The sequence below is a fragment of the Nerophis ophidion genome, linkage group LG04 (assembly GCF_033978795.1).
Source record: "Nerophis ophidion isolate RoL-2023_Sa linkage group LG04, RoL_Noph_v1.0, whole genome shotgun sequence".
In the NCBI taxonomy this organism is placed as follows: Eukaryota; Metazoa; Chordata; class Actinopteri; order Syngnathiformes; family Syngnathidae; genus Nerophis; species Nerophis ophidion.
The window spans coordinates 57,357,116-57,429,204 of NC_084614.1; the positions used below are offsets into that span (position 1 = coordinate 57,357,116).

General features: G+C 41.3%; 1 protein-coding gene across 1 annotated transcript; it reads right to left on the reverse strand.

Annotated features, from left to right (window-relative positions):
* Nucleotides 1-6,167: 6,167 nt before the first annotated feature.
* Nucleotides 6,168-32,052, reverse strand: paxbp1 (PAX3 and PAX7 binding protein 1). Its single transcript, XM_061898580.1, has 18 exons — nucleotides 31,611-32,052; nucleotides 28,420-28,539; nucleotides 24,878-25,078; nucleotides 24,472-24,693; nucleotides 24,298-24,398; nucleotides 15,502-15,725; nucleotides 15,082-15,271; nucleotides 13,003-13,126; nucleotides 12,359-12,461; nucleotides 12,150-12,265; nucleotides 11,871-12,070; nucleotides 11,648-11,795; nucleotides 9,847-9,968; nucleotides 9,694-9,770; nucleotides 9,567-9,633; nucleotides 9,352-9,498; nucleotides 9,122-9,276; nucleotides 6,168-6,654 (listed from the first exon to the last, which is right to left on the reverse strand). Exons 1-18 carry the CDS (start codon nucleotides 31,921-31,923, stop codon nucleotides 6,534-6,536), a joined length of 2,751 nt encoding a protein of 916 aa, XP_061754564.1. The 5' UTR covers nucleotides 31,924-32,052; the 3' UTR covers nucleotides 6,168-6,533.
* Between the last annotated feature and the right edge of the window lie 40,037 nt (nucleotides 32,053-72,089).

The following is a 72,089-nucleotide window of genomic DNA, read 5'->3' on the forward strand; positions in this document are numbered from 1 at the left end:
TCAGCATATACATGCTGCTGCTAGGTGACATCATACGCAAATACGGTGTTAGCTTTCACTGTTATGCTAATGACACCCAACTCTACATGCCCCTAAAGCTGACCAACACGCCGGACTGTAGTCAGCTGGAGGCGTGTCTTAATGAAATTAAACAATGGATGTCCGCCAACTTTTTGCAACTCAACGCCCAAAAAACGGTTACGCTGATTATCGGTCCTACTAGACACCGACCTCTATTTAATAATACAACTTTAACATTTGACAACCATACAATTAAACAAGGCGACTCGGTAAAGAATCTGGGTATTATCTTCGACCCAACTCTCTCCTTTGAGTCACACGTTAAAAGCGTTACTAAAACGTCCTTTTTTCCATCTCCGTAATATCGCTAAAATTCGCTCTATTTTGTCTTTTTGTCCAATAACGACACTTAGATCATGTTCCATGTGTTTGTTACGTCTCGTCTCGATTACTGTAACATTATTTCCGGGTCTCCCCATGTCTCATTAAACAATTACAGTTGGTACAAAATGCGGCTGCTAGACTTTTGACAACAAAAAAGTTTGATCACATTACGCCTGTACTGGCTCACCTGCACTGGCTTCCTGTGCACTTAAGATGTGACTTAAAGGTTTTACTACTTACATATAAAATACTACACGGCTAGCTCCAGCCTATCTTGCCGATTGTATTGTACCATATGTCCCGGCAAGAAATCTTAGTGATTCCCAGAGCCCAAAAAAAGTCTGCGGGCTATAGAGCGTTTTCCCTTCAAGCTCCAGTACTCTGGAATGCCCTCCCGGTAACAGTTCGAGATGCTACCTCAGTAGAAGCATTTAAGTCTCATCTTAAAACTCTATATAGCCTTTAAATAAACCCCCCTTTTAGACCAGATTATCTGCCATTTCTTTTCTTTTTCTCCTATGTCCCCCCCTCCTTTGTGGAGGGGGTCTGGTGGCCATGGATGAAGTAATGGCTGTCCAGAGTCGGGACCCAGGATGGACTGCTCGTCCAAAATCGGGACCCAGGATGGACCGCTCGCCTGTGTATCGGTTGGGGACATCTCTGCGCTGCTGATCCGCCTCCACTTTGGACGGGAGTCTCGCTACTATATTGGATCCACTTTGGTCTGGATTCTTACGGTTATGTTAGATTCACTATGGATTGGACTTTCACGATATCATGTTAGATCCGCTCAACATCCATTGCTTTAGGTCCCCAAGGGGGAAACCGAAATGTGGATGTTGCCCACATATGCGGTCATCTCCAAGGTTTCTCATAGTTATCATTGTCGACGTCCCACTGGGGTGAGTTTTTCCTTGCCCTTATGTGGGCTCTACCGAGGATGTCGTTGTGGTTTGCACAGCCCTTTGAGACACTTGTGATTTAGGGCTATATAAATAAACATTGATTGATTGATATTATAATTATAGATTTGCCCAAATTTTTTTTAGGACCAATTAGGTAATTTCCCACAGCACACCAGACGATGTCATGGCACACTAGTGTGCTGCGTCACAGTGGTTGAAAAACACTGATATAGAGGATCTTTGAGTCGCACCAATACGCCCTCAAAAAGAGGAGACTGTCAAGAGGGTCTTTGATTCGCATTTTTGCAGCATGTCCTTCAATACAGCGTTTGTCATAGTTATAGCGTTTACCCTAGTGGTCTTTACAAGCAGCATTCCTGTCGTATAGATCAGTGGTCCCCAACCTTTTCGTATCCGCGGACCGGTCAACGCTTAATAATTTGTCCTGCGGCCTTGGTGGGGGGGTGGGGATAGTGGTGTCCTCTTTTTTTTCTTTGTCATGAAAAAGGGACGTTTTTGTCATGAAAAAGGGAGTTTTTTGTTGTTGGTGCACTAATTGTAAGTGTATATTGTGTTTATCCATCCATCCATCCATCATCTTCCGCTTATCCGAGGTCGGGTCGCGGGGGCAGCAGCCTAAGCAGGGAAGCCCAGACTTCCCTATCTCCAGCCACTTCGTCTAGCTCTTCCCGGGGGATCCCGAGGCGTTCCCAGGCCAGCCGGGAGACATAGTCTTCCCAACGTGTCCTGGGTCTTCCCCGTGGCCTCCTACCAGTTGGACGTGCCCTAAACACCTCCCTAGGGAGGCGTTCGGGTGGCATCCTGACCAGATGCCCGAACCACTTCATCTGGCTCCTCTCGATATGGAGGAGCAGCGGCTTTACGTTGAGCTCCTCCCGGATGGCAGAGCTTCTCACCCTATCTCTAAGGGAGAGCCCCGCCACCCGGCGGAGGAAACTCATTTCGGCCGCTTGTACCCGTGATCTTATCCTTTTGGTCATGACCCAAAGCTCATGACCATAGGTGAGGATGGGAACGTAGATCGACCGGTAAATTGAGAGCTTTGCCTTCCGGCTCAGCTCCTTCTTCACCACAACGGATCGATACAACGTCCGCATTACTGAAGACGCCGCACCGATCCGCCTGTCGATCTAACGATCCACTCTTCCCCCACTTGTGAACAAGACTCCTAGGTACTTGAACTCCTCCACTTGGGGCAGGGTCTCCTCCCCAACCCGGAGATGGCACTCCACCCTTTTCCGGGCGAGAACCATGGACTCGGACTTGGAGGTGCTGATTCTCATTCCGGTCGCTTCACACTCGGCTGCGAACCGATCCAGTGAGAGCTGAAGATCCCGGCCAGATGAAGCCATCAGGACTACATCATCTGCAAAAAGCAGAGACCTAATCCCGTGGCCACCAAACCAGAACCCCTCAACGCCTTGGCTGCGCTTAGAAATTCTGTCCATAAAAGTTATGAACAGAATCGGTGACAAAGGACAGCCTTGGCGGAGTCCAACCCTCACTGGAAACGTGTCCGACTTACTGCCAGCAATGCGGACCAAGCTCTGACACTGATCATACAGGGAGCGGACTGCCACAATAAGACAGTCCGATACCCCATACTCTCTGAGCACTCCCCACAGGACTTCCCGAGGGACACGGTCGAATGCCTTCTCCAAGTCCACAAAGCACATGTAGACTGGTTGGGCAAACTCCCATGCACCCTCAAGAACCCTGCCGAGAGTATAGAGCTGGTCCACAGTTCCACGACCAGGACGAAAACCACACTGTTCCTCCTGAATCCGAGGTTCGACTATCCGGCAAAGCCTCCTCTCCAGTACACCTGAATAAACCTTACCGGGAAGGCTGAGGAGTGTGATCCCACGATAGTTGGAACACACCCTCCGGTCCCCCTTCTTAAAGAGAGGGACCACCACCCCGGTCTGCCAATCCAGAGGTACCGCCCCCGATGTCCACGCGATGCTGCAGAGTCTTGTCAGCCAAGACAGCCCCACAGCATCCAGAGCCTTAAGGAACTCCGGGCGGATCTCATCCACCCCCGGGGCCTTGCCGCCGAGGAGCTTTTTAACTACCTCAGCGACCTCAGCCCCAGAAATAGGAGAGTCCACTACAGATTCCCCAGGCACCGCTTCCTCAAAGAAAGACGTGTTGGTTGGATTGAGGAGGTCTTCGAAGTATTCCCTCCACCGATCCACAACATCCGCAGTCGAAATCAGCAGAACACCATCCGCACCATACACGGTGTTGATAGTGCACTGCTTCCCCTTCCTGAGGCGGCGGACGGTGGTCCAGAATCGCTTCGAAGCCGTCCGGAAGTCGTTTTCCAAGGTTCCCCGAACTCTTCCCATGTCAGAGTTTTTGCCTCCGCGACCGCTAAAGCTGCACACCGCTTGGCCCGTCGGTACCTGTCCACTGCCTCCGGAGTCCTATGAGCCAAAAGAACCCGATAGGACTCCTTCTTCAGCTTGACGGCATCCCTCACTGCTGGTGTCCACCAACGGGTTCTGGGATTACCGCCACGACAGGCACCAACAACCTTGCGGCCACAGCTCCAATCAGCCGCCTCGACAATAGAGGTTCGGAACATGGTCCACTCGGACTCAATGTCCCGCACCTCCCTCGTGACATGTTCAAAGTTCTCCCGGAGGTGTGAATTGAAACTCTCTCTGACAGAGGACTCTGCCAGACGTTCCCAGCAGACCCTCACAATGTGCTTGGGCCTGCCAGGTGTGTCCGGCATCCTCCCCCACCATCGCAGCCAACTCACCACCAGGTGGTGATCGGTAGAAAGCTCCGCCCCTCTCTTCACCCGAGTGTCCAAAACATAAGGCCGCAAATCCGATGACACAACTACAAAGTCGATCATGGAACTGCGGCCTAGGGTGTCCTGGTGCCAAGTGCACATATGGACACCCTTATGTTTGAACATGGTGTTCGTTATGGACAATCCGTGACGAGCACAAAAGTCCAATAACAAAACACCACTCGGGTTTAGATCCGGGTGACCATTCTTCCCAATCACGCCTCTCCAGGTTTCACTGTCGTTGCCAACATGAGCGTTGAAGTCTCCCAGTAGGACAAGGGAATCACCCGGAGGAGCACTTTCCAGTACTCCCTCGAGTGTACCCAAAAAGGGTGGGTATTCTGAACTGCTGTTTGGTGCGTAAGCACAAACAACAGTCAGGACCCGTCCCCCCACCCGAAGGCGAAGGGAAGCTACCCTCTCGTCCACTGGGTTGAACTCAAACGTGCAGGCTTTGAGCAGGGGGGGCAACGAGAATTGCCACCCCAGCCCGTCGCCTCTCACTCCCGGCAACGCCAGAGTGGAAGAGGGTCCAGTCCCTCTCGAGAGAACTGGTTCCAGAGCCCTTGCTGTGCGTCGAGGTGAGTCCGACTATATCCAGCCGGAACTTCTCTACCTCGCGCACTAGCTCAGGCTCCTTCCCCCCCAGTGAGGTGACGTTCCAAATCCCAAGAGCTAGCTTCTGTAGCCGAGGATCGGACCGCCAAGTGCCCTGCCTTCGGGTGCCGCCCAGCTCACAATGCACCCGACCTCTATGGCCCCTCCTATGAGTGGTGAGCCCATTGGAGGGATGACCCACGTTGCCTCTTCGGGCTGTGCCCGGCCGGGCCCCATGGGGACAGGCCCGACCACCAGGCGCTCGCCATCGTGCCCCAACTCCGGGCCTGGCTCCAGAGCGGGGCCCCGGTGACCCACGTCCGGGCGAGGGAAATCTGGGTTCATTTTGTTGTAATTCCATAGAAGTCTTTGAGCTGCTCTTTGTCTGATCACTCACCTAGGACCTGTTTGTCTTGGGAGACCCTACCTGGGAGCATGAAAGCCCCCACACAACATAGCTCCTAGGATCATTGGGACACGCAAACTCCTCTACCACGGTAAGGTAGCAGCTCAGAGAGGAGTATTGTGTTTATGTTGATTTAATATAAAACAAAAAAAAATAAAATACAATTTTTTTAAAAATAAAAATTAATAAAAAAATTCTTCTGCGGCCCGGTACCAATCGTTGGGGACCACTGGTATAGATTATATTTGGCTGTTTTTTAATTACAGCAGATCTTTGTTTTTTCAGTTAGGATTAAAAACACAGCATCCCTGTCAAAAGATCTGTCTTTTTTGCAGTAGTTTCTATCAAAGGATCTTTGACTCCTGTTTTTCTTCAACATATCCTTAAAAATAGCAGGCCTTTCCGACTTAGATCTCTTACTTACATCTTTGAACTAGTTCCTTAAAACAGCAGTGTGTCTGATTTATAGAGGATCTTTGACTTGTTTTTTCCCCAATGAGACCTTAAAAACAACTGACATCCCATCATACAGCACCTCTTGAAAAAAAGCTATGTACTGTACCTGTCAGATGATCTTCCACCATGCATTTTTGCAGCAGGTCCTAAAAAAGCAGTGCTCCTGTCATACCCAAGATCTTTGACATGTACAGTATTTTCTCAGGTGCCTAAAACAGCGTTCTAATCATATAGATTACTTTTGACCTAAGTTTTTTGCAGATGTGCCTTAAAACAGACACGGAACTCCAGACACAGATAAGAGGGTATTTTACTGTGATTGCATTTGGTTCATAAAAGGCATGCTAATAGTTGAACTGCGTTCCTGTCTTCTAGAGGACCTTTTCCAGTTGTGCCATTAAAAGTGTTCCTGTTTTCTAAAGGACCTTTGACGGTTGTGCCAATCAAAACGTAGCGTTACGTTTGTAATGTCCATTTACATCATAAATACTGTATAGCACACAAAATAAGTGTCATTAAGAACAATTGTCAATTCATTAAGAACCAGCAAACTTGTTTCCAAGGCACAAAACACTTTCAACTGTATGTTTTATTCCCAAACAATAGGTTCAATCAGTGCTGATGGTGAGACATGTATCTTTGTCCTGTGTGCTGTTTCTAACTAAAGTCACTAAGAACAGATGGTAAAGAGTTGCTGAGGTAAAAACAGTTGGACACTTTTTACATCAACTCATCTGTCACTTGATGAGTCCAACTGCATTAGGAAGGGAGGTGAACTTTACAGGAAAAGTGTTAGACAAGCGCATTAAAGAAAACAAACATTTCTGTACATTATTCACAGTATTTACACTTCACTTCCACGGGCAAACTGACTGCAGAGATGGAAATGTCTATACAGTAGTTGAGTGAGGAGTTGTTTACTGATACTGATGGCGGTCTATGACTTGGCTTCCAAAAGAGCTTTAATGTCCTTGATGCCTTGCTCTGCTGCCAGAGTGATGATGTGGTCCACCGCCTTCATGTGGGCCAGCATCTTTACAATCTCTTTCACTTGCTCCCTATTGGCACAAATGAGGATGTTAGGAAAAATGTTTACGTAACTGCATGACAAGGCCAAATAATACTCAGGATGAGGTGATCCATTGGTCACCGATCAGTATCGGACGATTGTTGTTAAAAAATATTTAAAAAAGGCTATATACAAACGCCAGTGTGGAATAGGGCTGAACAATTAATGAAAATTTAATCGTGATCGGAATTTATTGAGGGTGAGGTTGGCAATATTAACATTTAAAAAGCAGGCTCAGCTTTATATCAAAACAACCACAGTGGGAGAGAAGAGCCCTGTAAAAACACACGCCTACACGTGTGACGTTTGTGTATGAGCAACAAACTCCATCGTCATGCTGAACGGAAACATTAACATTCAAAACCTTTTTCTGAGATTGCTGCTGACGATTCTCGTTTCACTCGCTCCACCTACGTGGAGTCTTTGCTTGTGTTTGAGAGCGCACTGCTGGTATTAGATGGCGACAGGTGTGAACAATATTGGAGACCGACACATTTGTCCCACCGAATAAGTATACAGCGCAGGAAAAAACTATTTGATTTGGCTTTCATTATTAAAGCCCAACACAGCGTGATGTCATTGCTCAGTCCTTCACTCACCTGCTCTGACTGAGTAAGGAGGAAAGGAGACATTTGTGGGGAACATTGCCACAACTGGTTATTAATGTCATTAGTTTGTTTGCTGGCATGGTCACTCATCCTTTTCCTTCTAACTTTGTCAGGGTTCCCAATAACGCCAACACTAGCTAAAATGTTTTGGCATATGTTTTGTCATTGAATCGATTGCAGGCTGTAGAGTGACAGCACACTGAGTTGTCAGTGAGGCTCAGACCTTGTGTATTATATGTGTAAGGCACTACTCAGATTTTTTTTTTTTTGGGCCAAACTGTTGCACTGTTGCATGTTGGAGAAGAACAAAGCGTGTTTATTACACTTGATCTTCATTGGCCAAACTGCTTTTTGTTTTGTATTGATTTCAAAAAGTAAAGCCCGTGTTTGTTGTATATTTGAGTTTTTTTTCCACGTCAAAGTCATGTGAATGTTTTGCGGTGTATAGTTAATTAATTTATGACCTATACTGTATGTACATAGTACGTGTAAATATATAGAAAATGCACATTAAAAAATTTACCAAAAATATAAAAATAATGTAATGAGGAAAAGCTGACACCGTAGATACTATTAATGAACAAAGACATGGATAATGTCAATAGCAAAGACATGGATAATGTCTATAGCCTTTTTATTAGCCGTTACAAATTATATGATGGCGTCACGTACCCCCCAACCCCAACACGGTTTCCTAACATCATGAATAATTGTGATTTCGATATTGATTAAAACAATCTATTACTATTTTGGCCATAAACGTGCAACTCAAGCTAAAATAATAATGATCACCTCCATTAAGGAAAATAAACTGCATTTCTTAATATCATTGTCAGGTACAATTATCACTGGATGACAATTGTGTGTAATACAAAAAAAAAATACTATAAAATATTGTGTTGCTATAGTTACACTGTCAATATTACTCACAATATATCCAAGGAAAAATGTACGGTTAATACATGTGATTGGTATCAACCGATCTCATTGATCGGAATCAGCAGCATTAAACCCGAATAGGAACATTTTTGGCATAATTCAGTTGACAATGTTTCATATTAAGTATATAGATATGAGAGCGGTGTGTGCGTCTGTGTGCCTTTAAAAAGGTGGTGCCAGTTTCCTAGTGATGTCAGCGAGTTCCAGGCTCAGTCTAAGGCTCACAGGTATTTCTGCTTGAGCCGTTTTAGTTAGCAGGCTAGCAGAGGCAGTTTGTCAGCTCTGATGGCAGCTCTTTTGAATCTTTCACTGGTTTGTGTGACCTCTGCTTGATAAATAGATTCAATGTGCTTCCATGGCTGTATGATCTTTTCAACAAACAGGGTATTATTTGGATGGCAAGTTTGTCACTTCAAATCACTGATTTGTTGTACAATATTGCCTCAAACACTCATAGTTACTAGCGCACAGAGCAGTATGTGTCAAGGTTTAAGGTGGTGGGGAAAAAAATGTTTTCTTTTACTGACCAGTTTCTCAAACCAAGATCTTGTTTCTTCTGTGTTGGAAGATTAAGTGAACTAAGACGAGCGGGGCTCCCCTCTGTGAATGTCGCAGGAAGGGAGAGAGGGACACACTCAGAGTGATCGATGACATTTCCGCGTCATTCACCTGTCCATTTGGTTATGGTTTAAGGTATTTAACATGTTATACAGATGAGAAAAAAATGTACTCTAGTTTGATCAAATTTGGATAGATTTAAAGAAAACATGCGATGAATGGGTTGAAATCTCTATTTACAAATGTGCAACAGTCCCCCGGGCCCAAGTCCCATGGTCTATTTTTAGGAGCATTTGCGAGGAAATTTGTCGAACTGTAAAGCATTATTAATAAGGAAGCTTATCGTCTTACTTTGTCGCCCGTCGTTGGGTATCAGCCGCCCCCTGGCTGCTGCGGTACAAAGAGTTGGCCAAATGCACGAGGTAACGACACAGAGGCTCTAGCTGAGGCAGCGTCTGCTGGTGCTTCAGCCCAGAGAACCAATGTGCTGGCAGATATTCCACAACCTGAAAAAGGCAAAAACGTGTAAAACACATTTATGAACAAAGAAGCAAGCTAATTTATTGTAAAATGACTCTTGCCTTCTGGGACTTGTAAACATTGTCCTCGTTGGTATCGGTGGTCTGCAGTGCAGAGAGGATGTATCTATTCAGAGTGCTGTCTAAAGCCAAGTCTTTTAAGCAGGAAGTCGAGAGAATCCCTTCCCATTGCAAAATGTTTCCTAACAGCTACACACAGAGAAAAGACTGTTAGACTTGCTTGGCATCATGGCACTTTCTGAGGGTGGTCTACAAACCTTCACACAAGTCCAGAATTGCCTCTGGTAGAATAAGTAAGGACCGCTGTTCTTGTTTTCCAGCAAACTAAAGAAAGCAAACTGTCAGACAATAGAGCTAATGAAGATTACTTTTTAATGTTAGTACTTTTTGGGGTAGAGGGGCTGGAAAACATCCTCATCGAGTGTCCGCCGCACCCGCATGACAATAGTTTTTAACAGCTCCTGATAGACAAAGAAATAAGGACCACCGTTAAGACAAGAACATGATCCACATGTAGGAGATGAGACTAGGCAGTACCTGTGTGTATTGGTTGTCCCCATGGAGCACAGTTGGGTAGCTTTTTATCAGTCTGCGAATGAAGGCCACCAGTCTGGCAGTCTGGCTGCTCGATAACGGGTCCCACACTTGTTCTGAGATCGCTGTTAGAACAAACACACACGTAGTGCCATTAAACAAAGGGTAAAAAAAACATTCTGGAGTCAAACTAACCGTATAGGCAATGTTTGAAGTAACAACTAATTTATAACTGACAATAACGATATGAACAGCCATACAAGTGTAAAAATAAGTTTACTTAACCTTTGATAAATGACATATAAAAAAGCGGAATGGCTGGTTTGCTCTAAGTGTAAATAGAATTTCGTAACTGCATTAATGAACATGCATTAGACACCAGTGTCTTTGAGTTTTCACATTGGACTCCTCAGTGTTCGGTTAATGATTACTCGGGTTGGGGTTGGCCATACAGCATCAACGGGAACTGGGTCTTATATTCTCCCAGAATCATCCAAATTTTTAAATGTTGATTCCTGTTTTTAATGATCAGTCCACTGACCTGAAGAATTAGCTACCACAGAGGCGGCAAGATGCTAACTGTATCTCCATTTACCGTGTGGAGCCGCTCCCATAAGTCAATAATCTTTCGTTACGAAAATAAACTGCAATTCTAAAGTATTATTATCACTAGAAGACTGGAGGATGAGGCTCAACATGTTACACACCAAGAGCAAACCGGAGCAAGCATGCATATAGTTAAACTAGCTTGAAACAACAAGAAATAAGGGTTTAATAAAGTTTAAGAAGTGTACATGGAAGCGTGTTACAGCAGAAAGTAAGTAGATATTATCTGGGGAGAAAGAAACGAAGAGAGTGCTGTTCTGTGCCATTTAGCTAACACTGCCATATGTAAAAGGAAGACTGATCAATCCATAAATCGGTATTGTTGATACCAAAGGTAGTAGTATCAGTATATGATACATACTAGAGTGTTTAGATCGATATTTAAATGTTCACAAAATCCGTTTTTATTTTTGTTAATGTTTACAAATTCAGGTAAAATTTTCCTGTACACAGAAGGCCTCCGAAGGCAAAAACCAAAGGATTTCAATGAGTAGTAGTTTGTAGTTTTAACTTTTGTTTAGTTATTGTGCTATTTACATTGTTTTGATCAAACAACGTAGTAGTTTAAATATTATTTTTACAATATTACACTGTCAATAGCACTCGCCATATAAAAAAAATAATTATATATATATATGTACACATATTTCAATTAATACATGCGATCAGCATCGGTTTATTTTACTCATGGATTATAGGTATCGGCAGCATAAAACCCTGATTGGAATGTTCCTATATCGAACACAAACATGTGTAAATGTTCTTTATGAGGTTTAAACTTTTATGAGTGAAACTTTTGTGAAAGTGTACTCCTGTGGAAATAAACTTCAGAACATTTAAATTCAAGTTCAGAGGACTGATATTTATTGTTGAAAATAGTCCCCGTGAAATACAGTTTTGACCATGCCTCTTAAAATAATCACAATCGAGGATCTTTGGGATTCAGAATGGAAATGAGGAACCATATCGAATCCAATTGACGACTTATCGTTGATTTGGACTTTGTGTACTGAGCCCCCAGTACATCACAGCTACATAACTTTAAGTCTAGGTTCTTAATGTTGTCACTGCTCTTTGGTGACAAAACCAAAAAGCGCCAAACACTCTTGAAGATAATTCCACCCTAGTTTTAGTTGGGGGTTTGGAGGGAAGATTTTCCCATGTGTACTGTTTTTTAGTGACTAATGTGTTTTCATACCTGTCAGTTTGGTGAGAATGACCTTTTCCACAATAGCAGGCAGCAGGCCGATGTCGCTATCTCCTTTCTGCAATGTGTTGTTCTCCTCAAATCCATAGAACAGCAGTGACTCAAACCAGAGCATGTACTCAAAGTTTGTACACTGCGCCTGCAGTGGTGCATCAAGAAAGTCTGATTTCACAGTTTGATTTCAAAATAGAGCATTTGTAAAGCGAACTTTTACCTCAAGAGGGTTCCATGTGATAAGCTGCAGTCTAACCAAAGGGCTGAAGAGTTTGGGCAGGCATAGGCCTATGTACGCATCTCTGTAGCAGTCGGCGTAGTCCCGCCTCCAAACTTCAAACTGGGATTTGATGTAATCCAGGGAATGAAAGTCTTCCACCACATCCTCAAACACTTTCTTACATTCTTTTGCGATACGATCTGGAAGGGAGGAATTTGCATGTCAGTTGAGGTTTGATCACTGCTTGTTTCATCTCCTACTTGCAACACTTTTTAATACCGTGCTCCATGTCGAAGCTGGTGATGTCTGTAGACGTCTCCTCATCATCAGACGACAGACCTTCTTTGTGCTCCGCCCACTTTCCATTCTGCTCTCGAGCTTGACGCCGGCGAGCTCTGAGGCGGAAGATTAAAAAAAAAGTTGAGAATTTAGTGCCAAATTTAAAGGCATATTCAGGTTAACTTTTTCTTTTCTTTTCTTCAGCGTACCGTCGCGCCTCTCTTTCTGCTATCCTCCTCTGACGATTATTCTCTTGGTACATTGTGCGGTCGCGACCAAAAGTATCCAGATTGGGAGCCATGATGGCTTTATCTACAAGAGACACGAGGGATGTGAGGGGCCAGTAGTGTTATTAGAAGATCACCCTTACACTAAAATTACTAAAAACTATCATTTGATATAGTCTGAGTCATATTACTATATAACAGCCTCTTTGTCTGCTGTTTGTCCAGCAAGAAGGTACTAAATGTTTATTTTACAACATTTGATCAACCCACTGATATACTGAGGAAAATGGCTAGGTTAATTCCACACAATCATTGATTATGTCCAAGCATTGTGTTCTGTACCAAATCCCGAGTCACTTACCGTCTGCAACATGATATTGTTACACTGATAGCTATTGTCACCTTTTAAGTGACTTTGACATCCCGCTCACTGCGAGACTCCGACATACAAACTACATTGTCATATGTACATGCTCGCGCGCACACGCGCACACACACACATCCAAAACTGTACACACGCACGCACACACTCAAACATTACTTCAATGTAAAACCGTACACACGCAATCACACAGAACTAACGAGTCCGTTCGAATGAATCATAAAAACCTTCAAGATGGACTGACTTGAAAGGCTTGCAAACTCCGCCGATTCATCTTTTATATCATCCTGTCTTCTCTGGACCAGTCGAGAGGCCCGTTGCCTTAGTAACTGGTGCATGGCAGCCTCCAGCTCCAGGACAGCAGGCACCTGAAAGATATGATGCCTTCTGTGACCTCTGACCCAAACAAACGAAGGGTTCCCAAGTCACAGGAAGTGCCTTGCTGGCGTGAAAGAAAAGGATTGTGAAGTACATTAAGAGTGGCGCTGGAATATTACCAGTGTGGGGTAAAAATACAATAACTTATACAATAACTTCTAATGTTTGAAGCTAGAATGACAGAAAATGTATGGTTGTTCTTTTTACCCGACACAAATAATATTTAGCTCATGTTTCACATTTGAGAGATTTAATTAATCATTTTATGCAGGAAGAGTCACAAAAGTCATGACTTTGCAGGATGCAGGTTGCTCCATAGAATTGCTGCTGAACGACCAAAATCGTTAATAGTTCAGTCAAGCATGAGAGAGCAAATGCAAGAATAATCGTCATCACCATTTTTATAAAAAAAATAAAAATACTGATTTAACTGAAACACACACACCTTTGCTGCAATGTAGCTAATTCAGAGAAAAACTAGCATGTGTGTTCCTTGCCATTTTTGTGTAAGTAATCCTTATACAATATAATTAATGCGATTGCTCCTCCTCCTGTGCGCAACAAGTGTGGATAATTGTAAGTCCCATCTTGCAGCGAAATAAATGACATTCCATCATGTAAATAAGATAAATAAATCAATGCAATTTAGTTTGTATTAGGAGTGCAAAATAAATATCGGGGCGATATTAGAAATTATTACATCATACCAATAAATTTGATAACATAAAAAAATAACTCCAATGAGGCGATACTCCCCCACCACGTACTGAAGGTAGATTAAAATAAGAAAAAAACAATGCTTCTTTTCTCCTGCTCGTATACTTTGACGTCCAGTTGTAAATTTCCCCTGCGCTCACATCAAACAAATATTGCGTCGATTGTGTGGGACTTTGTTTCAGATGAAGACGTTTTGCGTGCCCTTTATGCCGGATGTTGTGCAAACATTTTGCAAGGAGTGAAAAAAAATTGCGCTTTCTAAACTGTAAACCTGATAAACCACCTGAAATGCTGACATTGCTGCAACTGAATTTTGAAAGCTTAAGCGAAGGCACATGTTGCTAAAAAAGCTTCCCAAAGTTTGCTGCATAAAATTGGCTGGGGTTTGTTCCTATTGCTGTGACATTTGAAAAGTGCAAAAAAGTTTGCAAGAGACGACATAAGGGCTAAAACGATCTGTAATTTGTCATGGAAATGATGGCGCTGGACGACTAGCTCTTTACTATCGTTGAAGATACCGGCTTTGGTCAGGACAAATCTACAGGGCAAAGTGTGCACAAACTACACTTAAATCTAAATGTAAAAAATAATAGTACAATATAGCATGCAAATTAGTCATCTATATGGAGAAGCAGGAAGTTATTGGTACCAGCTTAAAAAAAATATTGACGATTTAGTACGAATAAAACGACTTTTTGTGAAATATATAAAAAATAAAATAAATGTTTCGGAGGGCATGGAATTGGTATTCCACTAATGACAGGGAAAATATGGGACTGCAAATGGGCTCAAAAAAATTTCAAATAACACCAAACTGCCATAATGCAATGTAATAAAGTGATGGCACAAGTAAACAAATGGTATTTTTCAAATCGATGCACTTTCAATTTTATACATGCAGCAATGTAAATTAGTTTTAACTTTTTTTTAAAAAAGGGATTATTTGCCAGGAAGCATTTGTGTTGACAGGCAGACCACCATTTTTTGCAACGATTCTAACAGTTAATATTTACATACAGTATGCATGTAAATATTAACTGTGGTTACATGTCATCGCGCACAAATTATGTATACATATATTGGACCCATCTTAGTTGGCATTCATTTCACATGTATTAAAATATATACCTGTATTTAATTTGTATTTTTTCTAAATATCTTATGTTGTCAACACTGAAAATGGACACAAAACAACAGCTAATCAGAGAGCAGGTACATTCTCTCTTACCTTTTCACCGAAACACTCAAGCAAGTCTCCAACATACCCTCGCATCTCTTGCAAGAATTTATATTGATCTGCATTGTCATTGGACGAGCCGTCCAGCTGCTGAATGGTCTTCTCTGAGGCAGTTAAGTCTTCTTGGATCTGACTGTAGCGTTTAGCATTGGCGTCGCGGCTTGTGCGCATGTGGCTGAGCCTGTGGACAAAAGGCGTGAAAAGGAGGAGGGGCAAAAAGTAGGTCAAGTGCAAAAAGTGGACAAATGTCTTCACAATGTGTAGGTAGAGACAACAATGTGGTTTTAGGAAGTATAGCATATCATTCATCCCTCCCCCATGTGGTTAGCTTTGTATGTAGCTTTTATGGGGTCTCCACAACCATAGCACACAGCAGCCGACATGACAGGGCAGCAGTTCTACTTTACCTACCTATCCTGGAGGCGTTTCTTTACCAGATCAATGGACACTGGGGCTAAGTCACTAACAGAGACGCCAAAGTGAACAGAACTGTTGTCTGCCAGGCCAAGGGTCTTGCAGGTCTGCGAGGGCGCAGTGCTGTATGTGAAGGGCATGCTGTAGGAAGCGCCATAAGGCTGAGCCCCGTAGCTGTTCTGATAGTAGGCTGTGCTGTCCTCTGGTTGGCTGCTTTGGACCTGGTCAGAAAATAGATATTTTCAGCATTGTTTATTGATTACTGAATCATAAATCCTTGTTGGACGGCCTGGGCCAATAATTAATAAATCCCTTATTCTAAAGATAAATGAAAATTAACTCGATAACTTTGCAAGCACTAATAAATTGCCATCTTTATCTTGGTGGGCTCACACAGCCACTAGACAGAGCCTCTACTCACTAATAAAAAGCCAAATGTTCCTATGTGAGAATATTTTAGCTTCAAACCTAATGAGCAAGACAAGCCCATGAATGAACGAACTAGTATGCTGAATTTGTTGGAAAATGATGGCAAACACGCCCCCAAACCAGTTTTTCTATCTGGGGAAATAACTGCACTTCAAGATGTTCAATATAGGCTTGGGCTGATAATTGCTTTACGATATATTGATCTGCTGTTTACTGCCGATAAATGATATTGCCATTTCTTTTTTGAGACCAAATTAACCACTGATGTAATAATACATAATGCCTGGACATCCTTCAGAATGGAATAGACTTAAATGTCTCGTATATTTCTATATTAATACCAAATTATAAGGCGCACTGCCGATTAGCAAGTCTGACATTTTTTCATACAAAAGGCGCACTACGGGATCGTCACGGACTACAAATGCGGAAGCGCGTCAATTTTCAAGACTAGTGCAGATCCCAAAATACCCGTATTTTATAGACCATAAGGCGCACTGCCGATGAACGGGTCTTGTCAGGTCTATTTTCATACAAAAGGCGCACCGGATTATAGGGCGCATTAAAAGGGGTCATAATTTTTTTCCTAAATTGAAAACACTTCCTTGTGGTCTACATAACATGTAATGGCAGTTATTTGGTCAAAATGTTTCATAGATTATGTTTTACAGAACATCTTTAAGCCACTTTGACAGTTGCATCAGGTTGCGCCGTTCATGGATGGTCTTCGGCAGCGCCTAATTCTCTGTCATCTTTGTTGTACCGGTGTAACATGCAAGGACGGGAGTGGAAGAAGTGTCAAAAGATGGAGCCAACTGTTTTAATGACATTTTGACATTACTTAAATTAATAACGGAGCAGCATCTCCTCATCCGTGGCTCACTCGTGCAATAACAAGGCCGGAAATGTGTCCCGTGGAAAATCGTTAGACCGGAACTCTCTAATAACTAAAGTTCTTTGGGTAAATAATGTAAACTCACACAACCGGTATGTTTTAGAGCTTTCATGGCGAGTTTACTGACAAATACAAGTAACGCATTTTCACGACAATAAGGCGCACCTAATAGTCTTAAATTTTCTCCAAAATGGACAAGGTGCCTTATGTGTGCACTGAGTTTCAAAGTCTGTAATTGTGTGACTTTTGTCACTGGGCTGGCACGCTGTTTATATCGAGGAAAGGCGGATGTGACTGAGGACAGCATGTGGAAGTTAAAGGGTGAATGTTGCACGTGAGAGAGGAAGCTAAAGGCACTCCCTCATTGGGTATATACGATAGTGTTGGTATGTGCGTTGTACAAAACAATATTGGTTTAGCAAAGGACCCCCGAAAATGGCACCAGAGAAGAGACAAGCGTACGAAGCACAGTTTAAACTGCAAGCTAAATCAACTAATCTATGGTTTACAAGTGGAGGAAACAGGAAAACGAGCTTTGCCAAGACAGGAAGACGAAGCGGAGTTTCCGTGGAAACAAGGCGATGTGGAAGACCACCTCCAGCAATGAGTTCACGATTAAAGAACAGCCTGGAAAAACGTCTTTACAGTCACCATTCGACAGAGCAATAAAGCTTGCAGAAGAAATTAAAATTGATCATTATCAAGGAGGTCCGTCTTGGTGTTTTCGTTTTATGAAATAGCGCCATCTATCTATCTACCTTGGCTCAGCAACATCCAGCGGATTACAAGGAAAAACTGGCCATCTTCTGCTCCTACTTCAATAAAAAAATTGCCAACAAACATCCAGCCCAACCATATCACAAACATGGACAAGGTGCCGCTCACTTTCAAACTCCAGGTGAACCACCAGCACGGTAGCGATACGCACAACGAGGCACGGGAGGCCAGCTTTTACTGTTGTGCTAGCTTGCTATGCTAATGGTTAGAAAACTGCCACCTATGGTGATTTTCAGAAGAAGACGCTTAAAGAAAAGTTTACACCTTGAGTCATCATTAAAGCAAATCCAAACGGCTGGATGGATGAGGAGAAAATGAGAGAGTGGCTGAGTGAGGTCTACGTAAAGAGATCGGATGTTTTTTCCTCGCGTCACCGTCCTTGTTGATCTGTGACTCCATGCACGCCCATCTCACAGTCGCTTTGACAAACCAAGTTCAGCAAACGAACCGTGAGCTTGCCATCATTCCAGGAAGCATGACGAAGGAACTCCAACCTCTGGACATGGGTGTAAACAGGGCGTTCAAAGTGAAGTTGTGAGCGTCATGGGAGCGATGGATGACAGATGGCGAACACAGCTTCACGAAAACTGGGATGCAGCGTCGGCCCAGTTACGCAACAATTTGTGAATGGATTGTGGATGCTTGGGCTAACGTCTGCTTGCCCTGTTGTTCGTGCTTTCGCAAAAGCCGGGATCATTTCTGAGGAGCCCCACGGCAATGAGACTGACTCTGAAAATGACGAGAGGGAATCTGGCCTGTTTCATGCAGCCCTTGTCCAGCTGTTCTTTTCGGACACAGAAGAAAAGGACTTTGATTGATTTTTGGATGAGTATTGATAAAAAAGTAATGTAAGTACATTGTTAAATGCTTCAATAAAGTACATCCAAACTCAGCTTTGCTCCTGCTGCCTTTTTAAAACAGCCTACATGCATGTGACCGTATATTTTAAAAAGGTAGCGTAAGTTTTACCATGCCTGCGCCCAAAAATGCGGTGCGCCTTATTTATGCGTTAAATACAGAAATAGCACCCGTAACAGAGACTGCACCTTTTATTAAGGTGTGCCGTATGGTCGCGAAAATACGGTAAGAACTTTACACTACTTTGTATTACAAATGGCAACAGCGTCACTGATGGTGTTTTAGTCTTGGTATCTTATCTGCTTTAATGTCTAACCTTTTATTGTATTAAATATTAGTTTGTACTGTAGCACTTTAATATGTATTTAAATATAAAAAAATGAATAACAAGTAAGATCTACTGTTATTTCTGATGGGCATTGTTGTTAACATGTTTCTCCATATACTGGGTTAATGCATGCGCAGTGTGGATGGGCGGTAAAGTGAAAAGTGCTTCCGGTTTTTCCTCTGTAGAGCAGTTGATTAAAAGTTGTGAACCAGAATAGACGTCGTGTTTATTCACCTGTATTTAACATTGGTAGCAGAGGATCGTTGAGGATGGCTGCAAACTATAAGATACCGGCGAGGTTTGACGAGTCCAAGCCATACGAGTGCTGGAAAAATGAAGTTAACATTTGGATGCGGGTTACAGAACTCAAGAAAAAACAAGCACTGGCTATGGCTTTGGAACTTGAAGGGAAAGCTAGAGAAATCGCAATGGAGATATCTGCGGAGGAGTTGGACAATGACAACGGTTTGACGGCATTATTTGCAAAACTGGATGACTTTTTCCTGTAAGCGTACACATACTTCGACCGCATCACAAAAAATAGTTCCGTTTCAATGGTGGACTATATTATTGACTTTGAACAGCGCTACAACCGGATGAAAATGTACAATAGGACACTCCCTGATGCGGTGTTAGCCTTCAAACTTCTTGACACATCCTGCCTCGATGAGAAAGACAGGCAGCTAGCACTGACGGCTGACACGGAGCTAAGCTTCTCGTCAATGAAGTCAGCTCTCAAACGGATATTCGGAGGTAAAACAACGGGCACGTCAAGCGAGATACAACTGAACCAGGACGCACGCAGTTTTCCTCACAGAAAAGCCACAATGGAGAGGAAGACGAAACACACCGTTTCAACGTGGACAACAAAGATCAGTGACACCGTTACGGGGTACAAACCCACTGGATAAGTACGGTAAACGATCATGATGTGCCGTGTGTCAAAGCACATGCCACTGGGCAAAAGACTGCCCGCAGAAAAAAGCACGAACAAGTAAGATTGACTGAAAATGACAATTTGGATGAAGTTAATATCCCGCTGTTAACAAATGATCCCCAGTCTAAAGCTGAGATTTTTATGACTGAAGCAGCAGGCTCAGCAATCAGACACAGCCTGCACTTGCACAGTGTGTGGAGAAAAGTGGCTTGAAAGTTTTGTAGATAATCTAAATGAAAAGCAGGTAAATAAGCTCAGAAGTACAGAAAGGTCTAGCAACAGACCATTTCGTTTTGGGGATGGAAATGTGATTAATTCCACCAGAAAAGTGCATCTACCGGCTAAAATAGGATGGATAAAGTGTAACATTGAGACAGAAGTTGTCAAAGTCGATATTCCACTCCTGGTGAGTAAAACATCATTAAATAAGGCAGGAACAACAGGCAGGGATGTTTAAGCAGCAGATACCTCTTCAGTTTACCAGCTCAGGACACTACTGTGTTGACATAAGAGACAAAGATGACATGGAAAGTCAGATTAGAGATGTATTTGCTGAAGATGAAGTCCTGATTGTAACAGAAAATATGTCCAAAATCGAGAAGAACAAGGTCCTCCTCAAACTTCACAAACAATTTGGCCATGCATCAGCAGATCGCCTGCATAGGCTAATTCAAAGTTCAGGGAACAAAGACAGGGACTGTCTCAATATTTTGCAACAAATAGTGGATGCATGTGACACGTGCCAAAGATATAGCAAGACAAAGCCAAAGCCAACTGTTGTTTTGCCTCTTGCTTTGGAATACAATGAAACTGTGGCGGTGGACCTGCACGAGCTTGAGTCAGGCATTTATATTACATATAATGGACCATTTCACACGTTTCAGCACTGGAAATATTGTGAAAACCAAGAAATCTTCTGTAATTGTCAACTCTTTCATCCACACATGGATAAGTGTCCATGGTCCTCCCAAAAAGCGCTTCAGTGACAACGGAGGAGAATTTAACAATGAAAAGTTCAGGGACATGGCAGAAAACTTCAATATCGAGATCAAGACAACCGCAGGATACAGCCCATGGAGCAACGGACTGTTGGAACATCATAATCAGACACTCACAAACATCGTCCAGAAAGTTAAACAGGAAAAAGATTGTGACTGGAGCACTGCCTTGGACTAGGCCTTAATGGCTAAGAACTGCATGCACGGTGTACATGGTTATAGTCCACATCAACTGGTATTTGGTCAAAATCCTAACCTTCCCAATGTATTGATAAATGAGCTACCTGCACTAGAGGGCACTACAGTGAGCACAAGAGTAGGAGAACACATATCAGCTTTGCATGCCTCAAGGAAGGCTTTCACTGAAGTTGAATGTTCAGAGAGGATAAGAAGGGGATTAAGAAAACAGCTTAGATACACAGATGAAAAATATGAGACAGGAGAAAAGTTTACTATAAACAAAGAGAGTGGAAGGCACCAGGGATTGGTCAAGATGGAGCTGTTGTGTTTGTAAGACATGGAATTATTCTAGTTAAGAGTTCATCACTCTCGACTTAATAAGGTGCACACAGAGATTAAAGACAGGGAAATTACACAAAGTAATGTTCACTCTGAAACAGGATGTGAAAAACATGAAGAGAACATAACCGTTGATAGTGACACAGATGCTTTACACAGACCATCATGTAGCTCAGATAATGAAAAAAAACAGACAGTGAAAGTGAACATGACAGTGATGGAGAGGGAAACAAGTGAAGGTATAATTCAAAGTGATGCACCTCAAATGAATCACAGTGCCTGTGATAATCTTCTCCCTGCTTCCAATGTGAAGTTAAAAACAGGACAGATTGTAACTTTTGTGAAAAGAGATACAAGTGTAACATGTAAGGCTAAAGTACTCAGTAGAGCAGGTAAAGCAACGGGAACCTATACAAACTGGTATAATGTGCAGCATATAGAGCCTGATGGCAGTACTGGATTAAAAGAGGCTCTTGGCATGTCATGTGTACACCATCTTAACACTGAGTCAGCTGTCAGGGAGGCTGATGTACTCATAACAAAATACATATCATTTGATGCAGCCAAACAGGCAGAGATCGAAAGCTGGAAAAGCAATAATGTTTTTGAAGAGACTGAAAATACAGGACAAAAGTGTATTTCCACTAAGCAGGTCTGTAGTCTCAAAGAAAGTGACACTGGTATTGTACCCAAAGCCAGACTTGTAGCAAGGGGGTTTGAAGAACTTAATTAAAAAAAAATCTACAAAAAGATTCAACCTGTGCTTCTGAATCTCTAAGTTAAATTTTCAAAATCATTGGAAAGTCCATTCTATGGACATCAAGTCTGTCTTTTTACAGGGTATGGAGTTTTCGAAAGACATTTATGTCAACCCTCCTCCAGAAGCTGAATGTAAGGGGGTTATTTGGAAAGTAAAGAAGTGTGTGTATGGGCTTGCTGATGCATCTCTCTATTGGTACAACAAGCTGAATGAAATGATGCTGAGCACTTGTGGTATAGTGTCACAGGTAGACCCAGCAGTATTTTATTGGCTTGATGATGAAAACACAGTGACGGGTGTACTCGCATGTCATATAGATGATTTCATGTGAACAGGCTCATCAAACTTTTCAGAAAATGTGATCCCTAAACTGAAGTCTGGCTTCCAAGTGGGACGTGAGGAACTAGACAATTTCTGCTATTTGGGAATGGATATTGAAACTGTTAATGATTCTGTACAGTTGCATCAGCACAGCTACATTGAAAGTCTGCACCCCATTCACTAACAGCCAGTCCGTGCTCTAGAAAGAGATGCTCCTCTTAATGAAACAGAAAAAGAACAACTCATATAAATGATAAATGGGTTGTACTTGTATAGGGCTTTTCTACCTTCAAGGTACTCAAAGCGCTTTGACACTACTTCCACATTTACCCATTCACACACACATTCACACACTGATGGAGGGAGCTGCCATGCAAGGCGCTAACCAGCACCCATCAGGAGCAAGGGTGAAGTGTCTTGCTCAGGACACAACGGACGTGACGAGGTTGCTACTAGGTGGGAATTGAACCAGGGACGCTCGGGTTGCGCACGGCCACTCTCCCCACTGCGCCACGCCGTCCCTACATAAAAAATAGGACGGATACTCTGGGTTGCAAAACAGACATGACCTGATGTAATGTTTGATTCTTATGGTCTGGCATCTAGTCTAAAGAATGCGACTGTGTAATCAATTCACAATGCTAATAAGTTAGTTCGTAAACTGAAAGCTGAAAAAGTGACTTTACAATTTCAACATTTGGGAAATGATAATACTTTAAACCTGACTGTATTCAGCGATGCTTCATTAGGAAAACTTCCTGATGGAGGGGGCATGTTGATCACCCTAATGGGAAAAGGAGGTAAATTCTCCCCCCTTTTCTGGCAGTCCAAGAGGATTCGACGTGCGGTGAGAAGCACCCTTGCTGGAGAGACTCTTGCCATGTCGGATGGAATAGACAATACTGTGTTTTTTGCCACCCTTTATTCTGAGCTCACTTCTGGCACCGCTGGTCTAAATGCTCCAGCGTTAGTTTGTGTGACTGATAATCATTCCCTCTATGCTCTTCGATCAACAAAACAGGTCACAGAGAAAAAGCTTCGGTTAGATATAAGTGGCATCAAAGAACTAATTCACAACAGAAAAATACAAAAAGTGCTTTGGTCAGCTACAAAAGTTCAACTGGCTGACTGTCTTACAAAAAAGGGGGCATCACCATTGATGCTTTTGAAAGCATTGAGTGAAGGAAAATGGGTTCTTATCTAAGTTGATCGTATTGTTTCTGTTGTTTAAAAAGACATGTATTTGTTCTCAAGAAACATGTGCTATTTTTTTTTATTTTTTATTATTTATAAAAGATAGGGAGATTGTTAATATGTTTCTCCATATACTGGGTTAACGCATGCGCAGTGTTGATGGGCGGGAAGTGAAAAGTGTTTCCGGTTTTTCCTCTGTGGAGCAGTTGATTAAAAGTTGTGAACCCGAATAGACGTCGTGTTTATTCACCTGTATTTAACATTGTGTCCTGTGTTCAACGGTCCTTGAATGCACCGTAAAAAATCAGTCTCTTTTCCTTCAAAGAAAGATTGATTACTCTAAAATACAAAAAAAAGAGCACAGCTTGTAAGTTAATTGTGCACATGTGTTAACATAAGTTTAGACTGAGGTATGTCTCTTACCGGTAAAGAAGTTAATGTCTCTTGTTTTAATGTTAGCATTTAGGCTAGCGAACTGGCACCAGCCAGTAGGTGACTTTATCAAAGTGCAGTTATTAGTCATGGTTTTTGATCATCTTAATTTAAAATGGTATTACTAGGCGTCGGGAGTTTTACCGCAGTTATTTCTACGGTTTATCGTTACATCCCTAACCTGTATACCCTACTATATGATTTTCTGGCACCAGCATTCTGCTTATAATATCATCTGCAACAACTTAAAATAATTCCATGTTAAATTACCCACAGTGTTTACTTAGTTGGCCAATCAGTAATTACAAAAATGTTTGTACTTTTGGGGAGAATCACACTGTTTACCTGAGGTATGCTGATTCCTTTCCTAATCTGCTCCTGCTCCCACCGACTGACTTCCTCATCAGCACCAGTATCCAGCGCCTCGTCATCACTCCCCTCGATACCTGCAGCAGGCGGTAATTATCAGGCTGTGATGGTGGCCATGGTGACCAACAATTCTCGTAAGGCGTGAGGTACCTATCTCCTCTGCGATCTTTTGCCTCTGTGTTTTGCTCTTCACGCCGCTAAAGCTAATCCTCTTCTCGTCCTCGTCTTCGTCGTCGCTGCCATCTTGGTCATCTTGTGTCATGCGTTTCTTTGGTGTTTCTGTCTCGACCAGGGGGGCGTCTCCACCCAGCTCTCTGGCTAGCTGTCGCCTCTTTCTGGCAGCGTGAATGAAGGCTGCGTCAGGGATCTCACCTAGAGCGACAAAAGTTACGCTGATTGTGAGCTTTATGTCAGTGATTATAAAAAGAACATCAACCCTGTATTTACGAGAATGTAATACAAGCCCTTCTTTTTCAAGAACATCTCTAGGCCCTAAATATAAGACATCTTTTTTTAGGCCTTAACGTGAAATTAATGACATGAAGCAGTGTGGTACCAGGTCTGAGAGTGCTGAGGGAGGAGAGAGTACTGAATGTCGCTCCTGGGTTGCTGATGCTCTTGGACACCTGACTCGTTCCTTGATCTTTCACATCTTCCCCCTGGTCGTCAGCGCTGTCCACCTCCATTTCTTCTTTGCCCACATTGCTGGAGACGACGACTTCCTCTTTGACCGTGACAGCAGGATGAGGCGGAGTGTCTATGGAAAACAAACAATGTTATCTCTGTCATTCACTGCTCCTTTTACTAGTATTTCTCAATCTTTTTCCCCCTTTGAGAAGACGAAGTCAACAATATATAATCAAGCCAAATTTGTTATTTGCCCAGGCCTAGCTGTGATGCCGCAATTTTACTAATTTGTGTCTGACGGAGGCTGTTCAACATATTTTAAAGGGAACCTTTTATGCAGAACTAACTGTTCTTAGCTATTGATACCTGTTTTTGTGTACACGGGATCTGCATATGTCCCGAAAAATTTCAAATCAAACCATTGGGATCATGTTTCCCCTGGGGTGTGTCGCCAGCAGGCATGGAATAAATTTCCACTGCTAAGCTGACGACACAACTCTACCTGAAGGTCTCCCCTTCTGGTTCCCCCACTGCCACGGTTGCTCGTCTCAGCTCCTGCCTAGAGGAGATAAACGCATGGATGAGCCAAAACTTCCTGCAGCTGAATGGCTCCAAAACAGAAGCCATCCAAATTGGTACTCAACAACTCTGCTCTTCCCCAATCATCTCTCGTTTTACTCTCAGGCCACAACACTCCCCTCTCTGCGTCTGTTTCCAGCCTTGGGGTCATGTTTGACGCCCACCCCTCTTTCGACAATCATATCTCCTACAGTACAAAGCCTCCTTCTTTCACCTCTGAAACATCTAGAAACTCTGTCCTTTCTTGTCCCTCCCAGCTGCAGAGAAGTTTGCCCATGCGTTTATCTCTTCCAGATTAGGTTACTGCAACACAGTTGTCATCTCTTACTGTACAATATCTGCTTTCCCTAGGATGCCAACTGATGGGACATTCATATATTCCCATTTAGATGATTGACTCATAAGCCTTGTAAAGAAAAAAGGGGAGTGGAAAAGAGCGTATTTTCGCGTCTTTCTTGGCATTTTTGGGTATTAGTTGAATGCCAAAGTTGACCAAGTTGTCGGATTGTGTCCTCATCCTTCTACTATCAATGGTGATAGGAATTATTTATGATCTAAAATAATAATTCACAAGCTTTAAGGTGAGAAAGCAGCATGTCATTATAGCAGCAACAAGCTTGTCAGCTCTCTGACAGTGCGCCGCTACAAAATGTGTTGTCTGTGTTAGCGTTTATAACAATAACAAACCCTTTGTTCAAATTCAGGTCACAAAGTGTACATAGAGTATTGTTGGCACTTTTTGGATGTGTTACCTATAGAGTTTATGGGCGGAATAAAGGACCTTCCAATAACTTAATTGTAAGTGGACTTTTATTTACACTGATTTACGAGTTAGAATGCATTGTCTCTCATAATAAATGTGAACGATAGGCAAAATTCCCAAAAAGTGCTGATCCCCTTCAAACGTTACGTCTATTTGCCCGTCTGTGGGGTCATCAAAACAATAATGGCGGTTAACTACTGTGGTCGAGAAAATTCATAACACAAATGCCACAAGACAAGATCATACATTACAACACAAAAACTTTCATCCACAGCGTGATTGCAAAACCAACAACAAAGACAAACGAAATAACACTATAGTATAACTTCACAATAGGGCTGGGCGATATTGGCTTTTATTAATATCGCAATATTTTTATGCCATATTGCGATATACGATATATATTACGATATTTTGCCTTGGCCTGAATGAACACTTGATGCATATAATCACAACAGTATGATGATTCTATGTGTCTACATTAAAACATTCTTCTTCACACTGCAATAATATATGCTCATTTTAAACTTTCATGCAGAGAGGGAAATCACAACTAAGTCAATTGACCAAAAGTGTATTTATTAAATACTCTTCATTCTCTCGCGGGTGACTTTTTAAATGAAAGAACAAATTAGTAATGCAGGTACCTTTTTGTAGTAACACTTCTGCTGCATACTTTGCACATTGCTGTTGTCTGCTGAATATTTTCCCACTTGAAGCCAAACCACCGCCAGATCATGGACCCCCTGCTTTTTATTTTGGGCATTTATTGTTCTTCCTCCCTTTGTGATTCTCTCTTGTATTGTCACAAGCTCCGCTCCGCTCGACCCGCCTCAGCTAACGTTAGCCATGCTGCTACCTCTCTGGTCAGCGAGAGCGCATGACGCTACACTCGCGAGAGTATGTGACGTATGTAAGAAGGCGGGCTTGTTTTCAGTCTCCGTGAGAAGGAGACGAGAAGGAGTGAGAAACGCCAGTAATGTAATGCACGCAACTAAAAGCAACTCGACCTGCCTCAGCTAACGTTAGCCATGCTAAGGTTAGCTCTCGGCGAGAGCGTATGACGCTACATGCGCGACGTTATGTGACGTATGTAAGAAGGCGGGCTTGTTTTATGTGTCAGTGAGAAGGAGAGACAAGAAGGAGTGAGAAACGCCAGTAATGTAATGCACGCAGCAAAAGCAACTGTGTGAGAACATATAATCGAATATTACGATATAGTCATTTTCTATATCGCGCAAAGACAAACCTGCGATATATCGTTTATATCGATATATCGCCCAGCCCTACTTCACAACAAAACTTAAAGCCACAAAATATGCGACCGACACAACGGCAGTGACACTGGAGCAAGTTACGGCGACGCACCCACTTCCGGATTACAACACCTGGCAGCCAAGAAACAGAATTCAAACCAAAATAAAAGAGATGAGATAAAGGAGGTTATGGAAATTAGGATGTGAGGAACTAACGCCATCAACCGGGATTAAGGGGCATACATGCTTCCGTACACCTTGGACACTGTCCTTATACAGCAATGCCAGGGCGGAGAATAGATAATGTATGGCCTGGTTGGGAGACTTTATTTAGAAGGTAAACCTACAGTTAAAATGTTGGTGACTGTAGTTTTATTGGAAATTTCTTGAAATTTGAAAATGTCATCAGAAAAATGTTTCCTCTTGTTAATTCAACCTGAATTGTTGGTTGCACTTTATTTAAAAAGGAAGTGAATGCGTTGTCATTAATTACTGTTTACTTGTACCTATAGTTTATTTATATCCTATTCACTTAGAAGACGTAAGAGGAATATAGGAAAATTCAACTGCGTTGTCCAGTAACCACTATGTTTTCACGGTCACACTGCTTGATTTCTTTTTTTCCTGCAAAAACGTTTTTTGAATTTATTTCTACTCACTATAGCATTTTAGATTGTATCGTTCCAAAAAGTATATATATTCTTCTTTAAGCTTATCGGCAACCAAAAATTCAGAATTGAAACGTTAAAACAATACATGTATTCTTTAAATTGCGAGTGTTGTCACCGTTGATATTTAACTAGTGCATGGTTCCTTATTGCTTATATTCTACAAAGCCAACTGAGTAAACGACAATAGTGTAATATTTCTCACCTGATTTGGCAACGCCACCCTTCTCCAAATCATCTTTATATTCCTTCTTCAGCTGCTTGACTATTTTCTTGCTGTGAGTGGGCTTCTTTACTCTGAAGACATTGAAGACTCCTTCTTCTTCTGGAAGCCATGAAACAGTGAGAGACATGCTTTAGAAAGAGGCAATAAGAGCTGCGATAGACTGAATTTTCGTCGTAACTCAAGGGTTGTTGCACTCATCAAAAAATAAAAATATAATAGATGAGTGGAGTGAACAGTCCACTGCAAAAAGACATCGCACAAAAATACATTTTGGATTAATGTTCCCCTCTAAATATTCTAGCGGGAACTCTCATTTAACGCTTTTTAAATTACGCATGCACCTCCTGGTACCCCAGCACCTCCAAAACCCTCAAATCTAGACTCCAAACATTCCAGAACAAGCTAGTCAGGTTACTTCTAGACCTCCACCCCAGATCACACCTCACTTCTACCCACTTCTCCAAAGTGGGCTGGCTCAGGGTGGAGGACAGATCAAAACAACTTGCACTGAGCCTAGTTTATAAAATCCACTACACCTCCCTGATACCGAAGTACATGTCAAACTACTTCCTTAAAGTAAATGACCTCCATAACCACAACACCAGGGAGAGCGCCACAAACCACGTTAAACCCAGATTCCGATCCAACAAAAGTCTTAACTCATTCTCCTTCCATGCCACATCAATATGGAATGCACTCCAAACAGGTGTAAAGAAAGTGCATCTCTATCCTCCTTTAAAACCGCACGAAAAGAACACCTCCAGGCAACTTCAGCCCTAAACTAACACCTACTTCCTCCACATCCTACCTCCCCGGATTGCAAATAATCAAATGTATATACTTGTTATTATGCTTTCTGATCTCTCTATGTCCACTACTTGCTGTACATATCCGACGAAGTCAGACCGACACTGTTTCAATGTCCATTTCTCAGATGATGTAATTGTTGATGACTGAAGTGCTGATATCAACCAAACCTACCCCCCTCCAGATCCCACCCCCCGATTGTAAATGATGTAAATAATTCAATGTATATACTCTGATGATTAACTTGTGTGATGACTGTATTATGCTGTTAGTATATATTTATACCATGACTTGATTACCGGGGACCCCGACTTAAACAAGTTGATAAACTTATTCGGGTGTTAACATTTAATGGTCAATTGTACGGAATATGGGCAGCACGGTGGAGAGGGGTTAGTGTGTCTGCCTCACAATACGAAGGTCCTGAGTAGTCCTGGGTTCAATCCCTGGCTCGGGATCCTTCTATGTGGAGTTTGCATGTCCTCTCCGAAACTGTGTGGGTTCCCTCTGGGTACTCAGGCTTCCTCCCACTTCTGAAGACATGCACCTGGGGATAGGTTGATTGGCAACACTAAATTGGTCCTAGTGTGTGAATGTGAGTGTGAATGTTGTCTGTCTATCTGTGTTGGCCCGGTGACTTGTCCAGGGTGTACGCCGCCTTCCGCCCGATTGTAGCTGAGATAGGCACCAGCGCCCCCCGCGACCTCAAAGGGAATAAGCGGTAGGAAATGGATGGATGTACGGAATATGTACTGTACTGTGCAATCTACTAATAAAAGTCTCAATCAATCAATCAAAACCGCGTCACTTGAATGCAAACAAATGCCACTTTTTAAGGGGGCTCAATTTCAATGACCTATAATGCATACGCTGTCACGGGGTCAATAGTTAGCAACCTGACTTTGCAAGAGAAGGAATTAGAGCATAATGTTGTAAGCATTTCACCAATCTCGCGCACTTTGCAAATTATACGTCATTTCCATTGCGCAAGCAATTTGCATATCGCAAGACGAGATTTAAGACAAGATTTTGTGGATGGTTTACATTATTATATTTTATAAATAGTAAATCAAGTTGTGGTAGTAGTTTAGTCAGTAGTTTAGTCGTGGATGTACACTGTATAGTGGTTAGGGTTGGGTTGGTGCCCAAGACCAGACTTAAGACCAGGGGAGACAGGGCCTTCTCTGTGGTCGGCCCTAAGCTCTGGAACACTCTGCCCCTCCATGTTCAAACTGCTTCCACAGTGGAATGTTTTAAGTCTCGTCTTAAGACCCACTTTTATTCTTTGGCTTTTAACACTATGTGAGTTGTGTGGTCCTCTGTTGTCTCCTTCTATTTGCTTTTAAATGTCTAAACAACCTCACGCCAACATATCTCTCTGACCTCCTTCAGCCTTACTGCCCCACTCGATCCCTAAGATCAGCTGCTACTGACGGTCCCTGACAAAAGGCTGAAGCTTAGAGGTGACAGAGCTTTCGCTGCTGCTGCTTCTCCCAAGCTCTGGAACGACCTACCTCTGAGTGTTAGACAAGCCTCCTCTCTTCCTGTTTTTAAATCTCTCTTGAAAACATACTTTTATTCCTTGGCTTTTAACACTAAGTGATATCCATCCTACAATGGCGCCCCATTATACACCTGCTGTGAACCTGTTTTAATATTTTTTTTAATTTTTTTCATCATGTTCTATTTATGTTGTGTTGTTTGCTCGGTCCTCGTATTATCTTTTAACCTGTCCATTGTACAGCACTTTGGCTACCCCTGTGGTAAATTTTAAATGTGCTTTATAAATAAAGTTAATTTGATTTGTCCTCTGTGTTTTTTATACATTCTGATTTCTATTTTACTGTTTTAATTGCTTTTACCCTTTAAAATTGTTTTTAATATTATTTATTTTTTATATTGGTTTTATATTTATTTATTTGTTTTTATTCAGTCATTGGTGGAGTATAATATTGTTTTTAACATGGCTTTGCAGCACTTTGGAAACATTATTGTTGTTAAATGTGCTATATAAAGTGGATTGGATTGGACTGATTTGAGGGCAATACTAAAAATGAATAGATTTACATAAGTATTTACCAAATAATTTTGACACCAAAAACATGTATTTGCGCCCATTGATTTGCAAAATGTGCACCACACGTTATTCAAATATATAGCTGGTAGCAATTTGCAAAACGATTGCGCATTATACAAACTTGCAAAATGCGGTTGCGCATTCTGCAAATTGCTCACATTGGTATAGTGCCTACAACAATAACAAAAAAAAGCCTCAAATAAAGGAAAAATAGCAGACGAGTGTAAAAGATGGCGGCCCGTCGTGCTACCATGATAGCTACATAGACGCCAGGCCATCCGGGTACCTTCTTCATCGTCGAAACTCAGCAGGCTCGCTTTGGTGGGTCCAAACACCACCGCACTGCTTTCTTTCGGCTTCTTGTCCTTCTTGGAGGCTCTGCTGCTGTTAAAGCCGCCCGTAAAACCGTTACTACTGGGGGCTAAGCTGACGTTGTAGCTGCTGTTGTTGTTGTTGTTGGACGTCTCCAGGAACGGCACTTCCTCCAAAACAGGCCCGAACAACGTCGGCGCCAGCATCGGCTGCACCTTCTCCTCGTGCTCTTCCTCGTCGGACGCGTTCCTTCGTCGGAAGTTAGCTCGTTTGGCCTTTTTGAACATTTTGGATGAAATTAGGAACGATCACGCATGCCGATAAATACTGATACGCCGCAGTCAGATCGGAGCGACATTACACCAGTTCTCCACGAGAGCCATTTTCTACCGGAGTGACTTTCTTCTTCGTTTTTAAATGGGAATGCTTATTAGCTCATGGGTTCCCTACTGACCTCTACTGCTCAAAGTTAGTATGTGCATCAGTCACATAAAGACGGGACTTGATATCAAAGCATAGAAGAAAATGTAATTTCAAACGTCAGTATTCAAGGACACCTTTTAAACAAATGTGTGCATCATTGGTGGGGGTTCAACTATGGAATTCTCTTTACGATGAGATAAAAGACTGTAAAAAATATATTCCTTCAAAACCGCTCTAAAACACCTCCAGGCAACTTCAACCCTTTACTAATCATCCTCCATTCACATCCCATCTCCCCGGATTATAAATAACCTAATGTAAATAATCAAATGTAATTTAAATGTATTTACTTGCTCTTATGCTATCTGAACTCACTATGTTCTCTGCCTGCTGTACATATCCTACTAAGTAAGACCTACACTGTTTCAATGTCCATTTCTCTGTTGATGCAATTGTTGATGACTGAAGTACTGATTTAACCAAAGCTCCTCATCCCACCCCCGGATTGTAAATAATTCAATGTATATAGTCTGATGATTAACTTGTGTGATGACTGTATTATGCTGATAGTATATATTTGTACCATGAATTGATTAACGTGGACCCCCCGACTTAAACAAGTTGAAAAACTTATTCGGGTGTTACCATCTAGTGGTCAATTGTTCGGAATATGTACTGAACTGTGCAATCTGCTGATAAAAGTATCAATCAATCAATCAATCAATCCAATTGAAAAACATATATAAGGACAGAACAATAAGATCATATGGACAGCCATAAGTGTTTACATTTTGCTTTTTATTTATTATTTTACTTTTTTTTTTCTGGTTTTGTATTAGTTTTGTATCATTCCGTGAGGTGTATATTATTATTATGATTTATTTTTATAAATGTATTTATTGAATTTGACAGGTCTTACAATATACAATAAAACAGTAATCACATGTTCCCCCTTTTTCCCCACCCACTTCCAAGAACAGCAACCCAACACATACCCCATACACACATAAACTTGTTTCACCTCAGAAAACACCTGACTCTCCATGTACCACCATAATGACCATCATTAAAACACAGTAGCCTAGTAGACTTAAATATTCATCAAAAACAGGGAAGCCAGAGGTTTTATTAAACACGTTTTTTTTATATGTTTGGCTGCTGTAACATGACACACTGTTTGAACAGTAGCACTGTGTTTGAATATTTAATGACGTGATATCATGGCCTTCTACTAGTGGAAATCATACTACAGTTTGAAAATCACTAGCTTAGTGGTTAACACATTCAGGAGGTCCCGGTTCAGTCGGAACATCTTGCAGGTTCTCCTCTGCAGGTGTAGAATTTCTTCAGGTCCTACGGGTATAACATGTTAGGTTAATTCAGTGTTTCTCAAATACAGTATTTTCTGTTACGCTATAAAAACTGTTTTAATTATCCATCCATCCATCCATTTTCTACCGCTTATTCCCTTTTGGGGTCGCGGGCGGCGCTGGTGCCTATCTCAGCTACAATCGGGCGGAAGGCATCGTACACCCTGGACAAGTCGCCACCTCATCGCAGGGCCAACACAGATAAACAGACAACATTCAAACTCACATTCACACACTTGCACTGAGCGTAGTCTATAAAATCCGCTACACCTTCCTGATACTAAAGTACATGTCAAACTACTTCCTTAACGTAAATGACCGCCATAACCACAACACCAGGGGGAGCTCCACAAACCACATTAAACCCAGATTCAGATCTAACAAAGGTCTTAACTCATTCTCTTTCTATGCCACATCAATGTGGAATGCACTCCCAACAGGTGTAAAAGTAAGTGCATCTCTATCCTCCTTCAAAACCGCTCTAAAACAACACCTCCAGGCAACTTCAACCCTTTACTAACACCCTCCCCTCTTCACATCCCATCTCCCCGGATTGTGGATAACGTAATGTAAATAATCAAATATATTTCTAATGTATATACTTGTTCTTTTGCTATCTGAACTCACTAAGTTCTCTGCTCGCTATACATATCCTACTAAATAAGACCTACACTGTTTCAATGTCCATTTCTCTGTTGATGCAATTGTTGATGACTGAAGTACTGATATCAACCAAAGCTCCTCATCCCACCCCCCTGGATTGTAAATAATGTAAATAATTCAATGTATATACTATGATGATTAACTTGTGTGATGACTGTATTATGCTGATAGTATATATTTGTACCATGAATTGATTAGCGTGGACCCCGACTTAAACAAGTTGAAAAACTTATTCGGGTGTTACCATTTACTGGTCAATTGATCGGAATATGTACTGTACTGTGCAATCTACTAATAAAAGTTTCAATCAATCAATCAAAGGGCCAATTTAGTCTTGCCAATCAACCTATCCCCCTGTTTTAACTGTATGTCTGCAAAACAGTGTATTCTTACTAACAATCAAGGAAACAACACACAGGCTTTTCCTCATCTCCCACCGTGGTTACAGTGAAGCTTAGTGCTACATATTTTTCATCATATTCTGGTAGGACAAAAAAAGCATGTTCCCCGAAGTCAAACGTGGCATCGCACCGCGCCCGCTTAGGAGGGCCCGCCCCACCCCACTATTTGAGAAGGACTTGGTTAATTGGAGACTGTAAGTTGGCCTTCGAGTAGTTCTATGTCATTGCATACACATTAGAATTGAGTTGTTCTGCATATTTAATAAGAGCAGAAGATGAAAGATGAACGCCATCAGCTGATTGCCAATTGCTTGATGCATGTTACCATGTTCAACATGTTATTACTAGTCAAAAGGTTGTCCCTGATGATCAGATAATCATGCATTTTGCACTTCTGACATTGTCCCCTTGCTTTATTAAATGCCAGACATGCAGAGATGCAGTTTAGTGAGGTCATTACAGAGCCATTACTCAACGCAGTGGCGGGGGATAATAACTGGCGAAATGAAAAGTGTCCTCACAGAGGAAGCTGGAGTGATTTGTTGTGATTAATTAGAATTAGGATGACCACCTTTCCATTATAACAATAATTGGGGATAAATGACTTGCTGCAATGTCCTCCAAATTTTTGGTACTATAGCAATTTTTTAGCTCTCCGTAAGATGTTCATTAATAAAGCTTTAAATCAACTGCAAAATAGTCTGAATTTGGAGCGCTGCACTTTAGGTATTACTTTATAATTTGAATGTTTATTTATTTTTTCAAAAAATAGAATACACTACATTTTTTTTATGTTTGAATTGGTGTATCTATTAATTTTATATAAAATTATTTATTTGTTAATTATTACTTATATTTTACTCAATATTCTGTTTTATGCAGTTGTATGTTGATCGATTATTCGATTTCCATCCATCCATTTTCTACCGCTCGATCCTTTCAGGGGTCACGAGGGGTGCATATTAGATGAAATACATCTAAATAAGGTATGAAATATTAAGACCTGTACATTTTAGTATAATTCTTTCACAATACAATGTTGATATTACTCCCTCCGAGGTCTTATTCAAGGCTCAAATCGTTCGTTTTGCTCGCGAACATTTATTTCAGCCACGTCTTCGTCACGTTACCAACGATGCCAAAAATAATGCCGTCAGAGCTAATTAAGAAAACAAACAGAACTTACAGTTAGTCTGACATCCAATAAAATAAAACACATTGATTTCGCAAACATATCAGAAAGAATCAAACGTCATTGGCCTCATAAACTCCAAGGGAATAAAGTTTTTTTCACTCCGAGACTCTATTGACGTCTTCTCCATCAAACACTTGTAGTCTCATGCTTTCATAAATGATTTATGAAAGTAAGGCCTACATTTTCTAATTGGCTTAATGGGTGAAAGTTAGTTAAAGTACCAATGATAGTCAAACACACACTAGGTGTGGCGAAAATTTTCTCTGCATTTGACCCATCACCCTTGATCACCCTCTGGTAGGTGAGAGGAGCAGTGGGCAGCAGCGGTTGCCGCGCCCGGAAATATTTTTCGGTGATTCAACCCCCAATTCCAATCTTTGATGCTGAGTGCCAAGCAGGGAGGTTATGGGTCCCATTTTTTTTATAGTCTTTGGTATGACTCGGCCGGGGTTTGAACTCACAACCTACCGATCTCATATCAATACAATTTGGAGAATGATTAGGGGGACAAATCCCTGAATTTGATATTCTTGTTAAACACATTTAAAGTGATTTAGGTAGCCCTTTTTGTCTTTTTTTTCTTTGTTCCATAATTTTTAGTATTATTACTTTCTGTATTTGCTTTTGTTTTCTTTCCTTGGTGTTGAAAGTGCCTTGACTTTTGTGTGAATTATAAATGTATGATTGTTGTTCAATAAAAAAAATTAAAAAAAAGTCAGACCGTCTCTTGATTCCATCACATATAAAATGTCCCCCAACAATGTGACCAAACTGGAACAAAAGAGATATTCCCTCTCGAATCACATGGGTCTCTAACAAAAATAAAGTTAAAATGAACTTGCATGGATTAACCCAAGGGAATACCTTTTTAATCCCATTATGTGATTATTATTTTTATGCATTGTATTTATTTATTCTCACCAACTATGAAATTATATAACAAATATACATGTTGCTTCCTTCAGCAGCTACAGTTGATATGCATTTAGCTTTTAGTTCAATAGGTCATGGCATTAATCATTACATTTTTCCGAATCATAATGATATAAAATGAAATGAGTATTAACATTATGTTAAATATTACCACCTGAGTGATTTATGTTTTTTAAATGTAGGAATTACATGACCACAGAGAAAGTCGTTGTCTTGTTAATACAGTAAGAGCCACTTGGGGGAACTGTTGCGCCTTGTAATTGACAGCCATGTTGTGTGAAGGCGGCACTCACATTTCACTCAGCCTTGTATGAATGCTAATGAAATACAATGACATTTTCTGAACCAGTCTGTGTCTGCAGCAGGCCAGCATAAATGTAAATTGCATCTAGAAGTTCAATCCAAAGTTCGTCACAGTCATCAAGTTTGCAGGAAGCTGTCTTTTTGTTATCCTTTCATCAACTTCCTTTGTATAGGAGATTTGGTGGTAACGGTCGTTTTGATGTTGTTGTCAGCCTCCGTATTGTGGTACAGCAAATGTAATAGAGCAAAGGTTTTCAATTGAACTGATGGAGTCAACATCAGGGTTGGCTATCCTGGCTTAAGTGCATGACAGGAAGTAATGAAGATGGAATTATTTTATTATTATTATTTTTTTTGGTAAGTGGCACCCTAATTGAAGGGCAACAAGATCTGAAACTCTCACCTTTACCAAATACTTTCATTAATGCAAGGTTATGTTGGCTAGCTTGGAGAAAATTACAATGCCAAAACCAATTAATTAGTCTTTTTTTTTTTTTGAAGTATTAAAGCGGTCATGTTTTCACAGCCTACAAGCTGTTTTTAAAAAAGGAATTATCATGTATCAATGTTCCTGTGGTAGTGCCGTCCTTTGAAGGCATAACATTGATTGATTGATTGAAACTTTTTTTAGTAGATTGCACAGTTCAGTACATATTCCGTACAATTGACCACTAAATGGTAACACCCGAATACGTTCTTCAACTTGTTTAAGTCGGGGTCCACGTTAATCAATTCATGGTACAAATGATGTATGATTTATATAATGACATTGCTGTCATCATACAAAAGCCCATGTAAAAAGATGTATGACAAACGCGGATTAATTACTATTTTTATATCCAACAGCGGATCAGAAATTGCTTAGGTGAGCCATCATTTTAGGCCTCTGTCTGAGGAGGAAATACAAGCGCACATGGTAGGGTGTACAAATCACCCTTCAAGTCATTCTTTTAGACCTTAAAACCCACCCGAAGCCTGAATGTGATTTGCTATAGAGCAGGGGTGTCAACCGTACGGCCCACGAACAAGTTTTATCCGGTCCGCGGAATGAGTTTGACAAGTATAAAAAGTTTTTGAATGAAAGAAACTGCTGTTCTAAATGTGTCCACCAGATGTCGCAATAACAATTCTTTGTATCTTTGTAGATGATGCTACATATGTAAAAAAAAGAAGAAAACACATTATGTTAGTGCACCGTCGACGAAAATGAGTAAACTACATAAATAACATCTTGTAAATTGATATTTGTAATATTTTTTTATCTGATGGATTGAAAATTAACACCAACAAGTTGACTGATGACATTATCACATAATTTATTCAGAAAGTATTAATAACGACAAATAAAATAAAATACTATTGACCACATTATAAAAGTGTAAAAAACAACAACATTAATTTCTTTACAAAGAAAACAATCTGAAGTGGTCTTTAATTTTAAGTTATCGTGCCGTGATTTTACATGTCCGGCCCACTTTGGAGTAGATTTTTCTCCATGTGGCCGCCAATCTAAAATGAGTTTGACACCCCTGCTATAGAACCCTTTACACATCATACTCAATGTTAAAGCCCTGCTATGGTCTCAGTCTGTGATAATTGACATTGAGATCAACCGATGCTTGTGTTGCATCATGACCAGCGAGTGGCGCTGTTTATAATGTGAAGCAATGACACATACGACGTAGGTTGTACCAATACTCAATAAAAAAAACTAAACGGCCTATGATAGCAGCAAATCTACTCTTGTTTTTACAGTGACTGTATGAACAGAGACTGAGAAGCAGACCAATTTTGGTACAGCGCCATTACAGACAGACTGTGCAGGAATGCAGGACTTATAGGAATATGCAAAGAGTGAGGTTCAAACAGGTGTCAAACTCGAGGCTCGGGGGCCAGACTTGGCACGCGACATCATTTAAGTTGGCCTGTGAAAGCATGGAAATAATATGAGTTAATAAAGTACTTTATCTTTTCTTACTAAAGGTATTTGTTCTTTCCATTTTGGATTTTTGAAAATAACATGTACCGCATGCAATCACATATCTTTTCAACTTTAATTGCATCTAGTAATGCAGCAAAATATTACATTCCCATACATTCCAGAACATTTTTTGTTAAAATAAAATATATATACTTCAATATCTGCTGACTTATAATTGTATTGTAAGTCACCCATTAAATTGTACACTGTAAAAATGACAATAGATTTTAAGGTAAAATTCTGGGGATTGAGCTGACATTTTTTTATCGTACAAAAAAACCTTCGTACCGTTTTCCATTTACATAAACACACTATGAAAACTACAATTGTGGATTTTATTGTGGAAAAACTAGCAACCTTTTTGCATGAATTCAAAGGATCAGGCGGGCGACCATGTTTTATCCGGGACCCAGGATGAGTTTGCTAAGAATTTTTGAATAAAATAAACTGCTGTTCTTAAAGTGTCCACTGTATGTCGCAATAGCATATTGTTACGTCTTGTCTCGATTACTGTAACGTATTGTTTTCGGGTCTCCCCATGTCTAGCATTTAAAGATTACAGTTGGTACAAAATGCGGCTGCTAGACTTTTGACAAGAACAAGAAAGTTTGATCAAATTACGCCTAGACTGGCTCACCTGCACTGGCTTCCTGTGCACTTAAGATGTGACTTTAAGGTTTTAATACTTACGTATAAAATACTACACGGTCTAGCTCCAGCCTATCTCGCCGATTGTATTGTACCATATGTCCCGGCAAGAAATCTGCGTTCAAAGGACTCCGGCTTATTAGTGATTCCCAAAAAAAGTCTGCGGGCATAAGAGCGTTTTCTGTTCGGGCTCAGTACTCTGGAATGCCCTCCCGGTAACAGACAGAGATGCTACCTCAGTAGAAGCATTTAAGTCTCACCTTAAAACTCATTTGTATACTCTAGCCTTTAAATAAACCCCCTTTTTAGACCAGTTGATCTGCCGTTTCTTTTCTTTTTCTCCTCTGTCCCACTCTCCCATGTGGAGGGGGTCCGGTCCAGTGGCCATGGATGAAGTACTGGCTGTCCAGAGTCGGGACCCAGGATGGACCGCTCGTCCAGAGTCGGGACCCAGGATGGACCGCTCGCCTGTGTATCGGCTGGGGACATCTTTGCGCTGCTGATCCGCCTCCGCTCGGGATGGTTTCCTGTTGGCTCCACTATGGACGGGAGTCTCGCTACTGTGTTGGATCCACTTTGGACTGGACTCTCACGGTTGCGTTGGATCCACTATGGATTGAACTTTCACAGTATCATGTTAGACCCGCTCGACATCCATTGCTTTCGGTCCCCTAGAAGGGGGGGGTGGATGCCCCCATATGCGGTCCTCTCCAAGGTTTCTCATAGTCATCATTGTCTCTGTCACCGACGTCCCACTGGGGGTCCCACCAAGCGCCGCTAGTCCCAGCTCCACGACGCCAAGCGCCGCCAGTCGCAGCTCCATGCCAAGACCTGCCAACTGATGCACCACGCCGAGCTCCAACGCCTGCTCCACGCCGAGCGGGAACGCCAAGTCCACGCCGAGCGGGAACGCCATGTCCACGCCAAAGCCCAAGTCCACGTCGAGCGCCAACGCCGTCGCCACGCCGAGCTTCATCGCCTGCCACGATGACGACGCGTCCGCCCCCTTGTCAGCCACGGATGTGGCTAATACTTGGTCGACCGCCACGCCAAGGGTGCCGACCTCCTCGTCGGCCACAGTTGTGGCCAATACGTGGTCTTCCGCCACGCCCTCCTCGTCGGCCACAGTTGTTGTCTCCACGTGGTCGTCCGCCACGCCAAGGAGATCGGCCACGGATATGGCCGTTCCCGGGTCACCCACATCGGTCCTCTACGCGTCGCCGCCACCTGGCTCTGGCCCGATGGATACGGGGGCATGTGGTTTGGCGATTCACCGCCATGTCCCCCTCCCGCCCTCCTATGACTTTTAAACATAGTTTTTTTTTTGTTTTTTTTGTTTTTTTGGACATCTGGAAGCTGTCTTTAACGGGGGGGCTCTGTTACGCCTGTAAGTTTATGTTTTGGTTTTGGTCAGGTTATGTTTCGTTTTTTGGACATTTAAGTTCTGTCTTGGCACTTCCTGGTTTGTTTTCGTCTCCATGCCAACTCATTACTTTTCACCTGTCATGTCACGTCCCTGTCCTCAGCCTCACACCTGTTTTCACTAATTAACATAGCTACTTAAGTCACTCTTTTTCTTGTCTTCATTCTGGGATCTTCACACACGCTACCCATGCTGCACCTCCTTCATGCCCTTGTCCATAGTTCCATGCCGTGTAAGTTTTTGTATTTATGCCATTGTGCTAGTTTTGTTTATAGTTCATTATTATTCATGCCAATCGAGCAGGTGTTTTTGTTTCATGTTTGTAGTTTGCAGCATTTATGCTAGTCTTTTGTTTGTTCATAGCCAAGTGTCTGTACCTCCTTGTGAGCGCCCTTAGTTTGTTTATTTTTTATTATAGTGTTTAAATAAACAACGATGTACTCACAGTCACATCTCGCCCGTGCAAATCATTCTCTGCATCGAAGAAACAACTTTAATCCAAGCGTAGTTGTGACAATAATTGTAAAGGACAATGTTTTATCAACTGATTGCAATAATGTAAATTTGTTTCAACTATTAAATGAACTAAAAATATGACTTATTTTATCTTTGTGAAAACATTGGACACAGTGTGTTGTCAAGCTTATGAGATGCGATGCAAGTGTAAGCCACTGTGACACTATTGTTCTTTTTAACAATTTTTATAAATGTCTAATGATAATGTCAGTGAGGGATTTTTAATCACTGCTATGCTGAAATTACAATTAATATTGATACTGTTGTTGATAATATTCATTTTTGTTTCATTACTTTTGGTTTGTTCTGTGTTGTGTTTGTGTCTCCACTCAATTGCTCTGTTATTGCAGTTCTGAGTGTTGCTGGGTCAGGTTTGGTTTTGGAATTGGATTGCATTGTTATGGTATTGCTATGTAGTGATTTGTTGGATTGATTAAAAAAAAAAACATCGATTTTTTAAAAATGAGAATCGATTCTGAATCGCATAATGTATACGATTCGATTCGTATTCGAATCAATTTTTCCCCACACCCCTAATATATATATATATGTATGTATGTTTAGGGGTCAAATGCAGAGAATAATTTCGTCACACCAAGTGTGTGTGACAACCATTGGTACTTTATTTAACTTTAACTTTTAATATGTATATATATGTATATAAATGTGTATATATATGTATATATATATATAGATATATACACACACATATATATATATATATATATATATACACACACATATATATATATATATATATATATATATATATATATATATATATATATATATACACACACATATATATATATATATATATACACACACACATATATATATATATATATACATATATATATATATATATATATATATATATATATATATATATATATATATATATATATATATATATATATATATATATATGTGTATATGTGTGTATGTTTTGTTTTCTAACTAAAACTGGTGAAATACGGTAGAGTGAGCTGGCAGTTTTTTGCATTAAATTCTGAAGATTGTTTTTAACGTTGTATGTAAAAAAATATTGTAATAATCTAATGCATAGGCAATCATAAACATGCATTGTACAGGTATACATTTATATTGATATACCATTCACTATGAGTAGCGGCCCTCTGAGAGCAACCATAACTGCAATGTGGCCCTCTATGAAAACAAGTTTGACATGCCTGTTGTAGAATGACCAATGACGGTATGAACTAAAAAGCTGACCAATGAGGGTGGATAGTCTATCCGGACATATAACAGACTCTCGCACCGTACATGCCGTTAAAAGCCTAAAGACCGACCACACAGTTCTTGTATTCACAATAAAAGTGCTGCTCTTTCCTGCCTGCGCTAACAAAGTAAGATTCTCAGAAAGATAGCGTGTGGGATCTGAGCAGAGGATGTTGTTGTGGCTTGTGCAGCCCTTTGAGACACGCGTGATTTATGCCTTTATAAGTAAACTTTGAATGATTGATTGAGCATACACAAGCTAGCAAGGTACTGAGTTTGCCGTCAATTTATTTCTTGTAAAGTGTATAAAAACGAGTATGGAAGCTGGACAAATAAGATGCAAATAACCAACCACTTTCATGTGGTATTGGATAGAAAGGAGGACTTATTTTCTCCTTCACAATGTAAATTTGAAAATGTGGAAGTTATCAGCACAACTGTGAATCTTGTCTGATTCCAATCAATGCAAGTCATCAGAATAAGGTAACACATTCACTTATATTTATGTCTTCATGAAAGAAGATAATCTATATGTTGTGGTTATGGTTTGAGTTTATTTTTCGAACATGCAAACAATTAAAACATGATACATGTGTTAAAACATGCCTTCTATTTGTCAGGATCTAAACACTGATGACATCTATTAAACAGACAAGAAGCAAAGAACCATGCAGAGACAGAGTTACATTTTGTTCAATTGAGTAGAGAGGTTTTTTGGGCTGTACTCTAGTTACAGATCCAAACTACGCTCTAAAGTCCAGCTGACATGCTTCCTCTATTTATTTTGGAGGTCCCTGGTATCATCACCGAAGCTGCCGCTGAAGGAAGGGCTTTATCTCAGCAGCTCCAGTTGGATACAATATATGACTATTAATGAAATGCAAATGTGCTGACACTCTGGATATCACCTCGTCTATGCTTTGTCTGCGTCACGGTGGTGTTCGGCCTTGGCAGTCAGCAGGCCGTTCCTGGACACAGACACTTATACGAGACGATTTACAATCCTTGGATTTGTAAGTCGTCTCTTTGCAGAGATAGAGAAAGTACTACCTCAACACAATTGATAATAACTATAGCAACGGCCCTCAAGCATAGGAGTTGTGTGATAATTTATACATAATTGTTCTAACAGTATTTTTTTTATTAAACACCTTTAACGTGTTAACAAAAAACGTCTGTTTTATGAATAAATAAAAAAATACAAATAAATAAATATACAAACATATGTATACATATATATATATATATATATATATATATGTATATATATATATATATATATATATATATATATATATACATATATATATATATATATATATATATATCTATATATATATGTTAGAGATGAGAATAGGCAATTATATCATCCGCATCCGCATCACCAAAGTCGTCATCCACCCGCCGTCCACCCAAACCAACATTTTATCAGGACCGTACCCGCCCGCCAACCGCCCGCTGAAATACATCAGGGGTTGTCCGCCTTTACCACTCACAGAGCTACTTAACCCTGTTTCACAGAGTAATGATGACAATTTGAGCCACTAACGTTCCCGCGATTATCCAATAGCGTCCATCCTGATTACAAGAATATGGGCGTGCTGTGAAGCCATTGCCTTAGACACCTTCAACAACATGTACGAACCAATTATTGGTCCGGCAACATGTTCTGTGTAGCTTACGCAATTACACGTTCAAGATTGAAAGGCATACTGGGTGATACAGAGTACACTGATGGTTGTGATATAAACAACTTTAACACTTACTAATATGCGCCACGCTGTGAAGCCACACCCAACAAGATTGACAAACACATTTCGGGAGAACATCCTCACAGTAACACAACATAAACACAACACAACAAATACCCATAATCCTTTGTATCCGGGACATTTCCTGAATATATTTTACAGCCCCGCGCCCCCAACCCCGCCCACCTTACCGACGCACGGGGGGACGGGTGGAGGGGGGGTTTACTGCTAGCAGGCTGTATAAAATAGTCAGGTAGTGTCATAAATACAAAGGATTATGGGTGTTTGTTGTGTTGCATTTATATTATGTTACTGTGAGGATGTTCTCCCGAAATGTGTTTGTCGTTCTTAATTTGTGTGGTTTCAAAGCGTGGCACATATTACTAAGAGTGTTAAAATTGTTTATATCACAACTAAGAGTGTTAAAATTGTTTATATCACAACCATTAGTGTACTCTGTGTCACCCAGTATGCCTTGCAGTCGTGTGCATGTTGCTGTGGAAGCCACACACAACATGATGCTGGACTGATAAGCAGATCGTACATGTTGTAGTAGGCGACAAAGCCAATGGCTTCATAGCACGCCTTAATACTTATTATCTGGGTGACTACCGGCAGTCATTCATGAGAATAATAGCGTCTCTTATTGTCTTCCTCACTTTATGACATGGGTCTTAAATGGCTCTTTGAATGGCAAAGGATACCAATCACAGAACCATGCATATCAAATATTTCCGGATGGTTCAAACGCCACCCGCCCGAATCTAATTAAAATCTATTTTTTGGTCATATCAACCGCCCGACCCGCGGTTTATCCACGGACTCCGCGAATGAGACCGCAAACCGCGCATCTGTAATATATATATATATATATATATATATTTATATATATATATATATATATATATATATATATATATATATATATACCTATATTTATGAAGGTGAGATCACCTCGATTTGGTAATTTGGAAAAGTAGCTTGCCTGCTGAAAAAGTGCTTTTCTCTGCTTTAGAGTATGGTTATTTATTTCACAAAAAAAGATTGCAACAGCACTAGTTCTAATTGCAAGATTGCTATTTCATCAAGAGGAGGACACACGAGCAATACGCCGAAACATTTGTACACAGCATGCAATATTTATAAATGAACCGATCTCATCGCAGCAGCAGTAACGTCATCTGATGTAAATGTACTAACTCACCATCTCTAATGTTAGCGCTATTATTCGTTAAATTGAAATGAATGCCTCCTCATTCAGATGAACAAGACGAGAAACAGATTCTCACTGGCTCCAAAGTGGGCAGTAAATATTAGCTCCATTTTTCTCCCAGTGCTATAGCTTCTCCTGTCACCACAGCAGGGATTGATTGACACTTTTAATAGTAGATTGCACAGTAAAGTACATATTCCGTACAGTTGACTACTAAATGGTAACACCCGAATAAGTTTTTTAACTTGTTTAAGTCGGGATCCACGTTAATAAATTCATGGTATGGGAACAGTACACGCAGGACACACAGGCAGAGAATAAGTTTGTTGTCAAAAGCTTGCACCCATTTTCCCTGAGGAAAATGGGGGCAAGCATGTTTTCCTGCAACCACATTGTCACTTATCCATTTCCATTATACATGTGAAACTCATAAAATTTAAATTTTATGTGAAAGTCCATTCATGTCAGCAAATCAACTTCAAATTTGAAACAAATATGTGATATTAACTCATTACATGCAAAGTGAGATATGTCAAGCTTTTATTTATAATAATTTTGGTGATCAGTTTACAGTTTCTAAAAACCCAACATTTTGTGAGATTTTAAATTCAAGGTTTTCATAAGTTGTGCGCCGTAATCATCAAAAGCATATCAGAAGAAGTAAGAAATATCTTGAGTTGCATGTTATGTTTATTATAGTTTCACCTTGTAAATCTAAGCAAACATTTCGAATATTTTGAGTTTCACCATTATATTTTCTAGGAAGATGACAAGATATTCTTAAAGAGTTTAATGTAAATGTTACATTCTTGTGTAATTTCCACGTGTTCTGTTTTGTTAAATCCGACGTAACAATATTTATTCTTCATATGTATTTTTAAAAAGTATTTGTTTTTGTATGCTGTGCCTCTTAAGACCTCACTGTTGGCTTTATAAGGTCATCCATCCTTCCATTTTCTACCGCTTGTCCCTTTTAGGGTCGCAGGGGGTGCTTGAGCCTATCTCGGCTGCATTCGTGCGGAAGGCGGCGTACACCCTGGACAAGTCGCCACTTCATCTCAGGGCTAACATGGATGGACAGACAACATTCTTACTCACATTCACACAAGGGCCAATTTAGTGTTGCCAATCAACCTATCCCCTGGTGCGTGTCTTTCGAAGTGGGAAGAAGCCGGAGAACCCGGAGAGAACCCACACAGTCATGGGGAGAACATGCAAACTCCACAAAGAAAGATCCCGAGCCCAGAATCAAACCCAGGACATTCGTATTGTGAGGCACATGCATTAACCACTGCTAATCCACCTTTTTTTTCTCTTTTTTTCAAAATTAGAATCGATAAGAGAACTGTTAAGGAACCAAATCATTATGCAGACTTAAAAGTGGAATTGGAAATGGGAAAATCTTATCCATTCCCACCCCGAATAAACAGTGACTAAAAGTCGGACCAATTAGAGGAGAGAGTCTTTTTTATCTGAATATGCAGGATATAGAGACGAAAACGAAAATGCAAGCCACACCTTTAATGTAAGGGTATATACGTAGACAGGCCTACGACTTTATGAATACTGACTGTAAAGGCGACCAATACCAGCTTGACCATGCAGGTGTGGACAAAAACTGAAACAAAACCCACCTGCATACTTGCCAACCTTGAGACTTCAGAATTGGGGGGACGGGATTTGGTGGTAGCGGGGGTGTATATTGTAGTGTCCCGGAATAGTTAGTGCTGCAAGGGTTTCTGGGTATTTGTTCTGTTGTGTTTATGTTGTGTTACGGTGCGGATGTTCTCCCGAAATGTGTTTGTCATTCTTGTTTGGCGTGGGTTCACAGTGTGGCCCATATTTGTAACAGTGTTGATGTTTTTTATACGGACACTGTATGGCTGTTGATCAAGTATGCCTTGCAATCACTTTTGTGTGTGTAAAAGTCGCATATATTATGGGACTGGGCCGACACGCCATTTGTATGGAGGAAAAGTAGATGTTACGACAGGTTGTAGAGGAGGTGCCTTTAAGGCACGACCCAATACTGTTGTCCAGGTGAAAATCGGGACAAATACAGCAGAATGGTTTTGAGTGTGAATGTTGTCTGTCTATCTGTGTTGGCCCTGTGATGAGGTGGTGAAATGTCCAGGGTGCATGCCGCCTTCCGCCCGATTGTTGCTGAGATAGGCTCCAGCACCCCCTGTCAACCCGCGAACCCGGGAGGGGCACTGAAATCCAGGAAAGTTTTCGGTAGGGGCACTGAAATTCGAGGGTCTCCTGGAAAAATCGGGAGGGTTGGCAAGGATGCCCACCGGGCATTGTAGGAATTAACTGACTGTGGTAGACCTTACCAGTAGACTGGTCAGTGATTGCATGAACAGTGCATGAAAATCTGACCAATGGTTGTAGAAAGACTCTACCCTCAGACTATGTAAGGAGGTAGGATTAAAACAGAAAGACAAGGTATAGCTTAATGTAAGACTACGCACAGACATAGATAAAACTGTCTTTGGTCCTTGTAGACCGACCAATGGCTGCATGAATAGGGACTGAAAAGACGACCAATGATGTTTGCTCTATGCTCTTACCATGCAGAAACTTGAAAATAAACTCAAGCCTCAGCACAATGTAAATATACACAGACAGTGGTAAACTTTCTGTGGACAAGGATGATCAATGACTGGAAAGATGTCCAATGAGGTTTAAGACTCTTGAATTTCTGAAGGCGGGACTAGAAAAAAACGCTAGACACTGTGTGATATGCCAACAGAGGTAGATTTTTGCGGGACTAAAACAAAAAACGCTGGCCACAAAGCAGTGTAAAAAAATACACTGACTGTAGCTGACCACCCAATGATTGTATGAAGAGAGAATTCCTGAAGCACAGTCATTTGTGCGTGAAAGCCAACTGGGAAAATACTACTTTTGTGGCCATAAAAGTGAGCAAAGACTTTATAAGAAAGTTGTGTTACGAAAGGACTGTGTCAGCAACAGCCCCTCCACTGTCCTTTAGCTCCTCACCTTCCTCCCTCAACTATCAGTCAAGGTGGCATCAAAGTCTAATCACCAGGAGCCACATTTCTTGCACATCTAGCCCAGTGAAGGAGTCCCGCAGAAAGAGAAATATGGGTCCAGCAAGGACGCTGATAGCTCACACTGTACAGACGAGCAAGGGAAACATTGGGATAGAAAACATAAAAAAGGCTTGCCCAGCGGCCGTCTGGACTACTTCTGTGTGTCCTCTCTCTAGGGAAAATGACCACTAACAAAGATAGGATGTTGTGTCAGAGCTCTCTAGAACAGTGCAAAAGGACACTGAGGAGAGAGAGGCATACGTGGATCTTTTCAACCTGCTTGTCAAAATGTGTGCTTCCTACTCAGTGGCCTAGTGGTTAGAGTGTCCGCCCTGATATCGGTAGGTTGTGGGTTCAAACCCCGGCTTAGTCATACCAAAGACTATAAAAAGTGGACTGATTACCTCCCTGCTTGGCACACAGCATCAATGGTTTGAATTGGGGGTTAAATCACCAAAAATTATTCCCGGGCGAGGCTACCGCTGCTGCCCATTGCTCCCTTCACCTCCCAGGAGGTGAACAAGGGGATGGGTCAAATGCAGAGAATAATTTCGCCACACCTAGGGTGTGTGTGACAATCACTGGTACTTTAACTTTTTAACTTTAACTTATATTGTACATCTATTGTGCAGAAATTTCTACAATTTAGATATTATTTCTCATGCTATTCTGCACCTTATTTTGGTAAACGCAACATTCTTTCTGTAAATACCTGAAGCTGCTCTTTTATCCTGCACTACAACAAGCTAATGCAACAAAATGTATTTCTTATCTGTACTGTGAAGTTAACATTTAATGACAATAAAGGAAGTCTGAGTCAAAGGCCCCGTTTACACTAAAGTTAAGGTTATCCAGGGTACTGTAAATCACACCTAACCTTATCCGTGTCCATACACAACAAAGCCACTGTTTAAGACCCCCCTCACCGTCCTTCGGCGCAACGCAACCAAATACGAATGCGCGGAAAATGCACACGACATAGTCACCTCCAATGTTGCTTTGTGTGCCAATTTTTAAATGTAACTTGTCTGAACAATATCCAGTGTTGTGGTATTTCAATTAACTGGAATCCAGTGTGCTGTGGGGCTTTGTTGTAGTGAATCACACCTGAGACATTATAAATTAATCAAATATTTATTAGACACGTAAACAATGTGATAAAAAATATTTTACATCAATCAAACCAGGGATCTAGATATTTGGTCAAGACACTCCTCACTCTTTTGTCTTCACCTTCATTGTTCATTCGTTTTTGGTGACTTTATATACTCTGGACCTAGACGTTGAGTCTGCGACATACATGGCGGACAATAACTGATAGTCTGCTTTGCCAGTCCAAATGCATTCGTCATTTTCCTCAACGGTCACGTAATAAAAAGAACACGCTACCATATTTATCACAGCAACAAGAGCTTGCATTCTCGTTGGTTTCTTTCGACAAATGGACAGATTTTTCCGCTAAGTAGAAACACAGCTAACCGGACTGGAAAATTATTTTGCCGTCTGAGGAGAGTTGTATCCGAAATAACTGCAATCGCTTTCCCTTAAGGTATTCATGTGTGGTTTCTACAAGCGTCTGTACATGTAAAAGAAGGAGAAACATGTCTGGATGACTCGCCTCCATCTTTCTAGTGGTTAGCTCCGAGTTACGAAACCGATTTATTATGAAGCTGGCTGTGGCGCGTTCTTTCTGATGCCACTTCCTCCGTGGGTGTGGTCTTTCTGGCGTCACTTCCTCTCCAAACTCACTTTGCAAACGATCAATGAGCCCATACAAAGCTAAGAGCCAGAGATTCAAGAATTACACGGCTGACTTACCTGTGTAAAAATTGTTCCGAGGAGGGGGACCTTAAACGCTGGTTTAGTGTGGCTGCAGTGGGGCTTAGGATGAATAATTATTGGTTTAAGGGGTTATCCGGCTTAGTGTAAACATAGCCTAAGTCTAATACTTTAACCTTTCCTGAAAGACTACACCCATACTTCCCAACCCTCCCGGATTTTCTGGGAGACTCCCGAAAGTCAGCGCCTCTCCGGAAAACTTCCCGGGACAAAATTCCTCCCGAAAATCTCCCAAGATTCAGGCGGTGGTGGAGGCCACGCCCCCTCCATCTCCATGCGGACCTGAGTGACGTGTCGACAGCCTGTTTTCACGTCCGCTTTCCCACAATATAAAGAGCATGTCTGCCCAATGACAATATAACTGTAGCATGATCGAGGGCGAGTTCTTGGTTTCTTATGTGGGTTTATTGTTAGGTAGTTTCATTAACGTCCTCCCAGCGCGGTAAAAAAACACAACAACAGCAGTCCGTTTTTGTCTACCGTAAAGCAGTTTGTCTGCCGTAAACAGCAATGTTGTGACACTCTTAAACAGGACAATACTGCCATCTACTGTACATGCATATGGTTAGAAAAACAAGGATGAACAATTCAACCCCTAACTCAACAATGAGTAGATGAGTGTTAAAATGTGTAAATAAATGAACACTGAAATTTAAGAATTGCTTTTATATATATATATATATATATATATATATATATATATACATATAAAGGGACGCCGTGATGCAGTGGAAGAGTGGCCATGCGCAACCCGAGGGTCCCTGGTTCAATCCCCACCTAGAACGTTATTTTTAATACTGTTATCACCAGTGGAAGTATGCATTACTTATTGTGTTAAGCAATGTCAGCTAAGATTTATCGGAGAGCCAGATGCAGTCATCAAAAGAGCCACATCTGGCTCGAAACCCACAGGTTCCCTATCCCTGGTATATAGTATATACTGATATATTATATTTTCATATTATATTATGTTTTATATAATATATACAATATATAAAGTAATCCAAATTACCCTTGTACAATATTGCAATATTAACAGCTGCAGCAAAAAAATAAAATATGAAGCAAATAAATCGATACGATTCAGTTTGAAAGACTGTTCAAACTACAAGTGTTCATAGAGTACAAAGAGAAGTAATTATTGTGAACACCTTGAACTTTTATTCTTTTTTTTAAAAAGAGAAAATATCATTCAGTGCTTCTCAAATATTTTCTGTTACGGCCCTCCTTGGAAAAAGAAAATACTTTGCGCCCCATCCCCCACTCTCCACTGTGACTATGAATAGTATAATTTGTCTATAAAACTGCTACAGCTATACATTTGCATAACATTAAAATTAATGTAAACAACACACTGGTCTTTCCTCGTCCCCCACCGTGGTTACAGTGACTCCAAGTGCAACATACGCCTCATCATATTCTGGTACGGAATGTTCCCCAAGGTGTTTATATGTCTTATATTTATTTATCCATCCATCCATCCATTCATTTTCTACCGCTTATCCCTTTCGGGGTCGCGGGGGGTGCTGAAGCCTATCTCAGCTGCATTCGGGCGGAAGGAGGGGGACACCCTGGACAAGTCGCTATTTTATCGCAGGGCAAAACACATACAGACAAACATTCACACTCACATACTCACATTTACACATTAGGGACAATTTTTCAGTGTTGACATCATATGTATTTATTATTTGTTTACTTACTTATGGTATATTTATTTATTTATTTACTGCCCTGTTACAAACAGAAAACAAAGAAATAGGATAAAGCTGCTATGATATGAAAAGCAGTAGGATTAAGTAAGCTGTATTTCTTCCTACTCCTTTTCAGATGTGCTTTAATGAAACAACTGGAACTATGTGATGCATTACATTGTATCGTATGCATGTTCGAAAAAAACTGAAACTAACTAACTGACTACATTGTACAGGGTGACAGAACAGGAACGCTGATGGGTCACCACCAGGGCGGTGCCCGATAAAAGTTAAAGTATGAATGATTGTCACACACACACACTAGGTGTGGTGAAATTAACCTGTGCATTTGACCCATCACCCTTGTTAACCCCCTGGGAGGTGAGGGGAGCAGTGAGCAGCAGCAGTGACCGCGCTCGAGAATCATTTCGGTGATTTAACCCCCAATTTCAACCCTTGATGCTGAGTGCCAAGCAGGGAGGTAATGGGTCCCATTTTTAATAGTCTTTGGTATGACTCGGCTGGGGTTTAAACTTACGACCTACTGATCTCAGGTTGGACACTCTAATCACAGGGCCACTGAGCAGGTATAAACGGTGGGAAAAGGTGGGCGGGGAGGAGGAGGATGAGTATAAAAAAGGCAATCCCAGACTAGGCTCCCATGGGGAGGGGGTCTCACTCTGGGATCAGGAAAAAAAACTTGACAGCCACAAAAAAAGCACATATACACGTTAGGAAACGGAATCCACAAGACTTGCAAGGGTGGACGACAGAATTAAGAAAATAAATTATATTCCTGGAAAACCTTTGATGAATCTATCCATTAATTTTCTACCGATTGTCCCTTTCAGATTCACGGGGGGTGCTGGAGCCTATCTCAGCTGCATTCGGGCGGTAGGTAGGGTACACCCTGGACAAATCACCACCTTGTCCGCCTTTGATGTAATACTGCCAAATAAGTGAACTGTTCTTTTTCTGTTTATTGTTTGGCTCATTGAGCAGAGCTGCTCATTTTATATGTTTTTTAGGTTGTCTGAAAAAAACGACAAACTATCTGTTAAATATTCATTTTATTTGCATGTCAAATGTAACTCAGATTTTTAATCCTAGCAGATGGCAGATGACCATTATGAAACACAGTATCAGTGAAGTGTCAATACAGTTAGTGAGTGTACAATACACTCACTGCAGCGCCATTTACCCATCACTAACCTTTGGTATGGATTACTGAAATTGGTGTATAGCTGTAAAAATCGGGTTCGTTTCAAGTCGAGTAAATGATTGCATCAGTTCGCTCACCAAAGCAAATTAAGTGCTTGTTTTAGAAAAGAACCTAGTGGAGGTCAACACAAAAAACAAAAAGAAAAACTCGCCCCGATGACGTTAAAACCCACTTTGAAGTGTCTTGAACTGGTAAATAAATGATGTGCTCAAGAAGAAGCCTGGTGAAATGGCTGCAGCTCTCTCCACCTGCGGCACCGTGCTTAAATATTCATTTCCTGCCATACTCAAACGTCTGTAGGAGCGCGTGTCTGTGTGTAAGAGAGACCGGTGTGAATGGCAACGAGCTGCTCGCCAACTGTTGTCGTCTTGGAGTGCACAGCAGAGAGGAGGGTTTGTTTTATCCTTGATGATCACCACAAACATCCTCTAAACTCCTTCATCGGCAAAGGGAGTGGGGGAAAAAAAACCCCTCCCTGCTTTTTTCATCCACTCCCTTACCGTCCTTTCATCCCGCCAATGTTCATAATGGCCTTGAGATTAGCACTGAATGAGTCAGCTCTCATTCGGGTGCATGGGGGGGCGGGGGCTGCTTTGTCGAAGAGACACTTGTTGGAGAGAATTACTCCCAGAGAAAATGGAAAAAAAGAGAATTTTTAATGTAGATGGTTGGAATATGAACAAGGAGGAAGTCTAGCAGAGTTCCAGCATGAGCCAAACTAATTAGCGTATTATTGTAGACTCCCCCCCACCGCCCCCCCCTCCCACCCCCAAGCACACCAGGCGACATAGTTCAATAGCTAAATGCAAAAATTACCAACCGACGAATTCCAATTAAGCTTCATTGTCAATCGTATTCAATTTCATGTATTCTAATATTATTCATACATTTGACTTCATTCACAGAACAGCTTGGTATTGACACAATCTAGTTGTATCCTCGTGACCTGAATATAAGACCACTCCCCTTCTGCAGAATTATTCTTTAAAACAAAAGGAATCAGGTTTTCAATAAGAGTGAAATAGCATATTGCACTAAAAACGTAGATCATATTTCTAAGCAACATGACAATCACATCATTGATGACTATTATCTTAAAATTAGCATTAGAACTCCTCGCTTTTGTTTGCCTTTGAGACAATTTTTCGCCATCAAGTCTTTGTGTCACAGCTGCGTTTTTCCAGGTCCATGATGTGTGTGAGTGATAAGAAGAAAAGCTCTGCCTTTTTCAGTTTTGGTGCCATATAAAACTCTACTATAACCTACTCAGTGGCCTAGTGGTTACCGTGTCCGCCTTGAGATCAGTAGGTTGGGAGTTCAAACCTCGGCCGAGTCATACCAAAGACTATAAAAATGGGACCCATTACTTCCCTGCTTGGCACTCAGCATCAAGGGTTGGAATTGGGGGTTAAATCATCACAAATGATTCGCGGGCGCGGCACCGCTGCTGCCCACTGCTCCCCTCGCCTCCCAGGGGGTGAATAAGGGGATGGGTCAAATGCAGAGGACAAATTTTGCCACACCTAGTGTGTGTGTGACAATCATTGGTACTTTAACTTAAACTTTAACTGTGTATATCAATGAATCAATCAATCAATGAATCAATCAATCAATCAATCAAACAATCAAACAATCAAAGTTTACTTATAAAGCCCTATATCACGTGTGTCTCAAAGGGCTGCAAAAGCCACAACGACATCCTCGGCTCAGATCCAACATCAGGGCAAGAAAAAACTCAAGCCAATGGGATGACAACGAGAAGCCTTGGAGGGGACCGCAGATGTGGGGTCCCCCCCCAGCCCTCCCGGGCGACCGGTGCAATGAGTGTAAAAATATGCCATGACCCCTCTTTTTTAGACAATTTCTTGAATTTTCATTTATTTATTATTATTATTATTATTATACAACTCCACACCAAAAACAACAATTTATTTATTATTGTTATTAGTCCGTCACAGGTTTCATCCGATCTGAATCGTTAGAGTTTCAAAACGTTGGGCCGCAATTGGGTTTACCCAGAATTCCCGTTATTTTGGTGCCATTTTATTATTGAAAAACAATGGGCCTTTTTTTGAACTCGTGCAATTCCCACCTTTCTTAACCGATTCGAACTGTTCAACCATCCACGCACTCCACTCGCCTTCATACTTGCCAACCTTCCCGATTTTCCCGGGAGAGTCCCGAATTTCAGTGCCCCTCCCGAAAATCTCCACCATTCTCACGAATTTCTCCCGATTTCCACCTGAACAACAATATTGCTAAACCATCCTTCACTGGGCGCCGTTTCCGGCCAGACAATAATAACGGTTACACCTCAAAGCCAAGTGCGGCAATTAGAACAGAAGACGAAGCAGAAAACGAGACATGGCCACGACGAGAAAGAAGAAGTACGCTTGCAAGTTCCAAAATGATTGGAAAAAATAATTTCAGTTCATCTGGGACAGCTCGAAGGGGAAGGGGTATGCTGCCTGCACATTTTGTAGATCAGTCTTCTCCGTTGAACATGGAGGCCGAACAGATATAGTCACTCATGAACGGTCAGAGAAGCACACGGCTGCGGCAACGCAGCACCGGTCACAGCCCGGTGTTATGGGCCACCTTGCTGAATGGAGACCTGAGGGTGTAACTTATACCGAGACAAAGTTGGCTATGCTGATAGCTGCAAGCAACATACCGTTCTCATTTGCGGATGTTTTCAACAAATCCGTAAGGGATATATTCCCGGATTCAGAGATCGCTCGCCAGTATGCAAAAGGCAGAACAAAGGCTACTCAAATAGTGAAAGGTGAGTGTTATTTTTTTTTAAGTAAGCAGTATTCTTAAGCAATGTTTCGAAATTTAAGTATTTATTTTACTTATATATATATATATATATATATATATATATATATATATATATATATATATATATATATATATATATATATATATATATATATGTATATATATGTATATATATGTATGTATATATATATATATATATATATATATATATATATATATATATATATATATATGTATATATATGTATATATATGTATATATATATATATATATATATATATATATATATATATATATATATATATATATATATATATATATATATATATATATATTTACCCCCCAGCGGGCCCCCTGAATATCTCCCTAATTCTGAGGTCTCAAGGTTGGCAAGTATGCTCACTTTGGATAATAAAACTACCATTTTTCAAGTTAAAAAAAATTCCAGGAATCCCCACAATTCCCAGTTTTTAAAAGCCATATTTTCACCTCTTCCTAGAAAGTTTTCGCAGTCAATATTTTTCAACCGTTTCTGACCATTCCACCTCCAAAACATTCCTTTTTAGTTCGGAAAAAACATTTCCCTATTTTTCTTTTTGTACAAATTCACAGTTTTCCAAAAATTCCAGGAATTCCGAAATACCCGTTCTCAATTCAAACTGGTATTACGTCAACATTTTTCAACCGATTCCAAAAACTCCAACACCAACCTGTTCATGTCCTTTGGGATAATTGTGCTTGTATCAATATTTTAAAAAATGTCAGATTTTCACGGAATTCCCAAATTTCCAGAAACTTCCGATTCAAAAGAATGGATGTATTGATAGTTAAAGTACCAATGATTGTCACACACACACTAGGTGTGGCGAATTTATTCTCTGCATTTGACCCATCACCCTTGATCACTCCTTGGGAGGTGAGGGGAGCAGTGGGGAGCAGTGGGCAGCAGCGGTGCCGCGCCCGGAAATAATTTTGGGTGATTTAACTCCCAATTCCAACCCTTAATGCTGAGTGCCAAGCAGGGAGGTAATGGGTCCCATTTTTATAGTCTTTGGTATTGATTTGAACTCACGATGTACCGATCTCAGGGCGGACACTCTACCCACTTGGCCAATGCCCTAAATTCTCAAAATGTTTTGCATATTTTAAACTCGTTTCCGACCTTTAAACCATCCACCCACACTATTCTTCCCATATATTGAATGCAAAACATTTTTCCCTTTCCCCAAATTCCCGGTTTTCCTGCAATTTCCAGTAATTTTCCCCCCGTTCACATTTAATGGTAAATATACAATCGACTGCACATCCCACATTTATCATCCAATTTGAACCGTTCCAACATCTACCCACTCCACTCACCCTGAACTATCAAGCCAGCATGTGTCTCTTGAGCAGGTTTGACTCTTTTATTCTTTCAATAACAAGCTTGTCTTTCGGTCTGGTCGCTTTTCAGCTCCTTCCCTCCTGCTCGCTCCTCGCTCTCCTTCAGTCGGCCGCGTCGTTGCCGTGCGCTCTTTTGCTTCCACTCCTCGATCTCTGCTGCAGTCTCTCCAACTCCCTCCCCGATCTCTCCTCCTTCTCCCCTTTTATACAGCAGGACGAGAGGAATTAATTGTGTGCCGGTGTGTGTGCCACGCATCTGATATAGATTGTGGCGGCGTCACTCCCAGCAAGCCCTCGCCTCTCCGCCTCCTTCCCGCCATCTTGGGCAGGGCTGCAGCGTGCCCTGCCCCGCCGTCGGCCCGTTGGCTGCGCCTCTCCACATAAACCTTTTTTATACTTTACATTATCCACACAGAATGTTAATCGGCCTAATAAAAATGCAGAACAACTCAATCCCAGCTTTGCAATACTAAATTTACAGAGCTATTGAGAAGACATGCAAAAAACCTGAAAAATAACAACAACAGTATTATTGACAATAATAGCAATAACATCAATAAAATAAATAAAAAACATAAGCATGAGCTTAATGTAATTAATTATTGAGACCACCAGGTTCTGCCAAAATCAAATTACCACTCCACTTCAATTTGAAGACAGCATACATCTTTCATAACAAGGTTAGTGTTTTTTTTTTTTTAATAACTACCATTGTTCTCTGAGTAATTTCACAATAGCAAACATTTTCTAACATTCCACACTACAAAATGATAAAAGTATGTAATATTAGTACTAATATCGATGAATATTGGGATCGGCCAATACACAAGGCTCCAATATCGGTATAAAAGTGAAAAAGTTGTATCGAAATAAACGGATGAATAAACACCGATGTAGAGTGATAACGTTTTGTAATATTTTCTACTTAATCCTCATGAGAGCACATTAAAATGAACGTTTTTCCACACTTTCAGCAAGTTTCCTCTCATTTATGATTGCATTTGACTGCTCATTAGTGCATCACATGTACAAAAAAAGATAGAGGCCTGACCTTGTATCGACTTTTCGCTCCAACTTTGCCTCGCCGTGCTTACTCTTCCCAGTGTGTCTCTCTCTTCAGACATTCCTTCAGGGGTTTTTTTCTCCCCTCCCCACTCAGTCTAAGTTTAGATGCTTCACATGCTTGATTACATTCAAAGATAAATGTCCTGAAAGCATTCAATGAAGACCTGTGGCCCAGCAATCACTCACAGGAGGGAGTTGGCTTCTCCCAAAACTTGCCAAAAGCCTCCCACCCTTGATGTAAGAGCAATTACAGAAGAATAACTCCTTGAATATGTTACCCCCTCATGTCAAGTCCACTACAACGACACCTCTGGCTTTGCAATCACTTGCTGCTGCTCTGCAGGACTTAAAATGTGCACAATAGTCCCCCCCCCGCCCTCACCTGATGTTTTACTTTTTTAAATGTTTTTTTTATTTTTTTCATTTTACATTTTTGCAAGGCCCTCACGCCAGCTTCCTGCACCATACTGCGCTGCACTCTGCCGGATATAATGATCACAAGCTGGGAGTTGCCAAGAGCAACCTGACAACTGGGGGATTACTCAAGAGGCTCTCAAAGAAAAAACGTAAAAGGAAAAGCAATTTTGATCAACTTAAAGATGCTTTTCTATTTATTTAGCCTCTGAGATGCAATCAAGTACATTCTGTGTATAACTAATGAAAAATAATTATGTACCGAGAAAACGCTCCATCTTTTACACTTTGCAGATTTATATGGCAATGTGTGTGTTTAATAGTGCCATATTTTCCGGACCATAGGAAGATAAGGCGCACTGCCGATGAGAGGGTCTCGTCAGGTCTATTTTCTTACAAAAGGCGCACCGGATTACAGGGTGCATCAAAGGGGTCATTTATTATCTTTTTTTTTCTAAATTGAATACACTTCCTTGTGGTCTACATAACATGTAATGGTGGTTTGATTCATAAATTGGTGGTGTAAACACCAAGAGTAGTGTCAGTGTATGATCGATACTAGTGTAATCGGGTCGATATTGATTTATTTTATTATAATTTTTGTTGTGGTTTTTGTTATGTTTGCAAACTGAGGGGAATAATTTCCTGGACACAGAAGAACTCAGAGGGCAAAAACTGAAGAATTTAAATGAGTATCAATCAATGATTATTTATGTAGTCCTAAATCACTAGTGTCTAGTAGTTTTTGCTTTTCTTTAGCCAATTGTGTACTATTGACGTTGTTTTGTTTGCATACTGTGTTGAGTTTGACTTACCGGTACTCTCTTTTTTGGGAGGAAAAACCCTGCATTTCCCTCATCTTAGTGTTTACATCAGGGGTCTCAAACTCAATTTACTTGGGGGCCACTTGATGCAGAGTCCTGGTGAGGCTGGGCCGCAAGAAAAGATTTCTTAAAAAATATATTTTTCAATGTCTTTATTTTTGTTTTCAACCCAAAATAAAATCAAAACATAAATTAACAAAATGAGAATTGTGCACTGCAACTTTCTCCATGCAAATAAGACACGTCGGGGTGCCCCTGTGCTCACCAAAGAAATGTTGCATCTCCCACTTTCCCTGGAATTGTCTTTGCTCATCATGAACCTTTCTCTTCACTTCAGGCTTTGAAAAAAAACATGTTTGGGGTTGTGTAATATAATTGTTTTTAGCCGATGCACGGAGAATAAGGCGTGGAGAGACACAGCCGACGGGCCGACAATGGGCGGAAAGCAGCAGCGCGGACAAGGAAAGACTCAGAGAAGACAAAGAAAAGAAAGACAAAGGAACCAGAGGCCGGCAGCAATTTTTTTCCCGGCTCCTGGAAGAAAAGGTGGGGGGGAGTGTGCTCGGCCGGATTGGAGCCCGGCCTTGATCTAGCGGGGGAGGTATGTGGAGAGACACAGCCGACGGGCCAACAACGGGCGGGAAGCAGCAGCGCGGGCCGACCTGGAGGCCATGAGCCGGGGCATGCGGCGGCGAGGAGAGGCGTGACACACGCGGAGCGACACTGCAGCGACAATTGGAGTCAGGTGCGTAGGACACACACCTGCTCACAATCTGCGCATCTGCTCCTAGACATTAAAAGAGGCGAAGGGGGCATGATCAGGACAGAGAGGAGGAAACCACGGCAACCCGACCACGAGCACGACAACCGAGCACGGCAAGATGAGTCCCCGCCACCGACGCAGCAGGCGAGCACCGAAAGGTGCAGCGCGACCAGGAAGTAGGACCGGCGCACTAGAAATGGGCGCGCCCGACTGGCCCAAAGAAAAGTTGTGCGAAATAATAAAAGTCAATCAAACCTGATACGACGCGTCGTGTGTCCAGTATCACCGCAACGCACACGAGGACGGCTGGGAGTCCGTCACAAAGGTTATTTCTGCAATGTGTGTCGTTCCACTTTTCCTCCCTACAGCAATGCGGTGGTCGGCGGATAAAAGGATAGCGAGCGCAAAAAAGTGATGGCTCCCGGAGTGTTATCCGGCGTCATATAGAAATATATGTAGTGTTCATCGTGTGAGGCAATGCAAATTAAACAATAAAAAAAAAAAATTATCGGTTTGAATTGGTCCAGGTTATCGGGGAATGTATTACTGACGGACAGGTGTAGTTGTGTGACTGCAGCCAAGAACGTAAGATAACCCTTGTCTCCATGGCAACATTTCTGTCACTTTCAGTCATTTGCCGCTTTTCCACAAAGGCAGGGGTAGACAACCCAGAATGTTGAAAGAGCCAATATTGGAGGGTGGGATGGCGAATCGCCGTTTACAGTTACGGTAGCACAATTAAGCCCCCGAACAGGCTAACATCACGACTAAAGTGACGCCCAGTGACTCTCTGTCTGTCAGCGAGAGAGGGAGGAAGAGCGCGTGCGGGTCTATTTTTATAAAACTCGCGGGCCGCACTAACATGAAACTTTCATATTAAAGTGGGAGCCGCAAAATATCGTCTCGCGAGACCCCTGGTTTACATCCTCAGAGTTTTTATTTAGCCTGTTTTCTGGAATACCCCCATAGATCACAACAGTTTACTTTCACTTACTTTTCCAACTTGATCCATCAAAACTTCCTAAATTTTCTGCCTCGGCTACTCGGCTCCTCTGCAAAACTTGGTCCACTGTCACTTTCGTTGTCGCTTAACGTTGTCACCTATTGTTGTTGCTTAATGTTGTTGTATTGTGGCCTATTGTTAATGTGTTGTGTCTTTATGCCGCTGTGTTGTGGATTTATGTTGTTGTCTTGATGCTTTATGTTGTGTTGTGGATATATGTTGTTATTTTGAGGCTTCACGTTGTTGTGTTGTGCCTTTATGTTGTCTCGAGGCGTTATGCTAAATGGATTGTACTTGTATAGCGCTTTTCTACCTTTGAGGTTGACAGATTTACCACATCCACCAACTAATGACGCAGCATCAGGAGCCACTGTAGTTTCGGTATCAAGGATACTTTGACATGGTCACAGTGGGACTGAAGATCAAACCCACGACCTTACCACCTGAGCCCCGCTGCCCACATAATGTCATTGTGCTGTGCCTTTGTACACAAGGCCTCTGAATATATAAAACCAACAATTACCACGTGTAACGCTTCTGTGCGTCAGGGTTCCTTGGTGACGGAAAAAATCAGGCTTCATGGTCAGAGTAAAGGAATCTTTTTATTTTTCTATGTCGGCTTTGTGGGTTCTCTCTCCCCGCGTCTCTCCTCGCTCACTCGCCTCCCTCACTCGCCTCCCTCTATGGTCTCAGGCGCTGCTAATAAAAGAGACAGGTGATTAGATTACCAGTTCCAGCTGGGATATCCACTCATATGTCAGCTGCTTCATAGTCGGCTCCTGCGCACGCCCTGCCCGCAGGAGACGCGTGGGCCACGCCCCCATCCACATCATGTTGGACTGTTAAAGCAAATTTAAAACAAAAGGGTTCACTTAAGTCCAAGTTTACTCTTCTGTTTGAAACTTAATTTGGCTTAATTATTTCACCTCACTCTGCCTGCTATTGCTATCTATTGTTTTGGAGACAATGATGCATGTTTTGGTTATTTCTAATTCCTTGGGCAGACGAATGAATGATAACGGTGCAACTCAAAGTTGAAGCTCTCCTCTAATTGTACAAAGGTTAAATTCTTAAAAATTGGGAACTGTCCTCAGATAATAATATTTTTGAATTAGAGTATTCATTCCAGTTAGATAGACATGCTTTTGACACAAATTCCTGTCCTCGGCTGGCCTGACCTGCACCTTTGTGAACTGTTGACCGATTGTACTTATCTGTTCTTTTACTATAAAGCGAGTAAAGAATCCTTGATCAGGGCTCACTTTTACAAAGACTTGCCTTTGGAAGCACCTGCTTACTGAAGCAGGGGCGGTGCTCCACCGGGGTTAGGGGGTAGTTTCAGCCTGTTACAAATCTGTTTAGCCCCAGTTGAGCCAACCCAGCATTTTAGCCTGCAAGTGTACTATTAATGTCACTCTTAAAGGCCTACTGAAACCCACTACTACCCACCACGCAGTCTGATAGTTTATATATCAATGATGAAATATTAACATTGCAACACATGCCAATACGGCCTTTTTAGTTTACTAAATTGCAATTTTGAATTTCCCGGGACTTTTTTCTTGAAAACGTCACGTAATGTTGACGTGTACGCGTGACGTCACGGGCTGTTATGAATATGAGCGCTGCACACACACACAGCTAAAAGTCGTCTACTTTAACGGCATAATTACACAGTATTTTGGACATCTGTGTTGCTGAATCTTTTGCAATTTCTTCAATTAATATTGGAGAAGTCAAAGTAGAAAGACGGAGTTGGGAAGCTTTAGCCTTTAGCCACACAAACACACGGTGATTCCTTGTTTAAAATTCCCGGAGGTGAAACTTTCCTATGGATCAGAGCGGACATGGATCCCGACTACATGTCAACCAGCAGGTTTCGGTGAGAAAATTGCGGTTAAAAAGTCGCCACTTACCGGATATCAGCTGAGCTTCTGACTCCCGTACAGCTGCCATCGACTTCCCCGAGACACTGCGCGTCAACACGCGGCCGTGGACTTACATTTCCGACTACCAGGTAATGTTAAACTCACTAAAACACTACCAACACAATAGAAAGATAAGGGATTTCCTAGAATTATCCTAGTAAATGTCTCTTAAAAATATGAATCCGTCTCAATGCAACGCGATTGCAATCACGTTTTTTTTTTTAAACTTTTTTGTTGTTGTTGTTTTTTTTGTAGTCCGTCGCTATCAATATCCTCAAACACGAATATTTCATCCTCGCTCGAATTAATGGGGGAATTGTCGTTTCCTCGGTCGGAATAGCTGTTTTTGTTGGAGGCTCCCATTAAAATCAATGTGAATATATGAGGAGCCATCAACCTGTGACGTCATCGTCTGCGATTTCCGGTAAAGGCAGGGCTTTTCTCCAGTTGCGAACTTTGTCGTGGATGTTCTCTACTAAATCCTTTCAGCAAAAATATGGCAATACCGCGAAATGATCAAGTATGACACATAGAATGGACCTGCCATCCCCGTTTAAATAAGAAAATCCCATTTCAGTAGGCCTTTAATATGTTATTATGTTGTGATCCGAAACAATATTGTCCAAGCATAGTTGTCGGTTTTCATTATGTATTTTGATAAAGACACTTGTTATCACATTTTTTAATTTTTTTTAATTTTCTGTCCTGTCCAGCTACTCAGGCAAATCATGTTATTGGTGTAAATGCCCATATGTACTGTACAGATTTACTTTACAAAATAAAAGTGTAAGATACTTCTCTTGTTGCCTTATTTTTTGTATTTGACATTATTAAATAGATTTATATTAATATTTAGTGCAGCCGGGCCAGAGCAGGCGGGGATAAAAAGGAAGACAGAGGGGAAAATTGTGGAGTCAAGAGGGGGATTAGACAGAGGGACAACAACAACAGCAAACACAACAATAACAACAAAAACAACAACAACAATAGAACAACACCAGCACATACGATATGTACAAATATGATCGTAAAAGTGATAGCAAAGAAGCAGTTAGTGAAATAAATAATAATATAGAAATGACAATGAGCATTTTTACACTACAACTGGAGCAATACAAGTACCAATAGAACAAGCGCTATTGATTATGAACAATACCAATAGTTTACCTCTATTATCAACAATACAGTTGTTCAAATGCAACAATACGTATACATTGTCAGGAAGGGGGGGTCGCAGCTTGCTGCGGGGTTGTTCTCCCAGGAAGGTAGACGGACTACTCGGGACATGGCGTGCAGGTATAAACATGATTTAATCTTTAACTCAGAAAAGGTGAAAAGAAAAAGGCGCACAAGGCGAAAGCACAACTTGACGCTGGAAACAAAATTCTGGACATGAAACAAAGGTATCTAACTGTTGCATGAAAAGAACAGAGGCATTGCATGAAACAAACAAGACTTACTGTGTCAAGAACAGAGCATGAAACACACATTGACGCCAGGGCAACTGACTGGCAAAGACAAGCTTAAATACTGCCTCTGGTTAGTGCTCGGGAAGCAGGTGAGCAGGCGAGCACTAATCAGAGACAGGTGAACACAATGAGTAACCATGGCGACAAAACAAGGGAGTGAAAAAAACAGGAAATAAAAGAGTCCAAAAGTCACCAGAACATAGCCAAACAAGACATGATCAAAAGACATGACATACATGATAACTAATGATGAAAAAAAGAAATATCGAAAGATGGAGGGGAAGAGAGAGAGGTAACTATCTTGTAGATTGTTATAGTAATAATGGGTTAAGCTTTGTGAGTGTGCCATGTGCTACCCAGTTTCCCCTAGGGTAACAACGTTAATATATGTTTGATGATATGTGTGCACAAGTGTATGTATGTATATGTACTTGTATATGTACAGAATGTGTATAGGAATGTTTGTACAGTGAATGTGCGTGCAGATGGACGAACTTGGAGTTTGTAGTTATGCACTGTATTTGTGTATGTATGTGGGTGCGTAGGTACCTATGTATGTATGTATGTATGTATACCTGTTTTAATAAATGCTTGTGAAATCTTCCAGACAACCAGACCTCTGATGCAGGTCGAGTCTCTAACAATCACTTCAACAGCAGAAACATGTAAGCAAATCGCAACGAGACCAAGCGATGTCTTTCATTTATTTATCGTCATTTAATGAAATCAATTTCATTAAAATGAATCCCCTTTTTCCTTCCTTCATCCTTGCGGCGGCCCTGAGCTCATGTCGAACTGTAGCAGAGCATCACACTCCATGCTGATGTTACACTTGATATGCAGCATGGCTAACAGCGCCTGCTTAGGATTCAGGGCAGGTACCAGATTTCTTTGAAGGATTTATTTGTCCTGCATAAGGAGAAAATGTGCCCTGGGGGGGAAACTAGAATCAAAATTGATGACATTTTATAGTCTCTCCAGAATAGCTCCTGGCCAAGCGGGGGTCCACACGGCGTAGGATGCGCAGAAGGCCTCACACCAGGCCCTTGATTTAATCAGCGCCCCACGAGAGGAACGAGCAAGCAGGCAACAAAGCTTTCCTCAAGCCTTACACCTCCTGTCTTCAATGCTCCCTGTAGGTGGACCCAGGAGAGGCGATCCGTCACCCTCCACCCAGCTCGTTTGAAGATGAGAGGAAGCGAACGCGAGCGGAGGGAAGGCCGAGAGGAGGAGAGGTAGATGAAACCCCCGCTTGTTCTCTTTGAACTGCTAATCGCCGTGTTTAAAGCTGACCTCGCTTCCTGTCTCCGTCTGTGCACGGCTCATTAAAATATGTACCCTGATAAAGAATCCAGCGGGGAGTTCCACTATTCTCGCCTCAGTCGTAGTCAAACACCAAATTCTAACATGTGAAAAGCATCAATGCTGGACTAGACATGCTGGATATTTCATACTTGCATCAGATACACGTTTTTCACTAAGTAAAATAGCTTTCTTATCATGGTTATCTGTATTTCGCAGCACAAAATGCAATCTTTTGTGCACCTGCAACCAGTCAAGGGCATCTTGCAGATCCCGATAGCAACAATTGATGAATGCCATGAAAGTTTATTTATTCACAGTTGTGTTTTGTATGAAAAAACAATAGTTTCATAGGCTATTGTGTCTTCTGCAGGGGGTATTTGTGTTTTGCACATCAGGGCTTTTTTTCCCTAAAAAAATGTGTAACTCTGAAAAAACTAAAGTGCACTGCAGAGGACGCTGGTTTTCAGAAGGATATGGAACACCCCAATAAAGTACAGTGGAAACTCGATTTACAAATGCCTCTATTTGAGATTGTTTTGGTTTGCTATCCTTCACATCGCACCAAATATCCCTCTCTGTGTGAAACGTGTCTGTGCGTACTTTTCATTCATTAATTTTGCATGCTACTTGAAGCCATTGGGGCTGCCATTTTAATGACATCAGGGCCATTTTGAAAAACTGGGCCCCCTACGTCACATACTGTTTAAGTCCAGTATAAACAGCTTTAGAGAGCTTTGACGGCGAGCGGCACTTCTGACGTGTTTATTTCTACAATTGTCTTACCTTGTGCTGGTCAGAGCTGTGTCAGCCTCTCTAAGAGATCACTTTGTGCGATCAGAACTGCTTTAAATATGTCCAAACTCAAGTCTCGCTGTATAGCTTGGGGTTGCTGGACAATCGCTTCTTTATTTTATTTTTAATTTTTTTTATTTATCAGTCCAACAAAATAATACACAATAATACCATAATAATACACTTACAAGTCCAAAACCAAACCCAGCAACTTTCACATTAGCAATTGAGAGGACACACAAACATGACATGAAACAATCCAAAAGTAGTTCAACAAAAATGAATAATGTCAACATCCCATCCATCCAGCCATTTTCTACCGCTTGTCCCTGTAGGGGTCACAGGGGGTGCTGGAGCCTATCTCAGCTGCATTCGGGTGGAAGGCGGCGTACACCCTGGATAAGTCGCCACCTCTTCTCAGGTTTTGTGCTCATATTGACTGCAATTTGTCAATATCAATATGCCCCTTATCCTTAAGTAAAATCCTTGCTGCCCAATTTAAGTCTATATCCACAAAGATGTTGTCCAAAAAAATGACCAAAAAACAACATTATCAATATTAATAAGAATTCCAACATAGCAGTGATTAGAATTACCTCGTTTACATTATCATTGCAGCCATTTCTAAGAAATAAAATAAAAACATAAAAAACCAACAACCGCTTTGAGTTAGTGTTTTAGCTAGCTACTGTAGCCTCTGAATTGAGGCACCTTCAGTTTGAGAATTCTATTAACGAAAGAAGATTTGTTGTGATGAGACAGAAAGGGATTCCACGACGGATCTTTTTTTACAGAGAAGGAGAAGACACTACTGGGAAACAAGGCGATGAAGGATTGCCTCACATTGCTAATTTGTACTAATGCTAGCGGTTACTATGAAGTGAAGTGAATTATATTTATATAGCACTTTTCTCAAGTGACTCAAAGCGCTTTACATAGTGACACCCAATATCTAAGTTACATTTAAACCAGTGTGGGTGGCACTGGGAGCAGGTGGGTAAAGTGTCTTGCCCAAGGACACAACGGCAGTAACTAGGATGGCACAAGCGGGAATCGAACCTGCAACCCTCAAGTTGCTGACACGGCCACTCTACCAACCAAGCTATGAGAATCCACTGCCTGTTTATCACTCTGAAATTCCCAGAGTGCTCAACGATACCACAACTATTTCCAGACACAAGGTACAATTATTGTCCTCTTTTTGTTTTTTATTGTGGCAACATGTTGGTTAACGTTTTACAGCGCAACAATGAGATTTTGTGTGCGTGTTGCTTGCTGTTATTTTGATGTGAGAGCCGTTCCACCCTTGTTATGTTTGTTTGAGATATATACACACACACACACACACACACATATATATACTTCCTTGTTTTTCTTATTTCCATAGCAACTTATTAGTTTCCACCTTGTCTTCAAGTCACGCCCTTGTCCTCAGTTCTCCCACCTGTTAATAATTATCATAGCTATTATTTAAGCCACAGTTACCAGGTAGTCAGCCTGGCAATTTCATATTCCTCAACTGCCTTCATGCCAAGCCATGCTGTTTTTTCATTCCCTTGTCTCAGTCACACTAAGTTTAGTTATTCATGTCACAGTGCAAGTGTTTTGTTACATGTTTATAGTTTATAGCCTTTGTGTTAGTCTTCTGTTTTCTAGTCAAGTTTGTTCTCCGCCCTCGTGCGTGCCTTTTGTTTGTTTCCTTTGTTTGTAATTTGTTAGTTAAATAAATATGTACTCACATTCTCGCCTGGCTCGTGCCAATTTTCCTTTGCGTCGAGGAAACAATCCCTGTCCTAGTCCTAGTCCTGACATATACACACATACAAATATATATATATATATATATATATATATATACATATATATATATATATATATATATATATATATATATATATATATATATATATATATATATATATATATATATGTATATATATATATATATATATATATATGTATATATATATACATACCTGTATATACACATACATATACATATACGAAGGTCCTGAGTAGTCCTGGGTTCAATCCCGGGCTCGGGATCTTTCTGTGTGGAGTTTGCATGTCCTCCCCGTGACTGCGTGGGTTCCCTCCGGGTACTCCGGCTTCCTACCGCATCCAAAGACATGCACCTGGGGATAGGTTGATTGGCAAGAGTAAATGGGCCCTAGTGTGTGAATGTGAGTGTGAATATTGTCTATCCATCTGTGTTGGCCCTGCGAAGAGGCGGCGACTTATCCAGGGTGTACACGCCTTCTGCCCGATTGTAGCTGAGATAGGCACCAGCGGCCCCCCGCGACCCCGAGGGAACCCACGCAGTCACGGGGAGAACATGCAAACTCCACACAGAAAGATCCCGAGCCCGGGGATTGAACCCAGGACCTTCTTATTGTGAGGCACCAGCACAGAAAAAAAATCTTAAAACTTTACAAAAGATTCAACACCGCTGAGTGAGATCCTGCGATATATCAGGTTATTCATGTCTTATGTCTGGCCCAGGGGCCATTTGTGAGAATATTGTCAAAACAAAATCAAACCAAAATATCTTAAAAATATAACAAAGAAGAGCAAAAAACCCCCCTGAAATTTTGATACTAAGAAAAATTAATAATGAATCACAATGCTACCCTGACCAAATTAACGTTCTTCAACTTTTCTGAAAGTGCCCTCTGCTGGATTGAGTCATATCGCTGACTAATAATCTATTGCTAGTTATGGATGCTGATGCAGGTGTGCCAGGACCGGCTTCGAGATCAGCGCCGGGTGCGTAGATGGCCCACCTGGGCGAGCTTATCTTATCACCTGTCGCTCTGTTAAAGGCAGCAGCCGGGAAAGAGAGGGGGTGTGGATGGTGGAGCACAAGCACCAGTACGAGCGAGAGCAGGACCGACCAAAAGACACTTGCTGAAAAGCACTAAAAGAATTTGCACATTGCTGAAAATAAAACTTTGTTGTATTCCTGGAAGAGCCTGGTATGTTGGTGATTGGTGGTTCGAAGAACCCGGAAGCACACGTCTTCCACAATAACATTCTATTAGAACGTATCAAAACACATTTTGGTATGTCGGACTTAGCCTTTTCATGGTTTATCTCCTATCTGTTACTGACAGGATGCAGTACGTTTCCCATAACACTGTGCCCTCGGTACACTGGGGCAAAAAAGTATTTAGTCAGCCACCGATTGTGCAAGTTCTCCCACTTAAACTGATGACAGAGGTTTATAATTTTCATCATAGGTACACTTCAACTGTGAGGGACAGAATGAAAAAAAATCCAGGAATTTACATTGTAGGACTTTTAAATAATTTCTTTATAAACTATGGTGGAAAATATGTATTTGGTCAACCATTCAAAGCTCTCCCTGATGGAAGGAGGTTTTGGCTCAAAATGTCACGATACATGGCCCCATTCATTCTTTCCTTAACACAGATCAATCGTCCTCTCCCCTTAGCAGAAAAACAGCCCCAAAGTATGATGTTTCCACCCCCATGCTTCACAGTAGGTACGGTGTTCTTGGGATGCAACTCAGTATTATTCTTCTTCCAAACAGGACGAGTTGAGTTTATACCAAAAAGTTCTATTTTGGTTTCATCTGACCACATGACATTCTCACAATCCTCTGCTGTATCATCCATGTATCCATTTTGGTGTAAACTCAACTTGTCGTGTTTGGAGGAAGAAGAATACTGAGTTGCATCCCAAGAACACCACACCTACTTTGAAGCATGGGGGTGGAAACATCATGCTTTGGGGCTGTTTTTCTGCTAAGGGGACAGGACAATTGATCCGTGTTAAGGAAAAAATGAATAGGGCTATGTATTGTGAGATTTTGAGCCAAAACCTCCTTTAATCAGTGAGAGCTTTGAATGGTTCACCAAATACTTATTTTCCACCATAATTTGAAATAAAATCTTTAAAATTCCTACAATATGAAATTCTGTATTTTTTTCCCACATTCTGTCTCTCACAGTTGAAGTGTACCTATGATAAAAATTTCAGACCTCTGTCATCATTTTAAGTGGGAGAAATAGCACAATCGGTGGCTGACTAAATACTTTTTTGCCCCACTGTTAATGTTAGGGTAATGTGTGGAGTTCCACAGGGTTCGGTTCTTGGCCCTGCACTCTTCAGCATCTACCGCTCGGTGACATCATATGCAAATACGGTGTTAGTGTTCACAGTTAAGCTGATGACACACAACTCTACATGCCCCTAAGGCCCTGTCTACATTAATCCGGATAACTCCTTAAACTAATAATTATTTAGCCGAAACCCTGTGTCAGCCACACTAACCCATCGTTTAAGGTTCCCTTCCTTGGATAATTCTTTACACGGGTAAGTACAACGTGTATTTCTCAGCTGACCAACAAGCCAGATTGTAGTCACCAGGAGGCGTGTCTAAATGGAATTAAACAATTTATGTCCAGTAACTTTTTGCATTCTAATGTAAGAAAAAGGTACCAACCAAACAATTACACAAAGTCATTTGGTGAAGAAACTCTGAATTATATTCAACCCAACTCTCTTATTTGAGTCACACATTAAGTGTTACTAAAACAGCCTTCTTTCATCTCTGTAATATCGCTAAAATTCGCCCTATTTTGTCCACCACCAACGCTGAGATCATTATTTACCAAGAATTGATTAACGTGGACCCCGACTTAAACAAGTTGAAATACTTATTGGGATGTTACCATTTAGTGGTCAATTGTACTGAATATGTACTGTACTGTGCAATCTAATAATAAAAGTTTCAATTAATCAATCAAATTCATGTGTTTGTTACGTCTCTTCTCGATTAATGTAACGTAGTGTTGTCAAGAATTTGGTACCGGTACCAAAAT

Bases quoted from the DNA above. Each gene is read 5' to 3' on its own strand.
- paxbp1 (XM_061898580.1), bottom strand. From the start codon at position 31,923: ATGTTCAAAAAGGCCAAACGAGCTAACTTCCGACGAAGGAACGCGTCC. The intron at 24,399-24,471 runs GTACCTCACGCC...CGCCTGCTGCAG, and splicing joins AAAGATCGCAGAGGAGATAG to GTATCGAGGGGAGTGATGAC. The intron at 12,266-12,358 runs GTACGCTGAAGA...CTTCCGCCTCAG, and splicing joins GCAGAAAGAGAGGCGCGACG to AGCTCGCCGGCGTCAAGCTC.